The 72,089-nt window shown below is 33.6% G+C and overlaps 2 protein-coding genes and 3 long non-coding RNA genes across 5 annotated transcripts in view; 3 read left to right on the top strand and 2 right to left on the bottom strand.

Annotated features, from left to right (window-relative positions):
* Positions 1–16,488: 16,488 nt before the first annotated feature.
* LOC148763538 (uncharacterized) lies at positions 16,489–18,797 on the top strand. The gene is made up of 3 exons (XR_016025535.1): positions 16,489–16,590; positions 17,240–17,323; positions 18,193–18,797. It is a non-coding gene; the product is annotated as an uncharacterized LOC148763538 (long non-coding RNA).
* A 10,850-nt stretch (positions 18,798–29,647) lies between these two features.
* On the top strand, positions 29,648–34,926 carry LOC18604356 (nuclear localized protein). Its single transcript, XM_018116808.2, has 7 exons — positions 29,648–30,066; positions 30,299–30,384; positions 30,600–30,662; positions 30,780–30,881; positions 31,103–31,168; positions 33,880–33,958; positions 34,280–34,926. Exons 1-7 carry the CDS (start codon positions 29,670–29,672, stop codon positions 34,783–34,785), a joined length of 1,299 nt encoding a protein of 432 aa, XP_017972297.2. The 5' UTR covers positions 29,648–29,669; the 3' UTR covers positions 34,786–34,926.
* A 13,838-nt stretch (positions 34,927–48,764) lies between these two features.
* Positions 48,765–50,660, bottom strand: LOC148763537 (uncharacterized). The gene is made up of 3 exons (XR_016025093.1): positions 50,557–50,660; positions 49,820–49,904; positions 48,765–48,981 (listed from the first exon to the last, which is right to left on the bottom strand). It is a non-coding gene; the product is annotated as an uncharacterized LOC148763537 (long non-coding RNA).
* A 6,285-nt stretch (positions 50,661–56,945) lies between these two features.
* Positions 56,946–58,841, bottom strand: LOC148763536 (uncharacterized). Its single transcript, XR_016025094.1, has 3 exons — positions 58,738–58,841; positions 58,001–58,085; positions 56,946–57,162 (listed from the first exon to the last, which is right to left on the bottom strand). It is a non-coding gene; the product is annotated as an uncharacterized LOC148763536 (long non-coding RNA).
* Positions 58,842–70,922: 12,081 nt separating this feature from the next.
* The window catches only part of LOC148763535 (uncharacterized), a 3,560-nt gene continuing 2,393 nt past the window's right edge, over positions 70,923–72,089 (top strand). The window contains exons 1-2 of the mRNA XM_088804805.1: positions 70,923–71,002; positions 71,870–71,933. The gene's annotated coding sequence lies outside the window, so the exon portion shown is untranslated. The remainder of the gene's footprint in view (positions 71,003–71,869; positions 71,934–72,089) is intronic.

Here is a 72,089-nt window from a genome sequence, read left to right as displayed (position 1 = left end):
GATATCTAACTTGGGTAGTACTTCCCCTCATAGTTAACGTTACCATAGAGCAATTTCTTCATTCAATCACTACAAGGCCAACCCATTACTTGTGCATTGTTAGAAATAAAGCTTTACCTTGGAAATTGTGATGTTAATACCATTTAGCAATTAGAATTGTTAATATCCTTCATTGTTGATTCTGACATATCATGATTGGACTCCCATGAGTTATCAATTTATCTATAGTAATATCCATTGAAATCTCATCAACAATACCTTTAAGACCTTTAAATTATAAATCCTTTCTACCATGTCTTAAACATAAGGTATCTACCTTATCATAGATCAAGTAGGCATATCTTTGTTCTTTATCGACTGGTAAAGCCTTTCAACTTTCCTTTGTTTCTTATCAAGCATCTTTTCCTCAAAATCATTAACATAATTTCTCATTACCCTTCACATCTAGGGTAATATCAAGGTATTAGGTACCTTTCATAAACAAAATCATTTACTAATTCCCGTTAGTCTATGTTTTAATGCCATAATCAATTATCCATAATTCTTCATTCACCATCTAGGGTTGTACTCAACCCAAGGATCATCATCGACACCTCGTGAACAACATATGTAGTTTTATTTTTATTTGTCTATGATCAAGCATTTCTAATAGTTCTACCCCTCTATTGAGCCACTAGAATTCAAACATACGACTTTGTCATTGTCTCATTAAGAGTCTCTTACTCCAAAAATTTCCTTTGATCATAGCTCAAGCTTTAGGTAACACTCTCACTTAACCTAGCACATGTAAATCATAGGTTTCGATTATAAGGAACATCAACTCATCATAATTTCAACTATAGAAAGATAATCTCCACATGTTTGTTAATGGGCAATTCTACCTATACTGGTCTTGCGGCTCAACCTCTAGAGCATGTCCCTTTACTACTAGTTAAGGACCTTATCCCCTTATTAGTGCATTAGTGGGGGTATTAGTCCTTTTCAAATCAATGGTCTTCCCGCGTTTGCCATGACCTCAAATAGTAGGCGTACATGGTTTGTCAATAGCCTCTATGGGAGCCTCATTCTCTATCGCGCTTGCCACAACCCCTTGCAACTGGAGTCTCATGCTCTACCTCATTTCTAGCACTAGCTCGCACCTTATGCAGCATATCTTACTTAGAAGAGAGCAACCATATATTGTAAGACTCAATGCTATAGACTTATAGTAATTCTAGACATAACTTTTATGTATAATATGGGTAAACAGACAATGAATTATATGCAAGTGTCCCATTCTCAGTTTATGCTTGGGTACACAAAACATAAACAAGATTTCTACACATGACTCCAAACATTTCGTTAAAACCAAAGAGAGCCTAGGACTCTATTAACCTAGAGCTTTAATACTAACTTTGTCGCATCTCATTTTGTGTTGGGATATGATCGGTGCATAGATCTAGTCATGTATAGCGCATTAGGCCCAAGCAAGTCTTATTCCATTCAGTCATTAAACATTCATAATCATGTGCAAAAATATACATTCAATCATCATACGCATATATTGTAAATCACATGCATGCAACCATAGGAAACATTAACAGTTATGGAACTTCTCAACATAAACAATGTAAGTGCAATAATCTCATATATCATCAGAGTGCCATAATCTCATGCACAGTGTCATATAAACATTTATCAACATCCTTGAGTATTCATGTAAGCTCTCGAGCCACCTTCATATATTTATCCATAACATTCATAAGGTAAAATGCCAAACATTGGCTACATCATCAAAATCATGTACAATATTTACAAACATAAACATAATATACAACTAACTCATTAGTAAAACATGACTAATCTTTCTACGCATCAAAAGGCAATTAGACACCTACCAAAGGAAGAAGAGTAGAAACTTGTATCCGCAACTCAAGTAACAAACTAATCACTGATCTATAAAACAAAAATGGAAAAATAGCATGTGAGTCACAAAGACTCCGTGAGTGTCAAGTCGAGCTCTACAATATGTTTATTATGCCATTCTTACATAAGAATGCATGTTTGCTTACTTGGGTACCTCGAAAATCGTTAAAGAACGGCAATGTACCAAATGGTACAATTAAGTTGAATTAAGCCTCGAACTAGTCTAAATAGAGATTTTAAGATGAAATTAAGAATTTTAAAATCCTAGAATGACTTAAAATGGTGATTCAGAGTTCGAGGACCGATCTGGAGTCAAATTGGAATTTTCATGACCTAGGGGAAAAATGGTCATTTTACCACCCAAGGTTAAAATTGGAATGTTGGAAGAAGTTTTTGATCAAGATTGACTATTTAGAACATAATTTGAGTTTGAGAAGTGAAAAATTTTAATTCTGGCATTTTTTCGAGCACAAAGGCAAAATAGTCATTTTGCCACCCCAATGGCAAAATTGTAATTTTACACCACCCAACACTTGTCCAGCACATGGATTTTACCCATTATTATAATGGATAATTGAAAGATTTTATGTGGTGGAGAAAGAAAGCTTAATAGTTAAGAATTTAAAAATGGACCAATGGTAAGGTGACAAGTGTCAAGCTTTATTTCTTTATTATTTTCCTTTTAAATTAGCACAAAATCAGCCCATTTCTCTTCATTATGGCCGGCCAAAGCAAGAACAAAGGAAGAAAAGAAAGAACAAAAACCTAGAGTGAAAATTCAAGAGAAAATTGGTGGATTTCAAGTAATCAAGCAATCAAAGGTAAAATTTCTTGATTTTGACTTGTGATCTACCTTTCCCATACATCCTTTTTCATTTTTCATGGTTGAATCACATGACTTCATGATGGGTCTCTTGCTGGCCGAACACTTAGAGAGAGATTTTGATGCTTGATTTGGTTAGATTTCAATGTATTGTAGTGTTTTTAGTTAGTTAGTGATGTGTAGCATGAAAAGCCAACAAGAAAAATTCATTTTCTCCCATCACCCATCATTGGCCGAATTACCCATGTAGAATATTGATGATGATTTTGATTTTATTTCAAGTGATTTGGTTAGGAATTAGTGATTTATGGTGTGAGAATCAAGCTTGAAAAATTATAGTGTTGATGCACCCACCATTGCCAAATTTTCCAAGAGAAAATGTGAGCATGATTTTGCCATATTTCAAGTTATTTAATTTGTGTTTGATGATTTGGAGTATTGGGAGAAAAATGGAATTATTTGGAGTTGAATTGGACGTGTTGGCCAATTAATTAGGTGATAGATCGAATTAGGCCAATACCGTTTTATTTAGGTACATAACTGATTTATATTGAACACCGTATTTAGATAGTTACCTAAGTATTTCACATCCCATTTCATGCATTAGTATAGAGCCTGAATTGGTTTTATAACAACTTAGCACAAATGTAGTAAATGGCTTATTGTGCATTATGTCTAAGTGGTGAGCATTCTGGCAAAAATAAAGAGATAGTACCCGAGGATCAAGAATCAGAGTACTCAAAATTCGACTCCCGAAATAGTGAGTAACCTTACTATCATCTTAATTATCTAAAGTGGTTTTTATCCGATTTTGTGATTTTATGGAAAATGAGTTAAATGGTAAATCTTTGTGTTTTGTAATTAAAATGTGATTTAATGAAATGATTTTATAACATTGTCTTGAAATGAAATGATGGTTTGAAAATAGAGTAATTAGAGACTATTTTCATGTGTTGTAAATTCATGGTTTGAATCAAATGGCTTATGACAATATTTGCATGAATGGCTGAATTGGTATTTGTGTTGAAATATATGAACTGTGTATTTAGCCTTGAGAGGCTGGATTGTGATATAATTGCCATGTCATGGGGTTGAGATTTTATTGAATTGGTGGATTTAGCTTGCTGCAGTGGGCGGGTTCCCTAGACCAGCCTATTAGAGGGGCACGGTAATCCCGTTATATTCTTACCTCTGTCAGAAAGGCGTGTAGGGTAACTCCCGAGGTACAACTTTAGAGTTCACTTCACGCCAAACCACCACGTGAGGGTGGACTCAGCCAATGCCAAGGAATGGCTATGCTTTTAAAATAAAAACATGATTTATGCATACATGACTTTTTAACAGCCTTGGCGGACTCGGTTGGGATAGCCTTAGGCCAAGGTATCCCTGATAACTGAGTATGAAAATGATTTTGGCACGAGCCAAAGTTTTAAGAAATTTATAAGCCATGTTGAATACTCTATTTATATGAATTGATTTTATTTGGTTGAAATGAGTTGAAAGGTGATGAATTACAGTATGATAATCTATTTTAATCTGTCTCTATTTACTCGGCTTTAGATATTTTAGATGGTATTTGTTTACTCACTGAGATTATATAATCTCACCACCCTCCTTTTCACCTATTTCAGGCTTAGGATAGTCGATAAATAGCTCATTTTGTTGAGGGCTACAATTGGACTTGCATCCTAAAAAACTGTAGGTTTACCTCTTTTGATACTTTTGGTCGTTCGTGGGCCCACATGTCACTGTAAATTAATTCTTATGCTTTGGCTATCTGTATTACATTATGTATGAATTTATTTAGCTTTTACACTACAAAAATTATTTATCAGAAACTCTATAAATTTTGTTTTATAAGAAAATAGAATATTTTATTGAATATGTTTATTATATTCAAATAGTTATAGTTTCACTTTAAATGAATGTTTTAGACATCTAAACTTATTTTTGATTATGAAATATGTGTTTTCCACTCGCATACTACATTTTTAGCCTAAATTCGAGATTATCGAGAAAAAATGACCAAAATGCCCCTGTGAGAAAAAATTATTTATTTATTGTTTTGATTTGAAAATAGTTTATAGTCTCTCAAAACATGATACTTAACAACTGTTGCTCACAAGGGAGGTGCGAAAACTGATATTAAAGCCTTGTGAGGTTCCAGTTGGTATTCCGGGCAATGAATGTCTATCAGGACGTTGCAGCGGTTGTCACGGACTCGAGGGGAGTACCGGGTCGTGACAGTGAGTAGATACGGGGAAGGGGACACACCAAAAGGGAGAGGTTTTCGTAACAATGCACTTATAATCACATGCTATTTATAAAGCTTTCAACATTTTTATATAGTTCATGAAAACATGGCATTTAAATACATTTTAAATAACATTGCAAGGAAAACAAGTTTCTAAAACTCCTGGAAAATCATTTACCTTTGAAAAATTCCTTGTACACACATAAAAACTCATGTTTGTCAAGCATCTATTGATAGATTAGGGGAATCTATCAATAGATGGAACACATAATGTTTCTTGTAGCATTCTACCTTCTATCCATCAATAGATGACCTTTAAGTATTGATAGATCAATACTATAACTTAATTTTTTAGGTAAAATCCTACACATAGTCATGCCATAAGTCCTTTTATCTCACGGGGCTATTGCTTAAGCTAAGGTTTCTATCTAACCAAGCCAATATCACCACAATCTAGTGTGAACAACATCATTAATAATTATTCAATCTTAGTCTAAGCATTCAAATTTACAACACATAAAGAAATACTCATTCAATCATGACTTAGACTCATTAACCTCATTCATCATAACATTCCTATCAATGAGTGGGTTCATCCCATTCTGACAAATAGTGGTTCAAGCCCCCATAATTTAAAGGTTTCTTAAAGAGTTGTGTGAGTGGCATTCTGCCTTACCCACAATCATTCGAATATGGTCCCACCTCACTCAAGCGGATAGTGGACAAAGTCTTCTATTTCGTTTGGTTCAACTTGCATGAACAATCATCATAGTTGTTTGAGTGGCATCTCAGCCTCACCCATAATCTTTGAGTGGTCCCAACTCATTTAGGGGGATAGTGATCAATCCGCACTATCATTATAAGATTTCTCAAGTTTAGGATCGTTCTCATTCTTAGCTTACTTCGTAAACATGTAACATTTTCATAAATCATCATCATGCTCAGCCCATAGTGTATATGACTATCTCAACACATACATCTAATGGCATACATTTCATAATCTCGTAAATCATTCACATGATTAGCCCTTAGTGCACATGATATGTTTAACATATACAACTCATGACATACATGTCATAATCTCATAATTCATCCACATGCTTAACCTATAGTGTACATGATATTCTCAACACATACATCTCATGGCATACATGTCATAATCTCATAAATGGAACTCATGAATCCACCATACCATACATGTTACAACATGTCAAGCATGTACATCATACCATTCATACCTTTGCAATTTTAAAAAATTGATTCTTTTACCTCAAGGTGTCAGTTTTTCAGCATGGTTTGTTATCAAAATTTGAATTTAAGCTTGATTTTTGGTGCTCCATTTTTTTTTTAGTTGTGTCATGTCTTTCTTGGTCACCAAGTTTTTCAATTGTACTTTTGGTGATTCAAAAAATTGACATTTTCTCCATGAAGAATTGATTCTTTCTTCTTAGCTTTCTCCTTTTGCATTCTGTCTCTTCGGAATCAATTCTTTGTCTCTAACGTGTCGATTCTTCACAAATCCTAAAGCTTTTGTCTTTCAGAAACTGACTTTTTCCTTTCTCAAAATTGATTATTTACTGTTGATTTTTGCTTAAGACTGATTTCTTTTTCTCTAGAATCAATTCTTCTTGTAATCAAAGAAATGGATTTTGCTTTCATTTCATTTAAAAATCAAGTCACTTATTTTCAAAACCGGATTCTTAGGCTGACACTTTGAATTTTAAAAATAAGAGACCTTTAAGAAAATTAAGAGATATCTCTTTGAGTTCAAGAGCATGATCATTCATAACGAAAACATGTTCAAGTAATCAAAGCATCTCAATATATTTTCTCTTAAGTTCAACTTTAACACTTCGTTGGGGATTTTTTTTTTATATTCAAAAGTATTTTTCATTCATTTTCAAAGCTCATTGAGTTCAATCAGTTTTGTCATGTCAAACAAGAATAAAGCTAACATATAGTATGTATGTATGTATATTGTATTAGTATCTATATTGTGTAGTGTATAACTATATAGTAATACTAGGTATAGTTGTAGAACCCATATTTTTCATATAAAGGTAAAATGGTTATTTGACTAAAAAGGGTAGAATGGTCTTTTCATTGTGAGCCTTTAACAAATTTTTTCCAACCAAATCTTAAAGTTCACTGTTGGGAAAGGATTATTTTTACAAATTTTAAGGCTTAGTTGGAAGATAAGAGAGAAGGAACCCTAAAAGAGCATTTTTTTGAATCTAGGATAAAAGGATCGATCCGTATAGAGCTATCAAGGGTTATATGGGCTTTTTGGCTCATCAGACTTCATTCCTCCCTCTTTCTTCATGCCACTTCTCTCTTCTCCTCACTTCTTACTCTTTTCTCTTCTCATTCCATTTTTTTCTCCTTTCAACCAAATTTGAAGCATTGAAACCTCAATCCAAGGTGAGATTATGTTTTCATAAACCTTCAATTTGGTTGGTTTTAATTCTAACTTTCTCTTTGTCTAATTTCGATGTTCTCTCTCTTAAAGCTAAGGTTTTGTTGATTCTTCATTCAAGAAGCTCACGAAGGTAAAAATTCACTTGATTTGAGTGGTAAAAATTATGGGTTTAAGGGTTGAAAGAGAATTAGTGTTGCAATTGGTGGAAATTGTAAGAATTAGTTAGAGTTTTGTTATATTAGTTTCAAACTATAAAAACTAAGAGAAATTGAAGAATTGATGAAGAATTTTAGTTATAATAGGTCTTATTGAAGCTCAATGGTAAGCAAGGTTTTGTGGATTGAAGGCTAAAGTGAAATTGCCTTTTCCCTTTGTGAGTAGATATGGTGTTTTGAATATATTTTCCTAAGTATAAGCATGTTTTGTCCTGATTGTGCTTTGGATATCTATTTTGTTAAATGAATTTTTCAAGAAATAATGATTTGAGTTAATGTCTTTAATATGTTTCAAAAGTACTATGGTATAAATAAATGTATATTATGTTATTAGTTTCATGCATAGGGAGCAAGCGTCTTATTTGTTTTAACTCTTCAAAACAAATTTGCATTAGAATGACATGTGAGCCACGTGATGGCCAACTCGGTTATACCACTCATGCTCAAGTGTGAATTAGAAAAGGTATGTTTGAAATCTAAAACTATCTATTACCAACTTTAGAATAAGGTTTGTGTGTTCTGGAAAGGAAATTTTATTAGCAACATTATACAAGTTACATGTCCATCTGTTTGATATCAAAAAGTGAATGGGTCCACCCTTAATTTTTTATTTTTAATGTTTTAGTGGAGCCACTTAAGTACCTATAGCTAGTGACAGTAGGTGTTGGCCATTATGCATAATGTTTGAAAACTCTAGCTAGTAAAAGTTATGGGCTAGCCATGTGTGGTGGAGTATAGCACATTTTCGTATTATGCTGAGCCGCGTGCTCTTACCTTCTATTTATGCCTACCTTCAGTAGCTACGACACTAGATGAGTGTGGTCCTAGGTAATGAGACTTGGCACTACCCCTTGGGTTAAAATACCATTGGTCTATTCTAAACTTCTTTAGGCTAGGCTCCACAATTTTAGAATATCTGATAATTTTAGTTTTGGAACCTTGAAAAGTCCTCATGCAATTTTGATTTTAAAGATTAAGTCTTTGATGTTTAATGTTATGAAATGTTTTAGAAAATGTGTTTAACTATGTTTCTAGTATGAATTATTTTTAAGAATTTGGTATTTTGCATAAGGGATGAGTAATCTCCTTCTTTAGTGTTAACACATGAAGTTTGGTTAAGTTAAAATGCTATCTAGAATGAAAGAATTGATGCCCCTTAAGATTAAGGATTAACTCCTAAAAGTATTCAGAAAGTCTAAAAGCATTCTGGACAAAAAAGATCAAACCCTAAGTAAAAGGGAACCATCCCAGGAAGACAAAATGTCTTCAAAAAGCTTTTTGCCTTTGAAAGGATCAATCCCTTACCCTCTAGGATCGAACCTTGTAACTATTTTTCTAATAAGTCATTACTTTCGGATGATTTTCAAATGCATTTGATTACCATTTTCAAAGTGAACTTCCTAAAGGGTTTGTACTTATTTAAATATATTATAGTGAAGTATTTTAACACCTTCTAAACATGATTTATGTGAATGTATGGGTTTACTTTGAAATTGCATATTTAGAAGCTACTGATTTTTGTAACCACTTGTGTTTTAGCTTGTTCCCCTTCCTTGTATTTGTTCATTGAGTTTGTAAAACTCACTCTTTTAAATCTGTTTTATTTTTAGATCTATAGCACGTTGAGTCCCCACTTTCTTAGAAAAAGTCTCCAACTCTATTATGGTAAATCTACTTGATGGCATCTAATAGGCTCTTCCATACTTTTGAGTTCACTCTACTGTCCAACTGTCTGATGTATAAACATTTTGTTTAGTTTGTGCTAGGATTTGACATCATGCTTAAACATGAAATTAATCAAGAAATTAATTATATAACGCAGCAGAATAATAAACTAGCATTTAATTAGAGAAATAGTCGAATCCTACAATATCAATTTTTTTATTTTTTATGTAACTTTCAAATGAATTATGAATACTCATAAGTTTAAGAGTTACATACCTTGCTCTAAATATTGTAATCAAGAGCGAATTAAATTAAAATATTTGCTTCTTCAACTTTAAGATTTGTCAAATCTTCAGCCACCCAAGTGTTTGGCCTCTAACAGTAATCCACATAGTGACTAAATAAAACCTTCTCAAAGGTAAGATTTTACTTGTGCTACCAAGTTTTATTTCTAAAACAAAAAGATCAAAAATTCTTGCCGAATCTTATTTTTGTAAGACTAAGAAAACTATTTTTCTTTTCTTATTTTATGAAACAACTGAGAAGTGGCTAGAGGCTTAAAGTTTTAGTTTGTTAACATAACATATTTATATAGCCAAACTAAGTTGTAACCCTAAATACAACAGTTGCATTTTAATTTAATTAAGTCTTTGTGAACTTAATTAATTTCCCATTTTCCTTTAGTCTTTTTCAATTAAATCCAACTTAATTGATTATCCTTATTTAATCTCAATCATGTCACTTAATGTGTGTGACCCATTAGGCTTCTAACATGTTGGCAATACATATAAATCCTAATCAAATATCAGTTCGATAATTGATTTATATTTATAGATAATGACCACCCAAATGTTAGAGAGTCAATAAAGAATTTGACAAAGCCCTTCAGTAATAAGTGTAAAACCCGCCTCTATAAATACATGTCATGACATACATGCATTGAGTAGCATGTTATTACGCTAGAAAAGCACCTAAGAATAGATGAAACCTGATATTGTACCTAACGGTACACTTAAATTGATTTAACCTCGAACTAGTTCAAATAGGAATTGTATGATGAAATTTAATATTTTATAGTCTAGGAATGACTAAAAATGATTGTTCGGAGTTCGAGGGTTCATTTGAGGTAAAATTAGAAATTTTGATATTCAAGGGCAAAATCGTCATTTTTCCACCTAAGATAATAATTTGATCATGGAGTGAAATTTTTGACCAAGATTAACTATTTGGAGTATAATTTAATGATAGGAAGTGAAAAAGTTTAATTCTGGTGATTTTTGGTGTGTAGGGGCAAAATCGTAATTTTGCCACTCATGGACAAAATTTGAGATTTTGAGAGAATTTAGATCAAATTTGACAAATTGGAGAATGGTATGAGTATAAGGGATGAAAAATATGTCTATGGGCAATTTTTCAATTTTTGGGGCAAAAATGTAATTTTTGACTTTTACAGGGGCAAAAGTGTAAATTTCAAAAATTACTCCACCGAGACTTTGGATAAGTCTGAGAATTTTATCTAAGCTATGGATATGTGGGACAAGTGTATGGTGAAAATTTGGAAACAAATGGATGAAATTTTAAAAATGGGCCAATGGGAAAGTGACACGTGGCATTTTTAATGAAATAATATTATTTTAATGAAAAGTCAGCCCATTTAAACCCAAATTTTGAGTGCTGGCCGGCCATAAGGAAGAACAAGAGAGGAAATAGAGAGGAAAGGAAGAAAAAAAGAAAAACCAAAGAGAAACAAGAAAATTCAAAGGGAAATTCACGTTTTTCGCCCGTTTACGCGTCTAACAGTAAGATTTTTCGATTTTAGCTTGATTTCTACCTTTCCTATGCCTTTATTTCCATTTAGCATGCTTGAGGAGAGAGATCAAAAAGTGATATCAAGGTCTGGACGAAATTCTAGGGGAGAGAAATTGAAATTTTTAGGTTTTGATTTTTAGTTAAATTGATAGTTTTAGTTAGTTAAATGTGTTTAGAAATTAAATTGGGCAAGAAATCATTAAATTTTCACAATACCCACTCTTGGCTGGATGCTCAATGCTGTACAATGATGATGAATTGATTTTATTCTAAAGAAAATGAAGAGAAAATGATGAAAAACGATTAAACGTGATAGAAAAACAAAGTAGAAAATTAACCGAGTTAATATCCCATTTTTGGCCGAATTTTCCAAGGAAGGGAGTGAGCTGATTTTTTTGTTTTTAGAAGGTTATTGGCTGATATTTAATGGTTAGAAATGTTGGAGAGAGAATGGGATGATTTAGAGCTAAAATGGAGCGCGTTAGCAATTTATCGGGCAAAGTACCAAAAATAGGTTAATACCGCGTTTAAGCCGGTTTAGGCTATTGCATTTCATATCATGCATTAGTATAGGATTTAAGTTAATTATATAGTGATTTAGCATCAATGTGATGAATTGTGCAAATTTTTGTAATGTGTCTAGGAGGAGAGCCTTCCGGAAAAGGCAAAGAAGTCGTACCCGACGAGTAGTGATCGGGGCGCTTAGAAAGCTTTTAGTTTGTACAAACAGTGAGTAAACTTATTATTATTGTAAATTATCTAGAGTTTATTTTAAATGCCCTTTATGTATTTTATGAAATAAGAACGAGATTAAAACGGGATTTTTGATGTTTTAGGAATAAATGTGACAAATAAAAATATATTGTATTGATTATGAAATTAAGTAATTGGAGGCTACAAATTGATTTGAAAAATATATATTTTCCTAGGAATGGCTTATGAGAAATGAGTATATGTGGCTATATTTTGTGAATACATTGGAAAATTTATGTAAGTTGTTTTACTATGCAGGCTGGATAAATAAATAAAAGCTACGTTATACTGTCGAAATTTTATTAAAATTGGTGGGTTAGTCACTGTAGTGACGGGTTTTCGTGGACTGCCTATTAGAGGGGCACGGTAAACCCAGTTATATAGTTACTCCGGTTGTAGAGGCGATGAGGGTAACTCCTAGGGTAGTATTAGAGCTCACTTCACGTCGAACCCCCACGTGAATGTGTAACTCGGCCAACGCCAAGGAACGACTGGTTTTTAAAAATAAAAATGTGTTTCACGTGTGAATATTTTAACACCCTTGGCGGACTCGGTTAGATGCCTCGGCCAAGGTATCCCCGAGGATTAGTTTTGGCTTGAGCCTTGTTTTAATAAAAGACATAAGCCTTAACAATTGTTTTGGTAAATTACAAATATTTTATGGTTTAAGAAATAAATTGAAAACATTATGAAATGGGTTGAAATTTATTGTTTAAACTTGCCTCCATTTTACTCGCCTTTAGATATTTATGATAATGTCTGTTTACTCATTGGGATTGCAAAATCTCACCCAACTCCTTTCCACCCATTTCAGGTTCCGTATAGACTGTAGATAGCTGATCTCATCGAGGACTACCATTGGATCTGCATTTTCCAAATCGTAGGTTCACAGTCCTCTTTACTTTTGTTTATTCGGGGGCCCTTTTGTTATTGTAAATTAAATTAAATATTTTGGCTTACTGTATTTCAGTATGTATAAATTTATTTAGCTTTTACGCTATAAAAATTATTCACGTACAACTCTATAAATATTGTTTTATAAGAAAATAGAATATTTTCCTTAATATTTCTTTTATTTTTTTATTATATTCAAATAATCGTAATTTCGTTTTAAATAAAGATTTTAGACTTTTAAACTCATTTTGAATATGAATTATGTGTTTTGTACTTGTATATTACATTTTAGCCAGTTTTGAAATTTTTGAGAAAAAAATGACCAAAATACCCCTGTGTGGCGAAAATTTTATTTTGATTGTTTTTTATCTAAAATAGTATATATTCTCTAAAAACTCAATATTTGACAATGATTGCTCACAGAAAAGGAAAGAAACTGATATGTAAGCCTTCCGGGGTTCCGGTTGGCATTCCGGATAATGAGTGTCAATCGGGACGTCGCGACGATTGTCATGGGCTTGAGGGAGGTTCCGGGTGGTGACAATAAGCCTCTCAATGCAATACGGTCTTTTCATCAAATATCCCGAATATGTCATAAAGCATGGCTCAGTGTCTACTTATAACATTCTATACCAGTTCTCATAATTCATGACTAACCTTATGAATTTAGGAAACTAACTTTCCTCAAATTCATCATGCTTTGGCCAAAGACTTTATATAAGTTAATCAAAAATTGAGAAAAAGTGAGATACATTCTCTCATATCACTTGCGGTGTTGAATCCTCTCTTAACCACTCATTCACCTTCGCATGCTTCATGGCATACCTAAAAACACCCTGTTTAGGCATCTGGTCACCTCCAGACCTGTAGGGGTGAAATCAAAGTATGTCATTCCCCATATAAGATGACCAGGTGTTTGAAGTCTAAGGACTAGTTGTACGACTATCACATAAGAACATATTCCGTAGACTCTTGAGTGAAATATCAAATGGAGTTTTCATAGTAGGTCATGTTCAGTGAACTTATTCTTTAACAAACACCAACATGTTATCCTCAAGTATTACATATACTTCAATTTATGAGATCGATTGCTTACTTCTCAAGGAACGAGGCTTAACATGTTTCAGTCTTTGAGCATTGTCAATGCCTTGTCTGGACAATGCAATGACCAAGAACAAATTTAAGAACATGTAATACCCCGTACTTTGATATGGTGACTAATAAAACTTATTGGATGCCAATTGAGGTTAATTATAACGTTTAGAAATGATGAAATATGAAAGGAATAGTTTGGGATAAAATATTTCGCACACGAGAAAATAATAATAAAATAATGATATTTTTATCAGAGAAGAAGTTGCAAGATAAAAAGTGATTCGGAAGTCAATTGAGGCATAATAAGGTATTTTGGGTACCAAGGTGACAAGAGGAGACAAGAGAAAATTTTTGAAATAAAATAATATTAAAATATTAATATTTTATTCAGTGTCAAAATTTTCCATGAAAAAGGAGTATATGGTCAATCTAACTGGGGGAGAAAAAGAATGAGAGGATTTTTAGAGAAAAATGACGTTAATGGGGTCGCGTGTCTTTATTAAGTAAAGATAGCACGGGCAAATAAATATTTTAAATATTATGGGGACACCACGTTGGAGTACAAACTTCATACTTTGTTTGTGCATGTGTAGGATAAGGTAATAGAATGAAATTGGAGTTAAATGAGTGTTGGGAGGACTAAATTAAAATGGAAGGAAACAAAAAATGGCAAAACGGTAATTTTATGTGAAGTTTGGTCAAAGCTTTCAAAGGAAGTTTTGACTCTGATTTTTTTAGGCCAAGACCAACCTTACCCATTCCCCCAGCAGATTTTTCTTCTTCTTCATCCATGCTCCACGCCATTCTTGAAGCTTCCATGCCATTTTCTCTTTATCCACCATGAAATCAAGTTTTCTTCACATTCATTTCCATGTTTTCTTTTCCCTTCTTCTCCAAACTTCTTGAGCATTAAATTTACAGCCTTTAACCCCAATTTCCAGCACACCAAAACCCTAGGAGGAGAAGAAAGAAAAAGAGAGAAAGGAAGAAAAAGCTTCGTTTTGGTGATTCAAGCAAGGAACGGTAAGAATTCTTGTTTTTGGCTTGAGTAGTCTTTGAAAATGAGTTAGTAACTTAGAGAAATGTCTTGTGGCAACAAAGATTGGCTTGATTGGAGAAAAATTGGTAACATGTAAGTCAATAAACCCATGGGTACATGAAGGACTCAAAGTGGAAAAGGAAAACGGTAAGCTTAACACTATGTTTTAAAACCTACGGTTAGTTGAATATTGTGAGGAATTATGGTTGTTGAAATGATTTATTTGCCTAAGCTAGTTGAAAATTATTAAGATTGTATGGCATGTTGTTTGAAAGAAACGAAAAAGGAATATTATGGATGGAGGATTGAGAAACAAAGTATTGAAAGTTAGATAGATAACAATGCATGTAAACTAGGAAATAATCGAGTGAAAGTGAGAATGATTGTTGCTACCATATATGTGGATTATGTGTGGAAATATAAGATGGATTTGGGTGGAAATTATTTAGAAAGGTTGAAGTAGACACGTGATGAAATACCCCATACTTTGATATGGTGATAAATAAAGTTGATCAAATGCAAATTGAGGTCAATTAAAATGTTTAGAAGTGATAAAAGACGAAAGGAGTAGTTTAGGATAAAATGTTTCGCAAGTGAGAAAATAATAATAATTTTATCGGAGGAGAATTTGTGAGATAAAAGGCGATTTGGAAGTCAAGTGAGGCATAATAAGGTATTTTTGGTACCAAGGAGATAAGATAAAATTTTTAGAATAAAATAATATTTTATTAATAAAATAATATTAAAATATTAATATTTAGCCGGATGTCAAAGTCAATCAAGAAGGAAGATCATATGGTTGATCCAAGTGGGGGAGAAGATGACAAGCCCGACTCTACAGAAATATTTGTGATGACATACATGTGGTGGATAGCATGTTTACATGCTAAGAAAGTCTTGAAAAATTTACAAAAGTCGGTATTGTACCTAGAGGTACAATAAAGTTGATTTAAGCCTCGAACTAGATCAAATAGAGAATTTACAATGAAATTAAGAATTTTAAAGTCCCAGAATGGGTTAATATGGTGATTCGGAGTTCGAGGATCAATTTGGAGTCAAATTGGAATTTTCGCTATCCAGGGGTAAAATGGTCATTTGCCACCTGGGGACAAAATGGAAATTTTTAGAAAAGATTTTTGGCCCCATTTGACTTATTGGAGTAAGATTTGAGGTTTAGAAGTGAAAAATTTTAATTTCGGTATAATTTGGAGTAAAAGGGTAAAATGGTAATTTTACCATTCAGAATCGAAAATTTAATTTTTTGAAAGGATTTTGATCAAATTTAATTATTTGGAGTGTGAAATGAGTATGAGGAGTGAAAATTATGCATTATGGAAAATTTTCAATTTTGGGGTAAAAATGTAATTTTTGAAAAGTTCGGGGGTAAAAGTGTAATTTTGAAAAATTTGCTCCACCAAAACTTTGGAAAAATCTGGAAATTTCACTTAAGACTTGGATAAGTCAAAGGAAATGCATGGTGAAAAAAATAGGACAAGTGGATGGCTAGAAAAAAAAATGAATTAATAAAATATTTAAAATATGAATAAAATAATATTATTTCATTAAACAATAAAAAGGCATAAAAAAAATCAGCCCACCCATTCTTCTTCTTCAACATTCGGCCAAGCAAGAAACAAGAGAGAGAAAGGAGAAAACAAAACCCTAGAGAGAGAAAATCAAAGAAAAAGTGTGAATTTTCAAGGAAATTAAGTGAAAAAGGTGAGATTTTTTCTATTAAGCTTGAGTTTTCTTATTCCCAAGCATTTCTCTTTATTTTCCATGATTAAATTACATGTTTTCATGATGAATTCAATTCTGAAAAAATGGGTTAGGAGAGAGAAAGTTGTTGGATTTATTTGATTTTAATTTATGTTAGTGTTTTTAGTTAGTTTAGCATATTTAGAAACAAAACAACAAGAAAAGAATTTATTTTCTCCCCCAACCATTAATGGCTGAATTTACCATGTAGTGAGTGAGGATGAGTTTGATTTTATTCTAGGAGAATTGGTTAAGGAATAATGAATTATGAGCCTAGAAAAATAATGGGAATTTTCGGAGCAAAAATACGAATTTTTACCCACTAGGGGTATTTTCGTAATTTGCTGTTGGGACTGATAATTTACATCACACTGAGGGACATTAAGTTAATTTGGGTGTAATTGAGGTATAGAAACTGAAAAGAATTAAATTGGAGTTTAAACGAACCCGTTAGGAATTTAATCGGGTGATAAGACGAATTAGGCCAATATCGGGTTTAGATAGTTACCAGTGCATTTTTGCATTCCATATCATGCATTGGTAGTCCAAATTAGTTTAATTTTGATTTAGTACCAAGTTAGAGAAATTCTCGATTTTGTATTGTGTCAAGGTGGTGAGTCCTCCAATAAAGGCAAGGAAATTGCATCCGAGGACCAGTAGACAGAGTGCTTCGAAAGTCTGCATTCTAGACATTGTGAGTAAACTTATTATCGTCTTAATTATCTAGAGTAGTTTTAGACAACTGTGTGATTTTATGAAAAATGGGTTTAAATGGTAAATTGTTATGTTTTAAGGGAAATTGTGATTTTATAAAATGATTTTATAAATTTTCTAGAAAATCGAATATTGGTTTTGAAAATAGAGTAATTGGAGACTGCTAGTTTGTGTTGCAAATTTATGGTTTTAAATTGAATGGCTTATGACAATAAATGAGCATGAATGGCTAAACTGATTTTAGTGTTATAATTATTTATATTGTGTATTCAGCCTTGAGAGGCTAGATTACGATAAATTGCCATGCCATGCTAGAATGAATTTTATTGAATTGGTGGAGTATATATTAATTATTTACTGCAGAGGGGGTTCCGTGGACCAGCCTATTAGAGGGGCACGGTAAACTCCATTATATTATTACCTCGAACGGAGAGGCGCGTAGGGTATCTCCTGGGGTATAGCTTAGGGTTCACTTCACGCCAAACCACCACATGAAGGGGAACTCAGCCAACGCCAAGGAACGGCTGTATTTTTCTCAAACAAAAATATATTTTAAGTGTATACAAAATTTTAACAGCCTTGGCGGACTCGGTTAGATGCCCTGCGCAAGGTATCACCGAGTATGAGTTTTGGCACGAGCCAAAGTTTTAAGAAATTCATAAGCCAAGTTGATTACTCGATTTTTATGGATTGATTTTATTTGGTTGAAATGAGTTGAATGGTAATGAAATTACAGTATGATGATTTATTTTAATTGTCTCCATTTACTCGACTTTAGATAGTTTAGATGGTATCTGTTTACTCACTGGGATTTTATAATCTCACCACCCTCATTTCCTCACATTTCAGGCTCAGGGAATTTCGTAGTTAGCTGACTCGAACAAGGACCTTCATTTGGACTCGAATCGGTAAAAGCTGTAGGTTTCCAGCTTCCGATGCATTTTGGATAGATATGGGCCCACGTGTCACTGTAAAAGAAATTTTATGCTTTGGTTATTTGTTTTATAGTATATATGAATATAATTATCTTTTACACTATAAGAATTATGTACCGATAGTTTTATGAAAATTATTTTACAAGAAAATAGTTTATTTTATTGAATATTTTTATCATATTCAAATGGTCAAATTTTCACTTCAAATGAACGTTTTAGATACTTAATTTTTTTTAATCATTAAATATATATTTTCGGCTTACCTACTACATTTTTAGCAAGTTTCGAGGTTTTCGATAAAAATGACGAAAATGCCCCTGTGAGCAAAAAAAAAAAAACAATATGTTATGTTATGATTTGGAAATGATTTGTAATCCTTCGTATTTTGATTATTTGATAACTATTGCTCACCGGGGAAGTGCGAAAGCTGATACGAGAGCCTTGCGAGGTTTCGATCGACATTCGGGGTGAAGAATGTTTGTCGAGGCTTCGCGGCGGTTGTCACGGGCTCGATGGGGAGTTCCGGGTCGTGACACGTGACATCATAATCAAGTTGCCGGTGATATAATTTAAGGAATTACATAAGCAATGGATATAAGTAATTTTAGTAAAAATGTATTAAGATGTGAGTTAATTGAAGATGGTTTCATGATAGGATGAAAAATATAAATTTGAGTAAGGATTAATTGATTGAAGTGTTGTTCGTATACGTATAAAATTAAATATATTGAGTTCGTATTATTGTTAGGAAGTGCAAAGATAAGGTTAGAGTACTGTGGTGGCATGCCAGAGTAAATAACAAGTGACCGGCTAGTAAAAATAGTTAAAGACACCTCCGAACAAACAGCAACTTAATATCTTGTTGTTGTTAGGTGAGTGAACTTGCATTAAAATGTTTTGGGATATACACGTTTATGTTTGATTGAATCCTCTAAAACGTTTTATTGGTTTTTCTTCAATAACTTGCATGGGAAGAAGCCTTTATGAAATGTTTTTATGTTATGAAATGGATAGTGTGATGATGTCATGACCCGATACTCCCCTCGAGCCCGTGACAACCGCCGCGGTGTTCCGGTAGACACTCATTGCCCGGAATGTCAACCCGAAACCCCGCAAGGCTTTACTATCAGTTTCTCTGTTCCCTTGTGAGCAACCATTGTCAAATATCGTGTTCTAAAAGATTTTAAGCTGTTTCCAACTTTAAACAAATAAAATATTAATTTTTTGTCTCACATGGGTATTTTGGTCATTTTTCTCAAAAATTTTGAAACTGGCTAAAACGTAATATACAAGTACAAAACACATAATTCATATTCAAAATGAGTTTAAAAGTCTAAAATCTTCATTTAAAACGAAATTATGGTTATTTGAATATAATAAAAAAATAAAAAAAATATTAAGTAAAATATTCTATTTTCTTATAAAACAATATTTATAGAGTTATACGTGAATAATTTTTATAGCATAAAAGCTAAATAAATTTATACATACTGAAATACAGTAAGTCAAAATATTTAATTTAATTTACAATAACAAGAGGGCCCCCAAATAAACAAAAGTAAAGATGACTGTGAACCTACGATTTGGAAAATGCATATCCCACTGTAGTCCTCGATGAGATCAGCTATCTACAGTCTATACTGAACCTGAAATGGGTGAAAATGAGGGTGGTGAGATTATAAAATCCCAATGAGTAAACAGACATCATCATAAACATCTAGAGTTAAGTACATGGAGACAATAAAGTAAATCATCATAAACTGGGTTATACAATTAGAACACATCTCGTTCAAAATACGTAAAAAGGCTTATGAATCTCATAAAAATCTAGGCTTGTGCCATAAATCCATTCTCGAGGACACCTTGGCCGAGGCATCCTACCGAGACCGCCAAGGCTATTAAAATTCGCATTTCACATAAATCATGTTTTTGTTTTGAAAACATAGCCGTTCCTTAGCGTTGGCTGAGTTCCCCTTCACGTGGTGGTTTGGCGTGAAGTGAATCCTAAGCTTTACCCTAGGAGATACCCTACGCGCCTCTCCGTTCAAGGTAAGAATATAATGGGGTTTACCGTGCCCCTCTAAAAGGCTGGTCCACAGAAATCCCCTACTGCAGTGATTAATTAATATATAATCCACCATATAATAAAACTCAATAACATGATATGGCAATTTTGTAATTCGCAGTTTTTCAAGGCAACCAAACAATTCGCATTTAAATACAATTGCCAACTAGCCAATCATGCTCGATTTATCATAAGCCAGTCAATTTAAACAATCAAATTGCCACAATTAACAGTCTTCGTGTACTCTATTTTTCAAAATCATTATTAATTCCAAAACAATTTATAAATTAATTTCATTGAAACTCATTTATTCATAAAACATGAAAATTTACCTTTTTAAATTCCTTTTTCCATAGAATTCATGAAAGCATCTAAAAACCACCCTAGATAATTAAAATGACAGTAAGTTTACTCACAATGTCTAGAATGCAAACTTTCGAAGCACTCTGTCTACTGGTCCTCTGATGCAATTTCCTTGCCTTTATCGGAGGACTCACCACCTTGACACAGTACAAAATCGAGAATTTCACCAAGTTGGAACTAAATCAAAATTAAACTAATTTCGACTACCAATGCATGATATGGAATGCAAAATGCACTGGTAACTATCTAAACTCAGTATTGGCCTAATTCGTCTTATCACCCGATTAAATTCCTAACGCGTCCGTTTAAACTCCAATTTAATTCTTTTCAGTTTCTATACCTCAATTGCACCCAAATTAACTTAATGTCCCTCAATGTGGTGCAAATTATCATTCCCAATAGCAAGTTACGAAAATACCCCTAGTGGGTAAAAATTCATATTTTTGCTCCGAAAATTCTCATTATTTTTCTAGGCTCATAATTCATCATTCCTTAACCAATTCTCCTAGAATAAAAATCAAACTCATCCTCACTCACTACATGGTAAATTCAGCCATTAATGGTTGTGGGAGAAAATAAATTCTTTTCTTGTTGTTTTGTTTCTAAATATGCTAAACTAACTAAAAACACTAACATAAATTAAAATCAAATAAATCCAACAACTTTCTCTCTCCTAACCCATTTTGATCAGCCAACAATTCATCATAAAAACATGCAAATTAAGCATGGAAAATGAAGAGAAATTCTTAAGGAAAATAGATTTCAAGCTTAAGTTGAAAAATCCTACCTTTTTCACTTGTTTTCCTTGATTTTCCACTCTTTTTCACTTGAAATTCCTCACCTAGGGTTTGTTTTTCCTCTCTTTCTCTCTCTTCCTTGCTTGGCCAAATATTTGGAGAGTAAATGGCTGATTTATGCTGATTTTTTTAGTTAAATAATAAAATATCCTAAGCTTGACACATGGCATTTTCTTATTGGTCCATTTTTAAAATTTTAAAAATTTAAACATTTTATCTCCACCACATGATTAGTCAAGGGTCAACGATGAAGATAAAGGAAGACCATGTGCTGGAAAAAATATCTTGGTGGTGGAAATTACAATTTTGCCCCTGAGGTGGAAAAATTACCATTTTACCTTTTTACTCCAAATTATACCGAAATTAAAATTTTTCACTTCTGAACCTCAAATCATACTCCAATAAGTCAAATTATACTCGAATAAGTCAAATGGGGTCAAAAAATCTTTTCTAAAATTCCAATTTTGTCCTCAAGTGGTAAATGACCATTTTACCCCTGAATAGTGAAATTCCAATTTGACTCCAAATTGATCTTCAAACTCCGAATTACCATTTTAAGTCATCCATGGACTGTGAAACTCTTAATCTCACCTTAAAATTCCTATTGGATCTAGTTTGATGATTAAATCAACTTTGTTGTACCTCTAGGTACAATACCGACTTTTGTAAATTTTTCAAGACTCTCCTAGCATGAAATCATGCTATCATCACATGTATGTGATGACTAGTATTTTATAAGGTCGGGCTTTACAGATGAATTCATATGTTTCTGTATAATGTGGATATATATATATATATATATATATATATATATATATATACATACTATGTCATAAATGGTACCGTTGTGTGACAAATGCAACCGTGCATGTGCGGGGTGAGGTGCACTTGCCGGTGATGACAGTGGTGAGGGAGATGGATGGTGACATTGCCCGTGTGCACGATGTGGGGGGATGTACATGATGACATTATTTTGTGCACGATATGGGGGGATGCACAAGAGCTGGATGAGATGTGGTGATATACTAGTTGATATATGCTTAAGTATATGTATATGCAATAGAAAGATTATGATTATAATATGTGATTATACGGCATGATGAATCTTGAAAATTTCCCATTTACTTGTGAATTGATTTTATTGCAGCAAGAAACATTCTGTTTATACTGCCTTGCTTGGATGATTGCTGGAAATTTCCTTTCTTTCCAATTTAATGCTGAATATGGTTCCTTCATCATTAAATGATTTAATAACCAAGGGTTAAATGGAGGAATTTTAATAAGAACTTGAACTAAGTTGTATTGTTTTTGAACTTAAGTGCATCATGATTTCTAAGCTTCCTTAACGTTGCTTGTTCCCTTCCTATGTTCACTCATTGAGTTTGTACTCACATTTTTAAAATTCATATTTTAGGTTTTTTAGAGTCAAAGGAGATTGGATCCTAGGACGAGGTGCTACTATCAATCCATTGCTCGATAGGTTTACCATGACATTAAATGTTAGCAACCATGCCTAGAGTCACTCCGCTGACGGTCAAGTTCTAATTACTTGTATATGACTATTTGTTGTGAAATGCTGTTATTCACTTGTCAAATTATATGTATGTATATAATGGTTGATGATGCCATTATGAATACATGACTGGGTTTTATGAGTTGTTTTCAAAAGAATTGTAATTGAGCATTATGAATTTTGGATTCTAAAGGAATATGGATTAACGTATAAGATCATGTAAGTAGGCTTACTTGGGCTTGGTGGGCTGAGCCCATTGGTCCCTTGTGCCGGTCATGGCCCGAAAATTGGGCTGTGACAAAACATGGCTTTGATATATAGTGATCTCATAATTGTAACAACTTTATAATTCCCTTACTAGGCCTTTATGTTCTATGGGCTTCATCCAATTAGTACTTAATAACTTCTTATTATTGCACTAACATGAAGGAAAACCTCTATCACATACAGTTATGCAATTAAGTATGCATTAAATGACAATCTATATTCCATGATCAATCCAATTCGCTCAATGGCATAAATCAACAATTTGTTATGAGATGGTTTGAGATACTACTTGTATTAGGCACAATATGGCATCTAGTCATGTAAGGTACTACCAGTACATTTATATTTTGAATGATTTGAGTACACTTTGTGCATTCAAACTACATGTCGAGGCATGAAGCGTATTAATGTCTATATTACATGTTTCACCTATTTGTCTTTAGGCGAGTCCTCTTGCAATTAATGTTAAGTGTTTTTGTCTATCGGTATCTTAACGTTGTTTGGATCAAGTGGGCTTCACCTATGAGGTTCTTATGCAGTCAAAGCTCGAGATCGGGTCATAACAATAATGTACTAATAAAATACTATGTATAGTTAATATATTCTTATATACTATATAAGAATACTAAGAAGTAATATATTATTATTATATATGTTATTGACTAATTAGTATCTTAATAAGTATAGTATACTATAATATATATATATATATATAGAGATAGAGAGAGAAAAAGTATATTGTTATTATTATAATATAGTAATATTAAGTCATTAATATATTAATATATAGTATATTAATAAGTTACTATATTAAATTACTAATATGAGTTATATTACTATGGTATGTATATAATAACTTATCAAAAATAAGTTACTATACAGTTTATAGTGTAAAGTTCGACCTTATAAAATACTTGTCATGACATACATGTGATGGATAGCATGTTTGCATGCTAGGAGAGTCTTGAAAAATTTACAAAAGTCGGTATTGTACTTAGAGGTACAACAAAGTTGATTTAAGCCTCGAACTAGATCAAATAGAGATTTTATGGTGAAATTAAAAATTTTAAAGTCCCAGAATGACTTAGAATGGTGATTCGGAGTTCAAGGACCAATTTGGAGTCAAATTGGAAATTTCACTATCTAGGGGCAAAATGGTAATTTTGCCTCTCGAAGACAAGATGGGAATTTTTTTGAAAGATTTTGATCATATTTGACTTATTGGAGTATGATTTGAGGTTGAGAAGTGAAAATTTGTAATCCTAGTATTTTTCGGAGCATAGGGGTAAAATGGTAGTTTTGCCACTCCAAGGGCAAAATAGTAATTTTTCACCACCAGGACACTTGTCCAGCACATGGATTTTACCCAATATTATCATGGATAATTGAAGGAATTTATATGGTGGAGAGAGAAAGCTTAATAGTTAAGAAATAAAAATGGACCAATGAAATGGTGACATATAGCATATTTATAATCATTAAATATTTGGCTTATAAATTAACACAAATCAGCCCATTTTCTCTTCATATGGCCGGCCAAACCAAGAGCAAAGGAAGAACAAAGGGAGAAGAAAAACAAGAACCCTAGGTGGGAAAAGTCAAAGGAAAATTGGTGGATTTCAAGGAATCAAGCAATCAAAGGTAAAATTTCTTGATTTTGACTTGTGATCTACCTTTCCCATGCATTTCTCCTTATTTTTCGTGGTTAGATTTCATGTTTTCATGGTGAATTCATGGCTGATCAAAATGGGTATGGAGACAGAAAGATGTTGGATTGATTTGATTTTAAGTTATGTTAGTGTTTTTAGTTAGTTTAGCATATTTAGAAACAAAACAACAAAAAAAGAATTCATTTTCTCCCATCACCATCATTGGCTGAATTTTCTAGGGAGGATATTGTGGCTGAAATTGATGATATTTCATGATATTTTGGTGATATTTGATGTTTGGTGAGGCTAGAAATTAAATGGGAAATTTTGGTGTGAAAATCTGAATTTTTACCTAATGTATAGACATGTGTGATTATTGACCCAGGACTGATAAATTGAATCTCATTTGCAGTCATTGAGGTAATTTAGGTATAATTGGAGTGTAAAAAGTGAAAGAAATTGATTTGGAGTTAAATTGGAGGTTTTAGCCAATTACACCGAGAATAGTGCGAATTAGGTCGAATACTGTATTTAAACGACTATTCAGACATTTTGCATCACATTTCGTGCATTCATATAGATTTATAGAGCTTGAAATAGTTTATGATAAATTGACACAATTTATTGAAATTCGTGTCACGTATGATGTATAAGTGGTGAGCCTTCTAACAAGGGTAAAGAGATTGTGCCCGAAGACCAGGAATAGGAGTATATCGAACTCCTAGTACTGTGAGTAGCCTTATCGTCATTTTAATTATCTAAAGTATGTTTTAATTCGGTTTTGGTGAAATTTTATGAAAATGAGTTAAATGACTAATTTTAGGTTTTATAAACAAAAAAAAAGTTTAAATGAAAAGATTTTATAAATTGTCTTGAAACGAAATAACGATTTTGAAAATAGAGTAATTGGAGACCACTAATATGTTGTAAATTTAAAATTGAATTGATGGTTTATGTTGTTGTGTTGGCATGACTGGCTGGGCTGTGTTTTATGAATTGTATGAATTATTTTATTTTACCCTTGAAGGCTGGGTAGTAATATATTAGCCTTGTCATGCTGTCAAAATTTTATTTTATGGTGGGTTTGACCTGCTGCAGTGGGCTGGGTTCTGTGGACCAGCCTATTAGAGGGGCACGAAATTTTGTTATATTTTTACCTCGATTGGAGAGGCGAGTAGGGTAACTCCCGAGGTATAACTTTTAGAGTTCACTTCAAGCCAAACTACCACGTGAGGGGGAACTCGACCAACGCCAAGGAACGGCTAGGTTTTCAAAATAAAAACATAACTTTCTAATAGCTTTGGCGGACTCAATTGGGATAGCCCTCGGCTAAGGTATCCCAGATAATTGAGTATGATAATAATTTTTGGCATGAGCCAAGCTTTTAAGAAATTCATAAGCCATACTGATTTCTTGATTTAAATAAATTGATTTTATTTGGTTGAAATAAGTTGAAAGATGATAAATTACAGTTTGATGAAATGTTTTAATAGTCTCATTTTACTCGCCTTTAGATATTTTAAATGATATTTGTTTACTCACTGAGATTTTATAATCTCACCACCCTCATTTTCACCCATTTCAGGCTCAGAATAGATTGTAGATAACTGATATCGGTGAGGACTACAGTTGGACTTGCCACATCCAAAAACTGTAGGTTCATTTCTTTTTATACTTTTAGTCATTCGTGGGTCCACGTGTTATTGTAAATTAAATTTTATACTTTGGTTATCTGTATTACTGTATGTAGGAATTTATTTTGCTTTTACGCTGTAAAAAAATTATTTATGCAGTGTTCTTAAAATATTATTTTATGAGAAAATTGAATATTTTATTCAATATTTTTATTTTATTCTAACAGTCATAATTTCATTTTTAAACGAATGTTTTAGACATCCAAAATTATTTTTGATTATGAAATATGTGTTTTCCACTTACATACTACATTTTTAACTGATTTTGAGATTTTTGAGAAAAATGACCAAAATACCCCTGTGAGACGAAAATTATTATTTTATTTGTTTTAAGTTAGAAACAGCTTAAAATCTTTTAGAACACGATATTCAGCAACGGTTACCCACAGGGGAAATGAGAAGCTGATATTAAAGCCTTGCAGGGTTCCGAATTGACATTTTGGGTAATGAGTGTCGATCGGGACGTCGCGACGGTTGTCACGGGCTCGAGGGGAGTACCGAGTCGTGACAATTAGAGTATAGACTATATATTGTATAGAATATATACATGAATTATATACAAATAAATAAATAAAATTTGAAATAAAAAATTAAAATACAAATGAGATTGTGTTATTAATAAATTGTATTTTAATTTTGTACATTGATGCTTGATGATTAAATCTAAGTCATTTATTCTTATATAAGTATAGAAAACATGTGTGCGTGAATTCCTGAAATAAAACCCATCTTGATGATTAAATATGATCCTTCATTTATATATATATATATGTATAGAAAAACTATATGAGAGCATACATGTAAGAAAAGCCTTTAAATATATTAATTTCAGAGTCAATTAATTCAGTTAATCGACTTCAAAATTTTTTAACTGAACCGAATTGACATAACCGAACCTTCTAACCAATTTAATCAAATTAAGTGTACTGAATTAATTAAATTTGGTCAACTAATTTAGTTATTAGTTAATTCAATTTTGATCGAATTCTGCTCAGCCTTATGTACTACATTGCTCTAAAAAACAAAGATCTGTGGACAATGCTTCTTGCCCTACCTACTTATATTGCATCCCTATCTTGCCAGACGTGGAATAACTAAATCCTTTCTTTGCATCCTTTTCTTCACTGATCAACCACCTCATCGTCAATCTCTCCTTTTCAGATTTTAATGTCTTTTTGCGCATTCAAAATTCAAATCTAAAAATAAGACAAAAAATAAATTAGATTCGAATTATAAGTTTTATTATGTCATGAATGTAAAATACTATTTTTGGAAATTTTTAAATAAAAAATTTATGATTATTTTCTTTTGCAAAAATTCATTTCAATTTTTCTCTTTTTTATAAAGATTCCATTCAAGAGTTTGGTGATTTGTTATTAAATTGAACAAAATTGATTTTTATTTAATTGGACAAAATAAGGGAGCAACTTCTCTAGATTTTTTTAATTGTATTTTGGAGACTTTGTCTTTTAAATGTTTCTTCTTTAAGTTGTTGTAAAAGCTCTAAATCTAGACTTTGTTTTTTAGAATTTTCTTTACGATACAAATGACGTAGCTAGAGAGAGTGTAAGAAAGGAGGAAAGTGACCACATCTAATATTCAGATTTTGGTAACGTTGAAAGTGGTACATTAGGCTAAGAAGAAGAAGAAGAACAAGAAGCTATTGTTGCTCTACTGAAAGTTGGTGTATAGAAATATAAGAATATTTAAAATGATTTTGAGGAGAGGATAGGTAATTTAGAGTTGTTGTGTTTGGGATTTTTGAAAATGATTATAGCGTGACAGCAAGAAAATAGAAAATTTTTTAGAGAAAGAAGTTGGCAATCAAAGATTTGCAAGATATGAAAAGCAAAGAGAATATTAATTATGATTATCTATTTCAGGTGTAAAACATGTGCCTTCCAACTCTTGTAAGTACTTCTTGTCAAAATTGTTTCTAGATATTTTTGGATTTCTCTACACCAACTTTTAGGAGGACAACAATGGTTTCAATCGAATTAAAAAAATTGGATTGAAGTTGGTAATCAAAGATTTGCAAGATATGAAATGCAAAGAAAATATTAATTATGATTATCGATTTCAGGTGTAAAACCTGTGCCTTCCAACTCTTGTAAGTACTTCTTGTCAAAATTGTTTCTAGATATTTTTGGATTTCTCTTCACCAACTTTTAGGAGAACAACAATGGTTTCAATCGAATTGAAAAAGTTGGATTAGGGTTTTTATTTTTTGTTAGGAAGGATGGTTTTAATTAATAAGATGGCATTCAATTAAGAAACAATGGTAAGTTTGAAGCAATTAGGTTTTTTTTTTTATTTATTTTTTGTTTCAAACCCCTAATCAATAATTTTTAGATATTTGGATGAGTTAAAAAAAAAAACTCAATTCTTAGTCAATAATTTTTTTATATCACATCATTTGCCATATAGTATTAATGTCATTAAGATGATACGTCAATATGTAACGTGGTAAATGACATTATATAAAAAATTATTGACTGTATAGTTGACTAACAAAAGGATGTGGTTAGTGAACTATAAGAAAGATGGGTTTATTTGACCGCAAATAAGAGTTAAGGGGTTTATTTGGATACAATAAAAATATATGGATTAAATTAATTTTTTTAATATAATTCAGAGGCTTATTTTGATATTTAGTTAAAAAAAAATCTCTCCAATTAGAACAAAATGAAGTCAATAATGGTAAATCATATTTTTTGCTTTGTCAAAAAAATGATAAAGTAGCATTACAGTAATTTTTAATGATAATATGATTTCTTCTATCAATTATTATGTAATTACAATATATTTTTATATTATATTGATTTTTAATTTTATCAAACACGGCAAAGTAATTTTACCACTCATTATGCAGGAAATTTGAGCAACTTTCCTCGTATCAAATGCGGACCACGAGATAGTATTAGGCTTAAATGATTTTGGTTAACAAACAAATGATCAAATAAAAATGTGTGAATATATAATTGAGCATTACAAACGGGCTATACGATGTTGTAAAATAAATCAGTGTCCATTTATTTCGAAAATGCCCCCCAAAACTCCATTTCCCGCGTTTCAAAAGACAACAATGGAACCAGACCCCTGGGAAGCTCTTGACCTCGACGCCTCTGACCTCCCTTCCCTCCTCCGCCCTTGCAAACGCAAACCCCGATACTCTCCCCCTCCATCTCCTATAAAGAATCTTCAACCCACCCCAAACTCTCCACCGCCCTCTTCTCCGTGCCTCATCCCTGGCCCTGCCGGAGCCGTTCAAGCCGCAATGCTTCGAAAAATTCAGAACAAAAGCAATCCCGTCGGCATTGGCGAAGAGCCCCTTCCAACCCAGGAGTATATTAGGAGGGCCGTAGAAGATCCTGGCGCCGACGATGACGACTTCTCGCGTGCTCCCTGGCTTTTTGCCCTCGAATTTATTCGCCGCGAAGGTTCTTGTTTCTTTCCTTTTTTAGTCTCTTATTTGTTTTTAGACTTCGTTTATGTTAAATTTAGGGATGCAATTTTGTGGTTTGTTCATTTACTGTCAAATTGTGATGATGCCTTATAGCAATTTTTGAGAAAGTAAAAAGCTAGTATCAAAAGTAATAAGCAAAGCGGTTTAGATCTCTGGGTTTCTTGGTGTTTAGACTTTAGAGATTGTTTGGTTGTTTTTGACGAAAGGTTTGGCTGATGATGGCGGGACAATTGGTACTCCTTTGAGCTGGATCAAGACTGAACCTAAAATGGGCAATAGAAAAGTAGCTCAGGTATGGCTTTTTCAATAATTGACAGCGTGGGGACTCTGGAGTTTGCCATGTACATTGCTTTTTATGTTTTTCAATAACTCAAAAAGCTTTTCATATAATCAGTAGTCCAACTAATGGAAATATAAGCTTCCAAGGCTAAATAAACTTATCTATTTCATACAAGAGTGCAATTGATATTTAGTTTTTTCTCAATTTCTAATTTTATATTCAATTAGATTGTTGCCGTTATCAAATCTTGTACCCCAAATGGTCTTGGTGATCTTATGGTGACTCTCAAGGTAAAAATAACTAGAGGATTTTGCTTGTAATGCATTCTTAATTTTCTTTTTTCCTTCTTTTGGTTCAATGCTCTCTATATATTAAGAACATTTGATGAGCCTATGATTTGATTTCAGGATCCTACAGGTACAATTGATGCTAGTATTCATCGCAAAGTCCTAGTTGAGGGAGGGTTTGGAAAAGACATATCTGTTGGCACAGTTTTGATATTGCAGAAGGTTTTTCTATTGTTTTTGGGCAATTATTAAAATAATTTAAGTCATGAATGGTAAATGTGTACAGAGTGTGGTGTTATACTTTACATCTTAGAACTAGTGTGATATTCTCATTCATATGGCTCCTAGTAGGGGAATTTTGTCTGTGGAACTTCCTGTGTCAAATTATAGTTTTCAATGTTGTCACTTGTGTCAAGAGTTTGATTGAAGCATTGTCTTTTCAGGTTTCAATTTTCTCACCTTCGCGCTCTGTACATTATCTCAATATAACACTCAGCAATGTTGTCAAGGTACATGTTTAAAATTAGCGAACTTCCTAGTGAATCTTTACACTTAATACTCCTGTTAGAGCACTTGCTTTTGTTCTAGTCACATCTCTGTTTCCCGTATTATCAAGCTCGTTTGGCCTAACTGGAACCATATTTCCAGCTACCAATGCAAAATATAAAAATATATTTAACTTTGAACAACAACTTCTTGATGATTAAACTTTGTTAAGAAGTGGTTGTTTCTAGAAATAGTCATGGCAGATGGTTTCAATTCTCTACCCGTTATTGCCAATCCTAAAAAATCATGGACAGTATACAATCAGAGAAATTATGTTTGATATGTTGCTTTCTGGAGTACATTTATGGCGTAAAATTCAGGCTGGTGATCTCTTAACCGAGCTTAGATTGCATTGAAGACAGCATTTAGTGAAAATCAGAATTAGACCTTATTCCCTATTGTGCTAGTCCCAGTCCTAAATAGCTGTTTTCTATTTGATTTATACAGCTTGAAATGATTGTGATAATTTCAATTGGACTCATATTTTCTTTGTCTATGCTTTGCCATGCATACTACTTTGTTGTCTTGCTGGTCATAGACATAGTTGGTTTTCCAACCAATGCTCAAAATGTCTTGCACATGCTCTTAACTGCTATGAGAAATTTTCTTTTTTCTTTTTGTTATTGCACTTATAATCCTCTTCTATTACGTCTTTGTGCTTGGAGGACTTTCAACATCATTTGAAGTTTACACTTATCAGTTCATTGCCAACACACTACAGTAATGATCCATTATTTCAAAGTAAAGCATGTTAACTCTACCTCATAGTTCTCATCAACACTTTACCATCTCAAATTCTAAATTTTCTGTTTTGGTCCTGCTTTTTATGATATACCAATTCCTAAAAACAGTCATTCTTATGGAGGATGTTTCTTTTCTTCACAAAATTGCTACAATCGAACTTAGTGACTCGAGTACCACTTAAATGTCTTTGATTTCCTTAATACAGGTCAGTCAAATGTCTGAGCACTTTTTAACTTGTCCTTTGCAAAATGGTACATGCCCAAAATGTTGCTAAATTCTTCTTAGCTTATAAGTAATCCAACCAAAAGCTTTTAGTCATCAAATTATAACTACTTGCTTTCCCACATATATGGCATCATAGTTGACATGATGTCATAAGATCAGAGTATGCGTTGAGCATTAAAACCAGCTAGTATAGATACAGATATGAAAGATCATCAGCATGCTATTTGACAAGGACAACCTAAAGTACCTATTTTCAAAACTTGTTAAGCACCTTGAATTCTTATTGGTTCTATTTTCAGATCCTTGAAATTAATGAAAAAATTTGAAACACAATATACCTACATTGTATAATGCCTGTGTGCGACATTTAATCTTGATTCCTCATAAAATAGATTAAATGTTTAATTTTGGGGTCAAAACTTTTGGATTTTTATCAATTTAGGGTCAAACGTTTCAACTGTAACAATTAAGGGCCAAAGGTTTTTGGTTCCTTAAAATTAAGGGCCAAGGTGAGAGGTGTTTGGCGCATGTAGGACATGCGCATGACGTGGATGCTGACTTGGAAGGGTAAGATATGGAAGAATAATTTTGTCAAAAAGCCTTTTTTGTCAAGTCAAAATGATTCAAATTATGGCATGGCGTGTAACAACTTTTTCATCATGGCGTGTAACAATTAAATTTTTAACATGGCGTGTAACAACTAAATCTTCAACATAGCGTGTAACAATTACATTTTTCAACATAACGTGTAACAACTAAATTTTTAACATGACGTGTAACAATTAATTTTTTAATATCGTGTGTAACAACTAAATTTTTAATATGACATATAATAACTACATTTTCAATGCGACTTTTTGTCACGTGAGATACATGCTCTATCCACTTGTCAATGTAACGCTTAATTGTAAGAAATCGAAAACATTTGGTCCTTGATTGTTACAATTAAAACGTTTGGCATTTAATTGAAAAAGTATCCAAATGTTTAACCCTAATTTGAGCATTTAGACCTTAAAATATACTTAGATTTTTGTAGTTGCATCTATTTTTTCTGACTAGAATTTATAGTCTCAAAATTGTACAGAGCATGGTTAGGGCATCTGAAATTTTAACTAGTTTATATGTTCAATTGATGCAAAGCATTTTTTTTCAACTTGAACAATCACAATATCAGATACATCTAATTCGCTAGATTCTTGAAGTATGCCCTTTTCAAACTTCATGCACTGCCATGAATGTAACTTGTGCAAGTAAGCTGTTCAAAGGACCTGTGTGCTTGAATTTCCGGCCAGTTACCCTCGGCACATTTGTTTCAAGTCATCATGTTGTTATACTTTAGTGATTACTAATTAAACAATCATGTTCCTGGTAGCTGTTAAATTTGTTGGCCACAGCCATGTTGATAACTGCTTATGATATGATGTCTGGTCTTATATGCATGAGTGGAAGTTTTTCCCATTACCACTGTTACATGTTGATTGTTTCCTAAGGCATGGCTTTCACACAAATCTTTAAGTTTAGAAATTTACTTGCTACTTAAAACTTTAACTGTGAAAATCAAATGCATATGAATGTTTAGATCTTTAATAAATAAAGATCTCAAACATCTAAAATCTGAGGAAAAGCCTTTCTAAATCTACTTTTCACATTAAAAGAAACCCTAGATACTTACACTACTTGCCGATGTTATTTACAAATTTTGCAGGCAATCTCAAAGGATAGTGGGCCTCCATCACAACAGAATTATCCTGCATCAACAGTCATTCCAACCGATCATGGTGTTGGTAGGTTACAGATTTCTTTGATGAATGGCTTCTCTTTGTTATCTAACCAGGAAAAGTTTTGGTTTTGTTCTACTTGCAGTACAATTGATAATTTTTTTTGGTTTCTTTCCCTATTCAACGGGTAGGTTACACAATGCAAAATTACCCCCCTCCATCTTCTATTGCTTAGATTTGGAACCTAACACATGATATAAGCCACTCCCAATACCATTTATCCTGGGATGAACCCCAAGGCCACTGGTTTTATCATCACTGTGTCAGATCATTTTAATAGTAATGCTGAATGTTATTCTCACCGTTTATCTACTTTTATTCCTGCAGAAAACAGTAAACAGCCATATATCCAACAGAAAGTGTCCACTCTGTCACAAGAGAGAACTGAAGGAATTATGAACAGCCTCAGACAGACTGGTTACATGAGAGGGAGAGTGCATAATGATAAAGGAATTGAAGGCAATGAAGCACTGGGAAGCAGCTGCTGTATTAATGAGAGAAATAGAAATCAAAATGCCTTCATAGGGAAGGGTCATTCAGTGAGGCAGGATATTCTTAGTGGATTGAAAAAAGCTGCAGTACTAGCTGGCACCAATGAGTATGAGGAAAATGTTGTGCTGGAGAAGCAGTCCAGCCCACGGAATCTGGCAGCAAGTGGCAATCACGTGGAAAGCAACCAAAGCAGCGGTGGTGCAAACTTGGTTGGCGTTGCTAGCAACCAGAAGACTGTGACTGACAATGGAGACAAGAAACAAGGACGGCTACCAATATCAAGTGGCTCACTTCCACAATGGACTGATGAGCAGTTAGATGAGTTGTTTGCATTTGACTGAGATGGCATATTTGCATTTATATAGTCACACCCATTTTAAAGAATGGGTCGTATTAATTTTGCAGTGTATAGATGGCATGGTTCAGCCATTTTGCATTCTATTCTCGTCAATGCAAGTGAGGGTTTTTTCCCATTGGCACTATAGTTACATCTCCATCGTGCTTCCCTATTTATTTATTTATTTTAACAGGACAGTGTGCCTTTTAAAAGTTTTAACCTTGCAGAATTCTGATAAAGAAAGAACTTCTAGAGTAGCATCCAGGTTCTCTGTTTTAGTTATTGCTGGAACCTATTTTTAAGTTAATATCTGAAGCCTGCAATGTGTCATGTTATGGATCTTACATCAGAGGTCGAATGAATTTTGGATTTAAAAAGAGTTTTTTTTTTTACCATGTTTTTTAAGTTGAAATGTGGACTTGTGATAAATAATATCAAAACTTATCTAAATTTTCACTGAAGTAGATCTCTCGTGAAAGATGTTAGAGTCGAAGTTTGGATTATGGTGAATCCCTCTTCTCTATGGGTTGCATAATTGAATGAAAATTTGATAAGATAAAATGTTATAAATCACTTGTTAACAAGAGATGGGATGAATTTTAACCGTAAATGTAATCTCATTAAAAAATGACTAAGGGGTTTCCCAACAATTAAACAAATTAAAGAAATCCAAAATTTTATAAATTTAAATGTTCAATCTAGCATTATTGGAGAAGACTAGAGAAGATTGGAATCTAGCCAGTTAAGTTTCCAATGCAAAAAATTATTTTTTGGGCAAAATACACTAATACCTTTAAGTTTTACCTATAATTCTACATGAGTCCATTAGTTTTCGAAATATACAATTGTTGTCGGATTTACCATGCGAGTGCATGTATTGTTAACGAGTAATATAATAGAAAAGAAAGTTCATTCTCACGGAGAATTGCCCAAATGCTTTTAAGTACTAAAATTAACTCAACTTAATCCTACCCAAACAACTGAAGTTAGAGTAATGAAAATTAAAAAAACTAAAACTAAAATTGAAAGCAAAAGTAACAATTTAACTAGAATTAATCAATTAAAAGTCTAAAACTACAACATCCCTTCAATGTTTCATCTGAATCTTTTCTATTCTCTTTTTACTTACTAGATAAATTCAAGTTGTTAACCTATAATTCTAATATATTTATAAGTCTCTTCCGATATTTTTATAAAAATATCTTCCTTAACTAACTTACTATATTCCTATTCAAATTGAAATTAAGAAAGACTCATTAAGCTTAGACTCTAATTATGGCTACATATGACATGTAAGTGTATTCCTACCCTACACGTGAATCAAATCAATTATCTCATGTAATTGATATTGAAGATATGCTATTTCATCCACATCTTACCCTAAACTCCCTCTTCAATTTTCGTTTAGGTTTCCAAATCAATTGAATTGGTGACCACGCAATCAGACGCATTAAGAATAGGATTGAAATAGACAACTCCAACATTATTAATTATAAGCAAGAAAGAATATTCAAAATTCAAAATTTAGTTCCATATAACTACTTAAAGCATCATCAAAAAAAAAAAAATTAACCATCAAGCTAAGTGGCCATAACGCCAAGTCCTCTGATTTGATGAAGCATCCTTGCCTTGTCAGGGTGCCATGGCACTCCTTTCTTCCATGGGCACAGCCCTTTATGCTCTAACTTGAAGTTCTAGCTTCTACTGCACTTCTTTGACTTGTGACACGATTTTCTCCTTCTTCAAAGATGAACTGGGCAAAGTGGTAAACTTGAAAGTAATAAATCTACTTCTTAGCTTTCCAATGGTTCAAGAATCACATCAGTTGGACTTTTGTAGTGAAAGATATGCTCAAAATATCAGAACATGAGCAGTGAAAGTCTGCACCTTGAATGCATTCTTCTTCACATAATATCACCCTTTTCATAACACACTTACAAAAGCAACAAACTAACTTAAAGCAAACTATCCTAAAATAACTTAAAGCAATTGAACCTAATATAATTAACTTAAATAAAATAAATGACTAAAATAACTAGTACTTAAATTAAATCTCAAGAACTTTAGACTAAATTCACCCAAAATTGTGACCAAATAACTTTATAACATAGAATTATCAATAGTCTGTCCCAAAAGAATATCTTTCGCTAAACTGAAAAGTCTTGTTGTCAATTTTCGTTATTTTGATGAATTTTAAGACAATTTTTCCCTTTCTTCTCTTATTGTTCTTGCTGAAACAATCTCCCTCAAATCAGAAGCTAAAATCTAGATTTCTTGCTCATTTTTGGCACTCTTAAAAAGAAGAAATGATGAAACCAATTGAGAAAAAAGCTTATTTCAACAACCACAAATTGATAAACTAAAAATCTAGATTTCTTGCTGAAATGGTCTAGATTTCTTGCTGATTTTTGGCACTCCACAAAAGAAGAAATGATGAAAGTAATGGAGGAAAAAGATCATTTCAAGAACCATATATGGAATTTACCTTCAGGCTTTTGCAGTCTTGCTGGAAAACTTCCATTTTAAGAACCATGAATTGATGTTGTGGAATGGAAGAGTTAGTGGGTGTGATAGCTCAAAAAAATAGAAGCTGTAGATAGTCATCACCTGTATTCGTCTATGGTTCTTGAAATGGAAGTTCTCTAGTAGGTGCAAAACATGAGAAGAGAGGAAGTTCTCTAGTAGGTGCAAAACATGGGAAGAGAGGAAGCAAAAATGAAGGTTGAAGGGCTTCTCGAATGGTGTTTGATAAAATGCCCTAAAGAGATGGGATGGGAAGAAAAAATAGGAAAGATCCAAGGCTTTTAAATATAATTTTGTTTGATAAAAGTTGTTGTGTGTTGTTGAAATATTGAATGCAAAAGTTGTTGTAAGTTGTTGAAATTTGAATGTAAAGGTTGTTGTAAGTTGTTGAAATATTGAATGCAAAATTGTTGGAATATTGAATATATTGAATGGGCATAATTATAGCAAAGCATTTCAATATCTTGAGTTTTTTGTCTTATGATGCCATCTTGAATGAATCATAACTTGATTATGATACCTTAGTACTTTCATAATAAACTTAAACATAACAAGTGATATAAAAGAGGTTTTTTTTTTTGAAAAGCATGGTGTATGTTTCATTAATATAGCAAAGCTATGGAAACACATGCTGCTGAATTAAGTCTCTAACTGGACATGTAAGAGACTTATGTTCAGTCTTAGTGACCTTCGTCTTTACTTACATAAAACACCCTGTCACTTCACACCCTATCAGCTACATACAAAAGCCACTAACCCTCCACAATAATCTAGTTTCACAACATCGATTCTCCTAACTTTGTCCCTCAAGTCTATCCTTATCTGCTTTTCAAATAAAAAGAAAAGTCTGTCTTTAGAAGCATCCAAAGACAGATCAATCCCTAAGCACCTCTGTTATCAAAGTTAGCTCAATGAAAATATCAAAGAGAGGGGTGAATTGGATTTACAAAAAATGTTTTGAACTTGAGAAATTGGAAAGCACTATTGTAGTTGACTACAAAAGTTTCTAGTTGACTATGCTCGTAAGGAACTAGTTTTAAAGCAATTTGAAAACCTCATAGTCGACTATACTAGTCTTATAGTCGACCTTTGATCAGTAAAGTTGTTTTCAAAAGATGCAAAAAGAGTTTCAAAGAGAGTTATGACGCATATGTAAATCTTTTACAAAACTACTCAATCAAATGCAAGCAAATGATTATTTTTGAAATGCTCTAAATGTTTTTCAAGTACCAATCAAATAAGTAATACAAGAAAATATTTCCAAGAGTAAAAGTGTATTGATGATAAAGGACTCAATAAAGGATAAAAAATAAGATGTTAAGAATATGTATAAAATCAAGCACTTTATGAAATGGGTTTTCTTGAAATGAAGTATAACACAACAAGGCAATGATAAAATGAAGACATTAGGTAAAAATCAAAATTTTTTCAAAATGGATTTTCTACTTGTGTTAAAATCAAGGTAAGTGATTTTTCTAAAAAGAATTTGAACAATAAATCATAAAGCATAAAAGTAAATCAAGACACAAAGATTTATAGTGGTTCAGCTTTTCAAGTGCCTACATCCACTCCCTTGGTTCACCAAGAAATTTCCAATCCATTACAATGGATTCTTACTTTTTAACGAGAAGCGATAACCTTTGCACAATCCACAAAGGGATTTTTTCTTTTAACGAAAAGCAATGACCTTTACAATGGCTATTTCACGGGATCAAGCGATAACCCATGGTTTTAACGGGTTCACCATAAATCTAAGGTTTCTAACAAGCTCACCACAAACCCATACATAATTCACTAATGGGATTTTTGCTTTTTGATAGGAAGCGATAACCTTTACAAAATAGCCTTTTAAAGCTAAGCTAGAACTTTTACAAGGATAGCAATAAAGCCTCTAAAAGGTGGATTTTACTACTTTGGTACAATGGAGGAAGATTGCCTAACATTGCGTATAAAGATAGGATATAAGGATAAGAGTGAAAGCACAAAGGAATTTTAGTGCAAGAAAGCTTGGTTTCTCTCATTTTCTTTCAAGACTTTAATCCTTAAGAGTTTGGCCTTTTTCTTTCTTCTTCCTTGACTTGAAATACTTTTCAATTTTCTTTTTTATAGTTGAAAAAGTCTTGGAGCCGTCGGAGTTGATTAGAGCAAAAAACTAGTCATTTTCCTTTCGAATTTTGTGTCTAACAGTCACTTGTAGTCGAGTATGGAAATTTTCTAGTTGATCCTCTTCCAAAATGCTTGTATTTTTTAGATCTAACTTGGTGTAGTTGACTACCACTTGCTCAGGGATTTCATGCACTCACTTCTTTAGGGTCAACTACAAACTTTATGAGGTCAACTATGGCTGTACCTTTTCAAGTTTTCATGCTGCCTAACATAGAAACTGTAACAATCCAACCTATTCTGACTTGATTTTGACCTCAATTTGATCTAAATTAGGCAATGTTGTAAATGTGAAAGTTGTGTCCCTACCTTTTATCTTTCAAATGGTTTAAAAATCACATCAATTAGACTTTTGTGGTGAGTTATGCTCAAAATACTGTAGCATGTATAGGAGACGCACTTAGCCATACTTGCATGATTTATCGCCATAAGATCTACTTACCTTGCTCTAAGATCAATTAGAGCTTTGTTTCTTCAAGATTCCTTGACATTTTGGTACTTAACTTTAGCTACTTCCTTGCTTCTTCCTTGTGATCGAATGTTGAATTGAGATTGAACTTCGTGGCTTGAAAACAACCTTGGTGTTGTGAAGATCAACCATCTTTGAATGCTTTGCGATAAACTTCAGCACTTGTGAACCTATCTTATAACTTCAACATCTCAAAGATGAATATTAGAAGGATCATAAATAGAACTCTTTCAAGCAAGTTCAACACTCATACAATTAAGTCATTCAAGCTTGTAGATATTCATGAAGTCCATGTGTGAACGTTCAATCAAAAGAATTCACACAACTAAGAACAATCAAGCTTGAAATCATATAAGAACAAGTGTATAAGAGCATATCAAGAATCACTCAAGTAATGAAAATGAAAATTTAAATCATTTTGTCATAGTCAGAACCATAATCATTTTAAAGCTAATAACCTCCAAATCTTTATGCCCTTACCCCTTGCCACCACCTACTTCACTATTTCTGCCAACAGCTGATCTTCATCATCATCACAAGTAAAACCCACTTTCTTTCCGATTAACTAGGTAGTCTCTACTTCTTTTATTATTACTTCATTCTTGTTTACAAAATCCCATTTGAAATGGATTCATAAACAATCTCATCAACTTTCTTGTTGTTTTTTCTTTTATCAACTTTCCTCCCTTTCTTCTTAAACTTTTCCTATGTCACTCCTCTATCCCGCCTCCATTGGTCTTCAACCTCCTCATATGATTTCCATCTTGTCCGCTTTACTGCACTCTTCAACCCTAGCCTTGTTTTTATTTTTTCTATCATCCTTCTCACTTTGTGCCTTTTCTTCCTTTGTTTTAGGCTATGCTTCCCATAAAAACTCAATTTTTTTGTTAACTCAATTCCCTCTACTCGAATATGCCCATTGTTTTTCACTTTACATTGATTCTTATTTAGTCCTAGGCTGGACACATTCTCATCTTGATTTATTTCCTTGCTTGGCCCATTTTTGCTATCATCCATTTGTTTTAACTCTTTTTTGGGCTTTCTTGGTCCATTGTTAAGAAATTGTTGCTCATCCATAGGCTCGTAATTTTCTCCTTCATCTTTTAGGCTTCTCATGTCCTCATCCACTCTTAACCCGTCATTCCCTTATATTCTTTCTTCTAGGCTTTCCCTCATCTTTCTCTTTTTTAATGGACTTACCTCATTTCTTTCTTTTAACTAGCTTGCCACTTTTCCTTTCTTTTTTCTTTTATCCAAAACAATTAGCTCTTTCCCATTAACCCTGTCGTGGTTGTCTTTTTCATCCCTTTGTCTAGGCCTGTGCAGCGGTTGGTTGCAGTCGAGCAACCGACTACAACTGTTGGTTATTGCAACCGACAGTGGTGTCGATCGACCTCGTCGGTCAATTGGCTCAGTCGTCAGGGGGACTCTTTACCCCCCGAACCGACCGATCAATAGACAACACAACCCTTTCTTTTTTCTTTTATTTAGGGGGGGGGGGGGGGGGGAAGTAAAGACTATCCTACCCTTTATTAACCCTCCCTCCCCACACCTAAATAGTAGCCAACCCCTTCCCCCCTAATAAAAACCCCTAAATTTTCACTCCCCCTCTCCTACTAAAACTTAACTCACTTTATTAACTCACCCATTCATAGTCCATCCTTTTGTTGCTGCCGTGTCACTCCAGATTGCTGCTAGCCCTCTATTCTAGCAAGGGAAACCATAGATTTTTTTTTCTTGCTACTGGTTTTGTGAAAATAATAAGAAAGGGAAAGCTTGAGAGATTATGAATTTCATTTTTTTGGTTAAAATTCATGCTAGAGAGAAAATATGTCAGAGATTATGAGTATTATATGTTGTTTTTTGCTTGAAAAGAATAATATTAGTGCAAGTAAAAATTATTGCAAGGGATTAGAAAATTGATAGGTTTGGTTTTTAATTTTTGGGAATTAAATTTTTTTCTCAACCATAGATTATTTCAACCTTAGTAGACATTAAACATTTCAAAGAGCTTAACGTTTAGAATTATTGTTTGGATAATTAATTAAAGTGATTTGATGTTAGAATTAAACATTAAGAATTATGTTTGGGAATTAATGTTTAGAATTATTGTTTGGATTTTTAATTAAAATGATTGGTAATATGCTAGAACTAAACATTAAAAATTATGTTTGGAAATTAATGTTTAGAATTATTGTTTGGACAATTAATTAAAATGATTGGTAATATGTTAGAATTAAATATTAAAAATTATGTTTGGGAATTAATGTTTAGAGTTATTGTTTGGATTTTCAATTAAAATGATTGACAATATGCTAGAATTAAAAATTAAGAATTATGTTTGGGAATTAATGTTAAGAATTATTGTTTAGATTTTTAATTAAAATGATTGGCAATATGCTAGAATTAAACATTTGAATTAATATTTGAGTTTTTTTTTTTGTAGATGTCAACTAATGAGGAGACAAATTTCGCAACTAGTGAGACACCAACACCAACACCAACATCAACACCATCAACATCTACAGCTTATGTTATTGCTAGTTCTACAGAAGCCAACAAAACATGTGAAGTTGTAAGCAAAGTGCAGAAGCAATGGGAGCCACCTCAATCTACATCGGTTGTGTGGGATTACTTCACCAAATTTGTTGATAAGAAAGGTAATAAGAAGGCTAAATGTTCTCATTTGTGGTAAAAAATTGTGTGCTGATACAAAAAAGAATGGAACATCTTCATTGAACAATCATATTAAAGTTTGTCTAAAGTTGAAATTGGTGAGTGATAGTGAAGAGAACAAGCAGAAGGAATTAGTTTTTGCTTTGGGAGGAGATGGGTTGGGTAGTTGGAAGTTTGATCAAGAGGCAATTAGAAGGAGTTTAGTTGATATGATCATTTTAGATGAATTGCATTTTAAGTTTGTGAAAAATCAAGGATATAGGAAACAAATAAACAAAGCATGTTTTGTTGGAGTAGGATCTTAGTGGATTGATGTGATTGTGTAAAGCATGGATTTCAAAAAAATTATTTTATAACGGAAGCAAGCAATCCAATTACACAAGCGGAAACGTATTTTATATTTATTGCAAATAACATAATCACATCCTAAAAAAAAAAAATCTATTAAGTAAGAAAAAACATACCTTTTATTTTGAGATTCTTATTTTTGGACACCACCTCACCAATGAATGATTCCTCGACCAAACAAGTTTACGACTTATTCTTCAAGAATGCTTTCAACTTGAACCTTGAGTGGACAAGGTGTGGAATGCTAGACTACAAGATGGCAACCGATTTTGTCTTTCTTTTCTTCCTAAAAATTAAAGGCTATTTTCTTTGAAAAAAAAATTCAACCAAGAATGGGAGAGAGGAAGAAAGATACGGCAAAGTTTGGAGGAAAAGGAGAGAAGTGACAGCTGAAACTTTTTCCAAAAAAAGTACTTCCATTTCTTTACTTCCATTCTCTTCTCTTTTTATTAAAACTATTGCCTCAAAGGTTTAATCAAAATCAAACACCTTTGAATTGATCTTGACCATCCATTTAGAGTTATGGAAGCATCAAACATGCTCCATAATTATCAAAATTAAAATTAAAGAATAAATCTTTTAATTCTTTAATTATCATTTAAAGTTCTTGATAAAATAAAACTCCTTATTGTATAATAACTCTTATTTTATTATTATCCATGTTTATTTAAAAAATTAATAAAAATAAAAGAGTGATAGTCGAACATGAAGTCGCTTTTTATCAACATGGACGTCTAGATTCATTTTACAAGAATCCTACTAGCATTATCTTAATTTAAGATAGCTCTTGTCTTTAATTAAAATAAAAATATTTTATCTTGTCTAAATTGAGATAAATATGTTTTCTTGTCTAGATTAAGACAAAAAATATTTTTCTTGTCTTTAATTAAGACAAACATATTTTCTTGTCTAAATTAAGACCAAACATGTTTTTTTATCCAAATTAAGACAAACATGTTAAAGCTATCATTTTTGTACACAATTTAATTTATCAAATTACAACATGCATTCCAACTTAAACAAGTTGAATTCTACGAAGCTAAGTGGGGAATCTATTTAGGCATAGATATTCCAAGCTCCAATAAACTTAGAATTATTCTTAATCTCATTAAAAATAATTCAAGCTTATTAACCATGAAATCTGTCACGACCCGGTACTCCCCTCGAGCTTGTGACAACAGCTGCTGTACCTCGATAGACACTCATTTTTTGGAATGCCAACCGGGACCCCTCAAGGCTTAATATCAGTATCTCAATTCCCCCATGAGTAACCGTTGCCGAAAATCATGTTCTAAAAGATATTAAGCTGTTTCCAACTAAAAACAAATAAAATAATAATTTTCGTCTCACAGGGGTATTTTAGTTATTTTTTCTCAAAAATTTCGAAACTGGTTAAAATGTAATATACGAGTACAAAACATATAATTCATAATCAAAAGTAAGTTTTAAAGTATAAAATCTTCATTTAAAACAAAATTGCAATTATTTAGATATAATAAGAAAATAAAAGAAATATTAAGTAAAATATTCTATTTTCTTATGAAACAATATTTTTAGAGTTATATGTAAATAATTTTTGTAGCGTAAAAGTTAAATAAATTCATACATATTGTAATACAGTAGGCCAAAGTATTTAATTTAATTTACAATAATAAGTGGGCCCCCGAATAAACAAAAGTGAAGAGGACTATAAACCTATAGTTTGAAGAATGCAAATCTAACGGTAGTCCTCGATGAGATCAGCTATCTACAGTCTATACTGAACCTGAAATTGGATGGAAAGGAGGGTGGTGAGATTATAAAATCCTAATGAGTAAACAGACATCATCATAAACATCTAGAGTTGAGTACATGGAGATAATAAAGTAAATCATCGTAAACTGGGTCACAGCATTAGAATACATTTCATTTAAAATATGTGAAAAGGCTTATGAATCTCATAAAAACTAGGCTTGTGCCATAAATCCATTCTCAGGGACACCTTGGCCGAGGCATCCTACCGAGACCGCCAAGGCTGTTAAAATTCACATTTCGCATAAATCATGTTTTTATTTTGAAAACATAGCCGTTCCTTGGCCTTGGCTGAGTTCCCCCTCACGTGGTGGTTTGGCGTGAAGTGAACCCTAAGCTTTACCCTAGGAGATACCCTACGCGCCTCTCCGTTCGAGGTAAGAATATAATGGGGTTTACTGTGCCCCTTTGAAAGGTTGGTCCACAGAAACCCCCTACTACAGTGATTAATTAATATATAATCCACCATATAATAAAATTTTGACGGCATGACAAGACTAATGAAATACTACCCAGCCTGCAATAGTAAAATAAAACAATTCATACAAATCATAAAACACAGCCCAGCCAGTCATGCCAACACAATAACAATATAACATAAGCCATCAATTTAAACAATCAAATTGCCACAATTAACAGTCTCCGTGTACTCTATTTTTCAAAATCATTATTAATTTCAAAACAATTTATAAATTAATTTCATTGGAACACCTTTATTCATAAAACATGAAAATTTACCTTTTTAAATCCATTTTTCCATAGAATTCATGAAATCATCTAAAAACCATCATAGATAATTAAAATGACAGTAAGTTTACTCACAATGTCTAGAATGTAGACTTTCGATGAAATACCCCATACTTTGATATAGTGATAAATAAAGTTGATCGAATGCAAATTGAGGTCAATTAAAATGTTTAAAAGTGATAAAAGACGAAAGGAGTAGTTTAGGATAAAATATTTCGTAAGTGAGAAAATAACAATAAAATAATAATAATTTTATCAGAGGAGAATTTGTGAGATAAAAGGTAATTCAGAAGTCAAGTGAGGCATAATAAGGTATTTCAGGTACCAAGGAGACAAGATAAAATTTTTAAAATATTAATATTTAACCGGATGTCGAAATCAGTCATGAAGAAGGATCATATGGTTGATCCAAGTGGGGGAGAAGATGACAAGCCCGACTCTATAAAAATAATTGTCATGACATACATGTGATGGATAGCATGTTTGCATGCTAAGAGAGTCCCGAAAAAAATTACAAAAGTCGGTATTATACCTAGACGTACAACAAAGTTGATTTAAGCCTCGAACTAGATCAAATAGAGAATTCATGATGAAATTAAGAATTTTAAAGTCCCAGAATGGTTTAATATTGTAATTCGGAGTTTGAGGTCCGATTTGGAGTCAATCTAGAAAATTGACCGGTTAGGGGTAAAATGGTCATTTGCCACTTGGGGACAAAATGGGAATTTTTAGAAAATATTTTTGACCCCATTTGACTTATTGGAGTAAGATTTGAGGTTTAGAAGTGAAAATTTTTAATTTCGGTATAATTTGGAGTAAAAGGGTAAAATGATAATTTTGCCATCCGAAATCAAAAATTTAATTTTTGAAAGGATTTTGATGAAATTTAATTATTTGGAGTGTGAAATGAGTATGAGGAGTGAAAATTATGCATTATGGCAAATTTTCAATTTTTGGGGTAAAAATGTAAATTTTGAAAAGTTCGGGGGTAAAAGTGTAATTTTGAAAAATTTGCTCCACCAAAATTTTGGAAAAATCTGAAAATTTCACTTAAGACTTGGATAAGTCAAAGGGAATGCATGGTGGAAAAAGTAAGACAAGTGGATGGCTAGAAAAAAAAATGAATTAATAAAATATTCAAAATATGAATAAAATAATATTATTTCATTAAACTAATAAAAAAGGCATAAAAAAATCAGCCCATAACCCATTCTTCTTCTTCAACATTCGGCCAAGCAAGAAACAAGAGAGAGAAAGGAGAAAATAAAACCCTAGCCAAGAAATTTAAAGGGAAAATAGGTGAAAATTCAAAAATCAAGTGAAAAAAGGTAACATTTCTTAAATTTGTCTTGTGCTTTACCTTTCCCATGCATTTTCCATCATTTTCCATGGTTGAATCATGTGATTTGAGGATGATTTCAATTCTGGTCATATGGGTTTAGAGAGAGAAAGTTGTTAGATAAATTTGATTTTGAGCTATGTTAGTGTTTAGTGTTAGTTTAGCATGTTTATGAGCAAAACAACAAGAAAAATATTTATCTTCTCCATGAATTTCTCTAGGCCGAATCTGGCCAATGGTATGTGAGGATGAGGTTGACTTTATTTTAAGAGAATTGGGTGGAAAAATGATGAATTATGAGGTTGGAAATTAAATGGGAATTTTCGGTGCAATAAATTGAAATTTTTACCCAGTAGGGGTAAAAGCGTAATTTATAGTCCGGACTGATAAATTGGACGAAATTCACAGTCATTGAGGTATTGTGGATATAATTGGATAATTGAAATTGAAATGGATGGAATTGGAGTCGAATTGGGGATTTTAGGACTTTACACCGTGTATAGGCGAGTTAGGTCGGACACCGCAATTAAGCGATTGTCTAAACATTTCAAATCCTATCTAGTGCATACGTATGGATAAGAGCCTGAAATAATTTATGATAAATTGACACAATTTATTGAATTTTGTATCATGGATTATGGATAGGTGGTGAGTCAATTGTTTTGGGTAAGAGATTGCACCCGAGGGCGGAAGATAGGAGTATTTCTACTCCTAATACTGTGAGTAAACTTATTATCGTCTTAATTATCTAGAGTAGTTTTATACAACTGTGTGATTTTATGGAAAATGGGTTTAAATGGTAAATTGCTATGTTTTAGGAGAAATTGTGATTTTATAAAATGATTTTATAAATTTTCTGAAAAATCGAATACTGGTTTTGAAAATAGAGTAATTGGAGACTGTCTGCTTGTGTTGTAAATTTATGGTTTTAAATTGAATGGCTTATGACAATATATGAGCATGAATGGCTAAATTGATTTTGGTGTCAGAATTATTTGTATTGTGTATTCAGCCTTGAGAGGCTAGATTGCGATAAATTGCCATGTCATGCTAGAATGAATTTTATTAAATTGGTGGAGTACATATTAATTATTTACTGCAGAGGGGGTTCCGTGGACCAGCCTATTAGAGGGGCACGGTAAACTCCATTATATTATTACCTCGAACGGAGAGGCGCGTAGGGTATCTCCTGGGGTAAAGCTTAGGGTTCACTTCACGCCAAACCACCACGTGAAGGGGAACTCAGTCAACGCCAAGGAACTACTGTATTTTTCTCAAACTAAAATATATTTTAAGTGTATACAAAATTTTAAAAGCCTTGGTGGACTCGGTTAGATGCCCTGCGCAATGTATCACCGAGAATGAGTTTTGACACGAGCCAAAGTTTTAAGAAATTCATAAGCCAAGTTGATTACTCGATTTATATGGATTGATTTTATTTGGTTGAAATGAACTGAAAGGTAATGAAATTACGGTATGATGACTTATTTTAATTGTCTCCATTTACTCGGCTTTAGATACTGTCACGACCCGGAACCTCCCTCAGGCCCATGACAATCGCCGCGACGTCCCGATTGACACTCATTATCCAGAATGCCAACCGGAACCCCGCAAGGCTTACATATCGGTTTCTTTCCTTTCCTGTGAGCAATCATTGTTAAATATCGAGTTTTTAGAGAATATATACTATTTTAGATCAAAAACAATCAAAATAAAATTTTCGCCACACAGGGGTATTTTGGTCATTTTTTTCTCAAAAATTTCAAAACTAGCTAAAACGTACTATACAAGTACAAAATACATAATTCATATTCAAAATGAGTTTAAAAGTCTAAAATCTTCATTTAAAACGAAATTACGGTTATTTGAATATAATAAGAAAATAAAAGAAATATTAAGGGAAATATTCTATTTTCTTATAAAACAATTTTTATAGAGTTATACGTGAATAATTTTTATAGCGTAAAAGCTAAATAAATTTATACATACTGAAATACAGTAAGCCAAAATATTTAATTTAATTTACAATAACAAGAGGGCCCCCGAATAAACAAAAGTAAAGAGGACTGTGAACCTACGATTTGGAAAATGCAGATCCAATAGTAGTCCTCGATGAGATCAGCTATCTACAGTCTATACTGAACCTGAAATGGGTGGAAAGGAGTTGGGTGAGATTTTGCAATCCCAATGAGTAAACAGACATTATCATAAATATCTAAAGGCGAGTAAAATGGAGGCAAGTTTAAACAATAAATTTCAACCCATTTCATAATGTTTTCAATTTATTTCTTAAACCATAAAATATTTGTAATTTACCAAAACAATTGTTAAGGCTTATGTCTTTTATTAAAACAAGGCTCAAGCCAAAACTAATCATCGGGGATACCTTGGCCGAGGCATCTAACCGAGTCCGCCAAGGGTGTTAAAATATTCACACGTGAAACACATTTTTATTTTTAAAACCAGCCGTCCCTTGGCGTTGGCCGAGTTACACATTCACGTGGGGGTTCGACGTGAAGTGAGCTCTAATACTACCCCGGGAGTTACCCTCCTCACCTCTACAACCGGAGTAACTATATAACTGGGTTTACCGTGCCCCTCTAATAGGCAGTCCACGGAAACCCGTCACTGCAGTGACTAACCCACCAATTTTAATAAAATTTCGACAGTATAGCGTGGCTTTTATTTATTTATCCAGCCTGCATAGTAAAATCAACTTACATAAATTTCCCAATGCATTCACAAAATATAGCCACATATACTCATTTCTCATAAGCCATTCCTAGGAAAATATATATTTTTCAAGTCAATTTGTAGCCTCCAATTACTCAATTTCATAATCAATACAATATATTTTTATTTGTCACATTTATTCCTAAAACATCAAAAATCCCGTTTTAATCTCGTTCTCATTTCATAAAATACATAAAGGGCATTTAAAATAAACTCTAGATAATTTACAATAATAATAAGTTTACTCACTGTTTGTACAAAATAAAAGCTTTCAAGCGCCCCGATCACTACTCGTCGGGTACGACTTCTTTGCCTTTTCCGGAAGGCTCTCCTCCTAGACACATTACAAAAATTTACACAATTCATCACATTGATGCTAAATCACTATATAATTAACTTAAATCCTATACTAATGCATGGTATGAAATGCAATAGTCTAAAACGACTTAAATGCGGTATTAACCTATTTTTGGCACTTTGCCCGATAAATTGCTAACGCGCTCCATTTTAGCTCTAAATCATCCCATTCTCTCTCCAACATTTCTAACCATTAAATATCAGCCAATAACCTTCTAAAAACAACAAAATCAGCTCACTCCCTTCCTTGGAAAATTCGGCCAAAAATGGGACATTAACTCGGTAAATTTTCTACTTTGTTTTTCTATCACGTTTAATCGTTTTTCATCATTTCTCTTCATTTTCCTTAGAATAAAATCAATTCATCATCATTGTACAGCATTGAGCATCCAGCCAAGAGTGGGTATTGTGAAAATTTACTGATTTCTTGCCCAATTTAATTTCTAAACACATTTAACTAACTAAAACTATCAATTTAACTAAAAATCAAAACCTAAAAATTTCAATTTCTCTCTCCTAGAATTTCGTCCAGCCCTTGATATCACTTTTTGATCTCTCTCCTCAAGCATGCTAAATGGAAATAAAGGCATAGGAAAGGTAGAAATCAAGCTAAAATCGAAAAATCTTACCGTTAGACGCGTAAACGGTCGAAAACCGCGAATTTCTCTTTGAATTTTCTTGTTTCTCTTTGGTTTTTCTTTTCTTCTTCCTTTCCTCTCTATTTCCTCTGTTTTTCTTCCTTATGGCCGGCCAGCACTCAAAATTTGGGTTTAAATGGCTGACTTTTCATTAAAATAATATTATTTCATTAAAAAATGCCATGTGTCACTTTCCCATTGGCCCATTTTTAAAATTTCATCCATTTGTTTCCAAATTTTCACCATACACTTGTCTCATATATTCATAGCTTAGATAAAATTCTCAGACTCATCCAAAGTCTTGGTGGAGTAATTTTTGCAATTTACACTTTTGCCCCTGTAAAAGTCAAAAATTACATTTTTGCCCCAAAAATTGAAAAATTGTCCATAGACATATTTTTCGTCCCTTATACTCATACCATTCTCCAATTTGTCAAATTTGATCAAAATTCTCTCAAAATCTCAAATTTTGTCCATGGGTGGCAAAATTACGATTTTGCCCCTACACTCCAAAAATCACCAGAATTAAACTTTTTCACTTCCTATCATTAAATTATACTCCAAATAGTTAATCTTGGTCAAAAATTTCACTCCATGATCAAATTATTATCTTAGGTGGCAAAATGACGATTTTGCCCTTGAATATCAAAATTTCTAATTTTACCCCAAATGAACCCTCGAACTCCGAACAATCATTTTTAGTCATTTCTGAACTATAAAATATTAAATTTCATCCTACAATTCCTATTTGAACTAGTTCGAGGTTAAATCAACTCAAGTGTACCGTTAGGTACGATATCGGGTTTCGTCTTTTCTTATGTGCTTTCCTAGCATAATAACATGCTACTCAGTGCATGTATGTCATGACATGTATTTATAGGGTCGGGTTTTACAATACTACCCCCCTTAAAATAAAATTTTGACCTCAAAATTTCACTTACCAGATTCGACAAATAGATGCGGGTATTGGTTCCTCATCTGATGCTCTACTTCCCATGTCATTTCCTCCATTCGAGCATTTTTCCACAATACTTTGACCATTGAAATACTCTTGTTTCTCAGTACTCGATCCTTTCGATCCAAGATACTCACAGGTTGTACCTCGAACTTCAAATCGTCATGCAACTCGATTGGAGGTGCTTCGAGGACGTGAGAGGGATCTGGTACATATTTCTTAAGCATGGAGACATGAAAAACGTTGTGGATCCGATCTAACTCTGGAGGTAATTCTAACCGATAAGCCACTGGTCCAATCCTTTCAATGATTCGGAATGGTCCAATATATCTCAGGTTGAGCTTTCCTCTCTTCGCAAATCGAATCACACCTTTCATTATCCAATAAAACACCATAATTTATCATGATAGTATAATCAATAAGATTTAATACTTCAAAGTATTCAAATTATTACCTTTCCAAGGAGAAACCTTAAGAAAAACTTTATCATCGATCTCAAACTCCAAGTCTTTTCTCCGTTTATCTGCATAGCTCTTCTGCCTATCCTGGGCTACCTTTAGCCTCTCTCGTATAATCTTGATCTTGTCATTAGTTAGCTCGATCAATTCCACACCCACTAACTTCCTTTCACCTACTTCATCCCAACAGAGCGGAGTTCGGCACTTCCTTCCATACAAAGCCTCGTATGGTGCCATCCCAATACTAGACTGAAAACTGTTATTATACGCGAACTCCACCAATGGCAAATGTTTGTCCCAACTCCCAATAAAGTCAATGACACAAGCCCGTAACATATCCTCCAAGGTCTGGATAGTCCTCTCTGACTGACCATCCGTCTGTGGGTGAAAAGCAGTGCTAAATTTCAATTTGGTTCCGAGAGCTTCTTGAAATTTCGGCCAGAATCGAGAAGTGAATCGAGGATCTTGATCTGACACTATAGAAACGGGAACTCCATGTAGCCTCACAATCTCATCTATATAGAGCTGAGCCAGCTTCTCAATAGAGTATGTACTATGGACAGCTAAAAAATGAGCGGACTTAGTCAACCGATCTACGATCACCCAGATCGCATCCTTTCCCCTTTGTGTCCGCGATAATCCCAAAACAAAATCCATAGTTACATGCTCCCATTTCCACTCGGGAACAGGTAAAGACTGAAGTGTACCTGCTGGCCTCTGATGCTCCGCCTTAACTTGCTGACATACGAGACACTTTGCTACGAATTCTGCTACGTCTCGCTTCATACCCGGCCACCAATAATTCTCCCTGATAGTCCTATACATCTTGGTGCTTCCGGGATGTAATGCATAAGCAGATGAATGAGCTTCTTCCATGATCGCCTGTCTCAACTGGTTTCCCTCAGGAACACAAACTCGATCTTTAAACATCAAGACGTTATCCTCTCCAAATCTGAACTCACTGACTCCCCCATCGGTCAGTTTTTGAATTTCTTTTCTTAACTCATCATCAGACCTCTGAATGTCCTTGATCTGATTAAGTAACGAAGGTCGCACAATGAAGTTTGCCAATAAGGATCCATCCTCACCATTTCTCAACTGGACCCCAAGAGATTTCATCTCTATTAATGCTGAAAAATAACAACTCTGAAGTGCTGCTAAAGACGATGAAGACTTACGACTTAAGGCATCAGCTACAACGTTCGCCTTTCCCGGATGATAGTCTATCACCAAGTCATAATCTTTTATCAACTCCAACCATCGCCTTTGCCTCAAATTAAGCTCCTTTTGGGTGAGCAAATATTTTAAACTCTTATGATCCGTAAATATTCGACAATGCTCACCATACAAGTAATGCCTCCAGATTTTTAAAGCAAACACCACTGCTGCTAACTCTAAATCATGGGTAGGGTAATTTGCTTCATGCCTCTTTAGCTGTCTAGAAGCATAAGCCACAACTTTTTCATCCTGCATCAATACGCACCCCAACCCCAACTTTGAAGCATCACTATATACTACAAATCCCTTACCATTAACAGGAAGTGTTAAAACGGGAGCGGAGGTTAATCGGTTCTTTAGCTCCTGAAATCGATTCTCACAAACATCATCCCACACAAACTTAACTCCCTTACGAGTTAGACGGGTCAAAGGAGCTGCTATTAAGGAAAACCCCTGAACAAACCTCCGATAATAACCGGCTAATCCGAGAAAACTACGAATCTCCGTCACTGTCTTAGGTTGCTCCCATTGTAAAATTGCCTCTACTTTCTTAGGATCAACATATATTCCAGTTCTAGATACTACGTGTCCCAAGAATACCACTTCCTGTAACCAAAACTCACACTTCGAAAACTTTGCATACAACTGTCTTTCCCTCAAAGTTTGTAATACTATACGCAAGTGGGCAGCGTGCTCATTATTATCTCTCGAGTAAACCAGTATGTCATCAATGAACACAATAACAAACTTGTCCAGGTAAGGGTGGAACACCCTATTCATGAGATCCATAAAAGCTGCCGGTGCATTAGTTAACCCGAAAGGCATGACCAAGAACTCATAATGACCGTACCGAGTCCTGAATGCTGTCTTGGGTACATCCTGTTCTTTAATCCTCAACTGATGATACCCAAACCTTAGATCAACCTTGGAAAACACTGTAGCTCCCTGTAATTGATCGAAAAGATCATCAATCCTCGGTAACGGATACTTGTTCTTAATGGTCATTCTGTTAAGCTGTCGGTAATCGATACATAATCGAAGTGTACCGTCTTTCTTTTTCACAAATAAAATCGGTGCTCCCCATGGAGATATACTAGGGCGTATAAAACCCTTGTCCACCAACTCTTGCAATTGTACTTTCAACTCCTTCAACTCTGCCGGAGCCATTCTATATGGAGGGATAGAAATAGGTGCGGTACCCGGAAGTAAATCAATAGGGAACTCAAGCTCTCGATCAGGAGGTAGTCCCGGTAAATCATCAGGAAATACATCAGGAAACTCACTTACTATCGGGACATTCTCTAACTTAGGTTCCCCATTTGAAGTATCAATCACGTATGCCAAATAAGCCGGATACCCTTTTTGCACTAATTTCGAAGCTTTGATGGTCGAGATTACACAAGACGGTAATACTCGACGTTTCCCTACAAACACAATCTCTGCTCCCTCCGAATTTCGAAGAACAACTTCCTTTCGGAAACAATCCACGTTCGCTCGATGTGCAGTTAACCAGTCCATACCCAATATTAGATCAAAATCTAGGATCTCTAGAGGAATTAAGTCACCCCTAAATTCTTCCTCGCCTACCCTTACCCCACAGTCTCTATAACAACTGTTTCTAACTAGCTTTTCTCCTAAAGGGGTATGAATTACAATTTCTTCCTCTAATGGTGACAAGTTTCTATCAGCAATTGATGCAAATGTGGTGCTCATATAAGACCTATCTGAGCCAGAATCTATCAAAACATAAGCATCTTTATCAAATAAAGACATAGTACCTGTCACTGCTCCAGGTCGGACTTGTGCCTCATCTTCCGTCACAGCGAAAACTCTTGTCGAGGTACGAGTCTGTGGTCTCGAAGGTGGATGTGCCGGGGTATTACTCTCCACACCGGACCGTATGGCCACTCCCTGTTTCGGTGGCAACCCAGAAGAATCTCTCCTCTGTATATCAGTGCGAGCTGGTGAAGATGATGCAATTATCGTGGCTCGTCCTAACCGTGGGCAATTACTCCTAATATGACCCGTTTGTCCACATTGGAAACATCTTGTTGGCTCTCTACATAGCCCACTATGATAATTCCCACAATTTCTGCATCTGTCAGAACCTCCGAAACTCCTCCCAGAACCAGTCATAGCAGATCTGCTAAACCTCGAAAGTCTCTGCTGTGATGGTGGAAATGGAGGTCGAGGAGATGTCACGGAAACAGAAGTAGTGCTCCCTGAAGTCGTTGAGTCCTTGCCTCTTTTTACTGGATGACTAGAAGACATACCAGGATTCCTCCTTTTTGCAAACTCAGTCCGAATCCTCCTATTCTCAGTCGCGAGCTTCTCAGCCCGTAAAGCCATCTGTACTACCTCCTTATGTGGCTCCCTACCAGTCACTGTCATTCGCTCTCTAATCTCATTACGGAGCCCTTCCTCGAAATAGCTGGCCTGATCCTGCTCAGATTTCACCAGATCCGGCACATATAACATCAACTCGTTAAAACGAGTCTCGTACTCCTCTACAGTTAGATTTCCCTGTTTCAAACTCAGAAATTCTCTCTTCTTTTCTTTCTGATGGAAATAAGTGAAATACTGACCATCGAATTCCCTGAGAAAATCAGACCATGTCTGAGGAGTAGCGGAACGGGACTTCACCGAATTCCACCAAGTACGAGCCCTTTTCTCTAATAATCTCGTAGCCACCATCAGCTTCATGTCGTCGTCTAATCTCATATCAGAGAGTGTCTCTGAAACCTGATTAATCCAGTCCTTTGCCACAGTGGCATCCAACTCACCCGTGAAAGATACACAACCCAATTGCCTAGCCTCCTTCAGCTTCTTGGAAATGGATACATCCTGTACTGGTGGTGGAACTAAAGGAGTAGTTGGAGGCACTACAGGTGGAACTTGACCAGTTTGAGCTTGACCAGCCATTGCTGCAAAGAAAGCTGCCAATGCTTGTGCTGCCTCAGTAGGCATGGCGGGAATACCCGTAGGTGGCTGAGGAGATGGAGGATGTGGAGGACTATCGGCCTGCTCAGCAGTAGGTGCTGCCCGAAGGGTAGATGCAGCTGATTCCTCCTCTACTGTATTTGGCTGATGACGTTGGGAACGACCTTTTCCCCTCCCAACCGATCTAGTGAGAGGTGGACGTCCGCGTCGAGGAGGCATTGTAATCTATAAAAATACGAGCAAGTTTAGGTAACCTTAGGCTCTATATGCAGATGCATGCATCCTATTCAACCTAACCTAACTTAACTTAATCCGGGGCCACACTGATATTGTAAATTTTTAAAACAACTTTAAAACTAAAAATTTTGATCTTTAAAACCAAAAGCTCTGATACCAATCGAATTGTCACGACCCGGAACCTCCCTCAGGCCCATGACAATCGCCGCGACGTCCCGATTGACACTCATTATCCAGAATGCCAACCGGAACCCCGCAAGGCTTACATATCGGTTTCTTTCCTTTCCTGTGAGCAATCATTGTTAAATATCGAGTTTTTAGAGAATATATACTATTTTAGATCAAAAACAATCAAAATAAAATTTTCGCCACACAGGGGTATTTTGGTCATTTTTTTCTCAAAAATTTCAAAACTAGCTAAAACGTACTATACAAGTACAAAATACATAATTCATATTCAAAATGAGTTTAAAAGTCTAAAATCTTCATTTAAAACGAAATTACGGTTATTTGAATATAATAAGAAAATAAAAGAAATATTAAGGGAAATATTCTATTTTCTTATAAAACAATTTTTATAGAGTTATACGTGAATAATTTTTATAGCGTAAAAGCTAAATAAATTTATACATACTGAAATACAGTAAGCCAAAATATTTAATTTAATTTACAATAACAAGAGGGCCCCCGAATAAACAAAAGTAAAGAGGACTGTGAACCTACGATTTGGAAAATGCAGATCCAATAGTAGTCCTCGATGAGATCAGCTATCTACAGTCTATACTGAACCTGAAATGGGTGGAAAGGAGTTGGGTGAGATTTTGCAATCCCAATGAGTAAACAGACATTATCATAAATATCTAAAGGCGAGTAAAATGGAGGCAAGTTTAAACAATAAATTTCAACCCATTTCATAATGTTTTCAATTTATTTCTTAAACCATAAAATATTTGTAATTTACCAAAACAATTGTTAAGGCTTATGTCTTTTATTAAAACAAGGCTCAAGCCAAAACTAATCATCGGGGATACCTTGGCCGAGGCATCTAACCGAGTCCGCCAAGGGTGTTAAAATATTCACACGTGAAACACATTTTTATTTTTAAAACCAGCCGTCCCTTGGCGTTGGCCGAGTTACACATTCACGTGGGGGTTCGACGTGAAGTGAGCTCTAATACTACCCCGGGAGTTACCCTCCTCACCTCTACAACCGGAGTAACTATATAACTGGGTTTACCGTGCCCCTCTAATAGGCAGTCCACGGAAACCCGTCACTGCAGTGACTAACCCACCAATTTTAATAAAATTTCGACAGTATAGCGTGGCTTTTATTTATTTATCCAGCCTGCATAGTAAAATCAACTTACATAAATTTCCCAATGCATTCACAAAATATAGCCACATATACTCATTTCTCATAAGCCATTCCTAGGAAAATATATATTTTTCAAGTCAATTTGTAGCCTCCAATTACTCAATTTCATAATCAATACAATATATTTTTATTTGTCACATTTATTCCTAAAACATCAAAAATCCCGTTTTAATCTCGTTCTCATTTCATAAAATACATAAAGGGCATTTAAAATAAACTCTAGATAATTTACAATAATAATAAGTTTACTCACTGTTTGTACAAAATAAAAGCTTTCAAGCGCCCCGATCACTACTCGTCGGGTACGACTTCTTTGCCTTTTCCGGAAGGCTCTCCTCCTAGACACATTACAAAAATTTACACAATTCATCACATTGATGCTAAATCACTATATAATTAACTTAAATCCTATACTAATGCATGGTATGAAATGCAATAGTCTAAAACGACTTAAATGCGGTATTAACCTATTTTTGGCACTTTGCCCGATAAATTGCTAACGCGCTCCATTTTAGCTCTAAATCATCCCATTCTCTCTCCAACATTTCTAACCATTAAATATCAGCCAATAACCTTCTAAAAACAACAAAATCAGCTCACTCCCTTCCTTGGAAAATTCGGCCAAAAATGGGACATTAACTCGGTAAATTTTCTACTTTGTTTTTCTATCACGTTTAATCGTTTTTCATCATTTCTCTTCATTTTCCTTAGAATAAAATCAATTCATCATCATTGTACAGCATTGAGCATCCAGCCAAGAGTGGGTATTGTGAAAATTTACTGATTTCTTGCCCAATTTAATTTCTAAACACATTTAACTAACTAAAACTATCAATTTAACTAAAAATCAAAACCTAAAAATTTCAATTTCTCTCTCCTAGAATTTCGTCCAGCCCTTGATATCACTTTTTGATCTCTCTCCTCAAGCATGCTAAATGGAAATAAAGGCATAGGAAAGGTAGAAATCAAGCTAAAATCGAAAAATCTTACCGTTAGACGCGTAAACGGTCGAAAACCGCGAATTTCTCTTTGAATTTTCTTGTTTCTCTTTGGTTTTTCTTTTCTTCTTCCTTTCCTCTCTATTTCCTCTGTTTTTCTTCCTTATGGCCGGCCAGCACTCAAAATTTGGGTTTAAATGGCTGACTTTTCATTAAAATAATATTATTTCATTAAAAAATGCCATGTGTCACTTTCCCATTGGCCCATTTTTAAAATTTCATCCATTTGTTTCCAAATTTTCACCATACACTTGTCTCATATATTCATAGCTTAGATAAAATTCTCAGACTCATCCAAAGTCTTGGTGGAGTAATTTTTGCAATTTACACTTTTGCCCCTGTAAAAGTCAAAAATTACATTTTTGCCCCAAAAATTGAAAAATTGTCCATAGACATATTTTTCGTCCCTTATACTCATACCATTCTCCAATTTGTCAAATTTGATCAAAATTCTCTCAAAATCTCAAATTTTGTCCATGGGTGGCAAAATTACGATTTTGCCCCTACACTCCAAAAATCACCAGAATTAAACTTTTTCACTTCCTATCATTAAATTATACTCCAAATAGTTAATCTTGGTCAAAAATTTCACTCCATGATCAAATTATTATCTTAGGTGGCAAAATGACGATTTTGCCCTTGAATATCAAAATTTCTAATTTTACCCCAAATGAACCCTCGAACTCCGAACAATCATTTTTAGTCATTTCTGAACTATAAAATATTAAATTTCATCCTACAATTCCTATTTGAACTAGTTCGAGGTTAAATCAACTCAAGTGTACCGTTAGGTACGATATCGGGTTTCGTCTTTTCTTATGTGCTTTCCTAGCATAATAACATGCTACTCAGTGCATGTATGTCATGACATGTATTTATAGGGTCGGGTTTTACAGATACTTTATATGATATCTGTTTACTCACAAGGATTATAAAATCTCACCCCTTCTTCCTATACATTTTTCAAGCTCAGGACAGTTTGTAGATAGTCGAGTAGGACGAGAACTAAGCTCGGAACTGCATTATAGAAAGTAAGAGTTCACAGTCTTACATCCTCTTGGTTAATTGGAGCCCATGTGTCATTGCAGATAAAAACTTATATTTTGGTTATCTGTATTTCTATTCATACACTTTTTACTTTACTTTCATGTGCGAAAAATTATTTACGAATATTTCTATAAAAATTTATTTTATGAGAAAATAGAATATTTTATTGATTATTTTTTAATAATACTAGTTGTTAACAATTTGCTTTCAAATGAACGTTTTAGATACTTATTTTGTTTTTAAATCATTAAATATATATTTTCTACTTACCTACTACATTTTTAGCAAGTTTTGGGATTTTTGACGAAAAATTACGAAAATGCCTTTATGAGCCAGAAAATAATATTTTATTGTTCTTATTTGAAAATGACTTATGATTTTTTTAAATGCGAGATTTAATAATTGTTGCTCACCGGGGAGATGCAGAAGTTGATGCTAAGCCTTGCGGGGTTTTGATCGGTATTCGAGGTGAAGAATGTCTGTCGAGGCCTCACGGCGGTTGTCAAGGGCTCGATGGGGAGTTCCGGGTCGTGACATTCGAAGTACTCTGTTTACTGGTCATCGGATGCAATTTTCTTGCCTTTATCAGAGGACTCACCACCTTGACATAGTACAAAATTGAGAAATTCACTACATTGATACTAAATTGAAATTAAACTAATTTAGGCTACTAATGCATGATATGAAATGCAAAAATGTCCGAATAGCCGTTTAAATACGGTATTCGACCTAATTCGCACTATTCTCGATATAATCAGCTAAAATCTTCAATTTAACTCCAAATCGATTCTTTTCACTTTCTACACTCCAATTATACCTAAATTACCTCAGTGACTGTGAATGGAGATCAATTTATCGGTCCCGGGTCAATAATTATACATGTCTATATGTTGAGCAAAAATTCGAATTTTCGCACCAAAATTTCCCATTTAATTTCTAGCCTCACCAAACATCAAATATCACCAAAATATCATGAAATATCATCAAATTCAGCCACAATATTCTCCCTAGGAAATTTGGCCAATGATGGTAGTGGGGGAAAATGATTTATTTTCTTGTTGTTTTGTTTCTAAATATGCTAAACTAACTTAAAACACTAACATAACTTAAAATCAAATCAATCTAACTTCATTCTCTCTCCATACCCATTTGGGCAGCCATAATTCACCATGAAAACATGAAATCTAACCATGAAAAATAAGGAGAAAAGCATGGGAAAGGTAGATCACAAGTCAAAATCAAGAAATTTTACCTTTAATTGCTTGATTGCTTGATTCCTTGAAATCCCACACTTTTTCTTTAATTTTTCCACCTAGGTTTCTTGTTTTGCTTTTCCTCTCTTTGTTCTTGCTATGGCCAGCCACATGAAGAGAAAATAAGCTGATTTTTTCTAATTTTAAAGCTAAAAAAAATAAATGGATATTAACTTGACACATGCCACCATCCCATTGGTCCATTTTTAATTTCTTAACTATTAAGCTTTCTCTCTCCACCACTTAAATTCCTTCAATTATCCATGATAATATTGGATAAAATCCATGTGCTGGACAAGTGTCGGGTGTGTAAACTTACAATTTTGCCCTTGAGGTGGCAAAATTACCATTTTACCCCTATGCTCCGAAAATACCGGGATTAAAAATTTTTTTCACTTATCAACCTCAAATTATACTCCAATGAGTCCAATGTGATCAATCTTGATCAAAAAATTCTTCCAATATTCCAATTTTATCCTCAGGTGGCAAAATTACCATTTTACCCCTAGATAGTGAAAAGTCCGATTTGACTCTGAATTAATCCTCGAACTCCGAATCACCATTTTAAGTCATTCATTGACTGCAAAAATTACAATTTCACCCTAAAATCTCTATTTGATCTAGTTCGAGGCTTAAATCAACTTTGTTGTTCCTCTAGGTAAAATACCAACTTTTGTAAAATTTTTGAGACTCTCCTAGCATGCAAACATGTTATCCATCACATGTATGTCATGACAAGTATTTTATAAGGTCAGGCTTTACAAAATCACTTCACCATAGATTCATGGTTGTATTCTTGGATTAAGTATAATCACAATAAACAATTCAATACTTGATATTAATTATTAGTTGTCCAATTGCAAACCTTATATTGTGAACCCTCATAACCATCTAATGACAAAAGGTGGAATTATCGTTTTACCCTTTATGTCAATTTTGTCACAACTCGAAACTCTCCATCGAGCCCGTGACAACCGCCGCGAGGCCTTGATAAACATTCTTCAGCCCGAATGTCGATCGAAACCTCGCAAGGCTCTCGTATCAGCTTTCGCACTTCCTTGATGAGCAATAGTTTTCAAATATCAAAATTTGAAGGATTACAAATCATTTCCAAATCAGAACATAACATATTGTTTTCTGGCTCACAAGGGCATTTTCGTCATTTTTGTTAAAAATCTCGAAACTTGCTAAAAATGTAGTAGGTAAGCAGAAAATATATATTTAATGATTTAAAAACAAATTAAGTATCTAAAACGTTCATTTGTAGTGAAAATTTGACCATTTGAATGTAATAAAAATATTCAATAAAATAAACTATTTTCTTGTAAAATAATTTTCATAAAACTATCGGTACATAATTCTTATAGCGTAAAAGTTAATTATATTCATATATACTATAAAGCAAATAACCAAAGCATAAAATTTCTTTTACAATGACACGTGAGCCCACATCTAACCAAAATGCATCGGAAGTTGGAAACCTACAACTTTTACCGATTCGAGTCCAAATGAAGGTCCTTGTCAAAGTCAGCTAACTATGGAATTCCCCGAGCCTGAAATGTGAGGAAATGAGGGTGGTGAGATTATAAAATCCTAGTGAGTAAACAGATACCATCTAAACTATCTAAAGTCGAGTAAGTGGAGACAATTGAAATAAGTCATCATACTGTAATTTCATTACCTTTCAGCTCATTTCAACCAAATAAAATCAATCCATATAAATCGAGTAATCAACTTGGCTTATGAATTTTTTAAAACTTTGGCTCGTGCCAAAACTCATACTCGGTGATACCTTGCACAGGGCATCCAACCGAGTCCGCCAAGGCTGTTAAAATTTTTGTATACACTTAAAATATATTTTTAGTTTGAGAAAAATACAGTCGTTCCTTGGCGTTGGCTGAGTTTCCCTTCACGTGGTGGTTTGGCATGAAGTGAACCCTAAGCTTTACTCCAAGAGATACCCTACACGCCTCTCCGTTCGAGGTAAGAATATAATGGAGTTTACCGTGTCCCTCTAATAGGCTGGTCCACGGAACCCCTCTGCAGTGAATAATTAATATATACTCCACCAATCAATAAAATTCATTCTAGCATGACATGGTAATTTATCGCAACCTAGCCTCTCAAGGCTAAATTCTCAATACAAATAATTCTAACACCAAAATCGGTTTAGCCATTCATGCTCATATATTGTCATAAGCCATTCAATTTAAAACCATACATTTACAACACAAGCAGGCAGTCTCCAATTACTCTATTTTCAAAACCAGTATTCGATTTGTTTAAAAAATTTATAAAATCATTTTATAAAATCATAATTTCTCCTAAAACATAGCAATTTACCATTGAAACCCATTTTCCATAAAATCACACAATTGTATAAAACTACTCTAGATAATTAAGACGATAATAAGTTCACTCACAGTTCTAGGAGTCGATGTACTCCTAATCCCAGTCTCCAAGCACAATCTTTGTACTTTTACTAGTGTACTTTGCTCACAACCTATCCACAATGTACAATACATAATTCACCACATCAATGCTTGACCATTATAAAATCAATTCAGGCTCGGTATAAATACATGATATGATATACAACTTATCCGACTACCGTTTAAATGCGGTGCTGACCTAATTCGGCCTATTATCTCCAATTTAACTCCAAATCAATTCTTCTCATTTTCTACACTCCAATTATACTTAAATTACCTTAGTGACTGTGAATGAGATTCAATTTATCAGTCTTGATAGTAAATTACGAAAATACCCATAGTGGGTAAAAATTCATATTTTTGCTCCGAAAATTCTCATTATTTTTCTAGACTCATAATTCATCATTATTCATCATAATTGCTCAAATAAACATCAAGATCAGAGCCAATATTCCCCTAGAAAATTCAGCCAATAATGGTAATGGAGGAAAATAAATTCTTTTCTTGTTGTTTTGTTCCTAAATATGCTAAACTAACTAAAAACACTAACATAGTCTAAAATCGAATTATTCCAACAACAATTCCTCTTCCATACCCATTTTTCAGAATTGAATTCATCATGATAACTCAATATTCAACCATGGAAATCAAGAACAAAAGCATGGGTAAGCTAGGTATCAAGGAGAATTAAAGAAATTCTAACTTACCTAGCTTGTTTCCTTGATTTCTTCACTTTTTCTTTAAATTTCCACCTAGGTTTTCTTGTTTTTCCCTTTGTTCTTCCTTTGTTCTTGTTTCTGGTTGCCTAGGCCGAATATGGTGAGAGAATTGGGGATTTCATGGGCTGATTTCTATAGAAAATAATAAAATAATCAAGCATGCCACGTGTCACATACTTATTGGCCCAATTTTTTAACTTTTTGACTTTTTCTTCTTAATTTTCCACCACAAATATTCTGGTATTTATCCAATCCTACCACAATTAAAATCCCTTGGTCTTGACAAGTGCTGGGGCAAAATATTTACCGATTTGCCCTTCGGGCAAAAAAATTACGATTTTACCCCTATACTCTGAATTATACCGGAATTAAAATTTTTCACTTCTAAACCTCAAATCATACTCCAATAAGTCAAATTATACTCCAATGAGTCAAATGGGGCTAAAAAAAATCTTTTCTAAAATTTCTATTTTGTCCTCAGGTGGCAAATGACCATTTTGCCCCCTGGATAGCGAAAGTTCCGGTTTGACTCCAAATTGATCATCGAACTCCGAATCACCATATTAAACCATTCTAGGACTTTAAAATTCTTAATTTCATCGTAAATTTTCTATTTGATCTAGTTCGAGGCTTAAATCAACTTTGTTGTACCTCTAGATACAATACCGACTTTTGTAAATTTTTCGGGACTTTCCTAGCATGCAAACATGCTATCCATCACATGTATGTCATGACAAATATTTTTATAGAGTCGGGCTTGTCATCTTCTCCCCCAATTGGATCAACCATATGATCCTTCTTCATGACTGATTTCAACATCCGGCTAAATATTAATATTTTAATATTATTTCATTAATAAATTATTATTTTATTCTAAAAATTTTATCTTGTCTCCTTGGTACCCAAAATACCTTATTATGCCTCACTTGACTTCCGAATCGCCTTTTATCTCACAAATTTTCCTCCGATAAAATTATTATTATTTTATTGTTATTTTCTCACTTGCGAAATATTTTATCCTAAACTACTCCTTTTGTCTTTTATCACTTTTAAACATTTTAATTGACCTCAATTTGCAATCGATCAACTTTATTTATCACCATATCAAAGTATAAGGTATTTCAAATTTTGTCCCATTGTCTCAAATTTCATCCAATTAGTGATTCAATACTCTAGATCTAATCTTTTGAGTATCTAGATGTAATAAGTAGCTAATTCATTAATCCACTAGGCCCAGATTAATCACCAATCTTCCTAAAATCACTAAAAGTGATGTTAATGCTATGAACTCCATTATTTGGATATATGTTCTCAGATGTTCATTTTGATTATAATCCCAAAATACGGAGTCTAGATCAATGCTTTATGATGATCATGCTCATGGTAAATCAAAGATTATAAAGAGATTAAACACGAGTCCATTATCCATCAGGATTTTGGTTATACTATAAGCAAATGCAAAAGTATGAGATTAAGATTTAAGTAACGGTTAAACTTAAATTTGATTCCCACATGATTCTAGTTCATGTTATAGTGTTATTACTCTAAGTCAACAATTTCGATGATTTGAGACTTATCATTTCCTTGAAGTGAATCACATTCATTTCGTTGGAAGTAATCTGGACACTACAACCTTAACAGAATAAAGTGACCACCTTCCTTATATGGTTGTGAACAATATTTAGATTCAATTAAAATACATGTCTCTTATGTATGACTCTTCATACAAATGTATTTTAATATTTTAATAGAATCATGGTACCTAATAATAATGAATGCTTACTTAAAACAAACTCTTCGTCTTATTATCAAAATGTACTTTCATTACAAATTTAATGAAATTAAGCATGAAAATATACTTGCTTTCCAGGGCACCATATTCTCAAAATTCCTAACATGTTCTAGATTTCGAATACCATCACGATAGACTATTGCTAGGGATTATTATAAGGTTTATACTGATGAAAAAACTTGAATGAGAATATTGTTGAGATCATGCCCTGGTAGAATGTGTCTCACCATTGACATATGGACTTCAATACAAAGAATTAATTATATGTGTCTAATTGCATATTTTATTGATAATGATTAGAAGTTGCAAGAAAGAATTTTGAACTTTTGTCCCATTACTAGTCACAAAGGTAAGGCCATTGGTAAGGCAATTAGTTAATGTTTGCTTGATTGGGGGATCCAAAAGATTTTTTCTATCACTTTGATAATGCTAGTTCAAATGATGTTGCAATAGGACATTTGAAGAAAAAAATTTAAAGTTGCTGGAACTAGTATTTTAAGACGTAAATTTTTTTCATGTGAGATGCATTGCTTATATTGTTAATGTCGTGGTGTCTGATGGATTGAAGGATACAATATCTCAATTGCTCGTGTTAGGGGAACAGTGAGATATGTTAGACAATCCTCTGCTAAATTAGCCAAGTTTAAGGATGTGCTGCTAGTGTTAGAGTCGAGAGCAAGTGTTTATTGTGTTTGGATGTGAGTACTAAATGGAATTCTACTTTTTTGGTGTTGGACATAGCTTTGAAATTTCAGAGGGTTTTTACATCATTTGAGTTATGTGATAATAGCTACATACCTGAGCTAATAAGGTTGGGAGATGGGGTGTCTAATGACAGAGATTGGGCAAGTGTTAGTAAGTTTTCTCGTTTCTTGAAAGAATTTTATGATTTGAACTTAAATGTTTTAGGCACAGTTTATATAACCGTTAATTCTTTTCTAGATTCCATTTTTGATGTGTATACCACTTTGATTGAATGGAAAAATAGGGATGATGTTGATTTACGGCTATGGCAATTAAGATTAAAGAGAAATTTGACAAGTATTCGGGGAATGTGGACAAAATGAATTTGGTGTTGTTCATTGTTTTTATACTTGATTCGAGGAAAAAGTTTTTTTATGTTGAACTCACTTTGCTAGAAATGCATCCTCCTACACAAGCTTCAATGATGTTTTCTTTGGTTACACAAACAATGGATGAGTTATTTCGTTGCTGTAGAAATGTGTTACAACCTCCTTCTCATGTTGGTCAAAGTGGTTAAAAGTGTCCAACGTCCATAGGACAAGGCACTTGTGGTGGTTGTAGTGATAGTGTTGCTTCGACTTTGATTGGCAAAGACACAGAACATACTTAAAAAAAGATTGGATAGGTTCAAGAAGCATCGGTTAAACATTGGGTCAAAAGTGCTAAAAAAAGAATTGGAGAAATATTTATCTGAGCCTGTGGATGATGAGTGTAAAGCCCGACCTTATAAAATACTTGTCATGACATACATGTGATGGATAGCATGTTTGCATGCTAGGAGAGTCTCGAAAAATTTACAAAAGTCGGTATTATACCTAGAGGTACAACAAAGTTGATTTAAGCCTCGAACTAGATCAAATAGAGATTTTAAGGTGAAATTGAAAATTTTAAATTCCCATAACGACTTAAAATGTTGATTCGGAGTTCGAGGATCAATTTAGAGTCAAATCGAAAATTTCACTATCCAGGGGCAAAATGGTAATTTTTTTGAAAGATTTTGATCATATTTGACTTATTGGAGCATGATTTGAGGTTGAGAAGTGAAAAATTTGCAATCCCGGTATTTTTCAGAGCATAGGGGTAAAATAGTAATTTTACCACCCAAGGGGCAAAACAGTAATTTTCCACCACTAGGACACTTGTCTAGCACATGGATTTTACCCAATATTATCATGGATAATTGAAGGAATTTATATGGTGGAGAGAGAAAGCTTAATAGTTAAGAAATAAAAATGGACCAATGAAATGGTGACACATGGCATATTTATAACCATTAAATATTTGGCTTATAAATTAACACAAATCAGCCCATTTTCTCTTCATTTGGCCGGCCAAACCGAGAGCAAAGGAAGAACAAAGGGAGAAAAGAAAAACAAGAACCCTAGGTGGGAAAATTCAAAGGAAAATTGGTGGATTTCAAGGAATCAAGCAATCAAAGGTAAAATTTCTTGATTTTGACTTGTGATCTACCTTTCCCATGCATTTCTCCTTATTTTTCATGGTTAGATTTCATGTTTTCATGGTGAATTCATGGCTGGTCAAAATGGGTATGGAGAGAGAAAGATGTTAGATTGATTTAATTTTAAGTTATGTTAGTGTTTTTAGTTAGTTTAGCATATTTAGAAACAAAACAACAAGAAAAGAATTCATTTTCCACATCAACCATCAATGGCCGAATTTCCTAGGGAGGATATTGTGGCTGAAATTGATGATATTTCATGATATTTTGGTGATATTTGATGTTTGGTGAGACTAGAAATTAAATGGGAAATTTTGGTGTGAAAATTTGAATTTTTACCTAACGTATAGACAAGTGTGATTATTGACCCGAGACTGATAAATTGAATCTCATTTGCAGTCACTGAGGTAATTGAGGTATAATTGGAGTGTAGAAAGTGAAAGAAATTGATTTGGAGTTAAATTGGAGGTTTTAGCCAATTACACCGAAAATAGTGCGAATTAGGTCGAATACCGTATTTAAACGGCTATTCGGACGTTTTGCATCACATTTCGTGCATTCATATTATAGAGCCTGAAATAGTTTATGATAAATTGACACAATTTATTGAAATTCGTGTCACGTATGATGTATAGGTGGTGAGCCCTCTAACAAGGGTAAAGAGATTGTGCTCGAAGATCGAAAATAGGAGTATATCGAACTCCTAGTACTGTGAGTAGCCTTATCATCATTTTAATTATCTAAAGTATGCTTTAATTCGATTTTGGTGAAATTTTATGAAAATGAGTTTAAATGGTAAATCTTTGTGTTTTGCAAACAAAATGTGTTTACATGAAAAGATTTTATAAATTGTCTTGAAATTGAATAATGATTTTGAAAAATAGAGTAATTGGAGACCACTTGTTATGTTGTAAAATTTATGATTTGAATCGAATGGCTTATGACAATATTTGCATGAATGGCTGAATTGATATTTGTGTTGAAATATATGAAATGTGTATTTAGCCTTGAAAAGCTGTGAATTACAATAATTACCATATTATGTTATTAAATTTTATTGATTAGTGGGATAATTATTAGCTTACTGCAGTAGGTGGGTTTCCGTGGACTAGCCTATTAGAGGGGCACGGTAAACCCCGTTATATTTTACCTCGGTTGGAGAGGCGAGTAGGGTAACTCTCGAGGTATAATTTTTAGAGTTCACTTCACGCCAAACCACCACGTGAGGGGGAACTCGACCAACGCGAAGGAATGGCTATGTTTTCAAAATAAAATATGACTTTCTAATAGCCTTGGCGGACTTAGTTGGGATAGCCCTCGGTCAAGGTATCTGTCAAACCCTGCTTTGTAAAATAATTATAATGTCATTCACATGCTCGATAGAATGTTTGTATATTTAGGAAGTTCAAGAAATCGTTAAAAGATGATATTGCCCTTAATGGTATCATTGAGTCGATTAAGCCTCGAACTAGTTCAAATAGGAATTTTAAGGTGAAATTAAGAGTTTCACAATTCAGGGATGACTCAAAATGGTAATTCAGAGTTCGAGGATCAATTCGGAGTCAAACCAGAATTTTCACTATCTAGGGGCAAAATCGTAATTTTACCACCCGAGGACGAAATTGAATTTTTCGAGAGAATTTAGATCAAATTTGATTAAATGGAGCATGATATGAGTATAAGGAGTGAAAATTATGCATTTTGGTAATTTTTCAATTTTTGGGGCAAAATTGTAATTTTTCACTTTACGGGGGTAAAAGTGTAATTTTTAAAAATTTGCTCCACCAAAACTTTGGAAAAGTCTAGAAATTTCATGGAAGACATGGATAAGTGAAGAGGATTGAGTGGTGGAAAAAGAAAGTCAAAAAGATGGCTAGAAAAAAATAAAATAATAAAATATTCAAAAAATAAATAAAATAATAATATTTTATTAAGCCTATTAAAAGGCTTGCAAATTCCAGAATTCTTCATTTGGAGGGTCAGCCAAAACCAGCAGGAGAGAGAGAGAAATAAGAACAAACCCTAGAGTGAGAAAATTCAAAGAAAAAGTGTGATTTTTCAAGGAATCAAGTGTTTAAAGGTATGATTTTTCAAGCTTAGCTTAAGATTTATCATTTTCATGCATTTCTCATCATTTTCCATGGTTGAATCATGTGATTTGAGGATGAATTCAATTCTGGAAAAATGGGTTAGGAGAGAGAAACTTGTTAGATTAATTTGATTTTAAGTTATGTTAGTGTTTTAAGTTAGTTTAGCATATTTAGGAACAAAACAACAAAAAAAGAATTTATTTTCCTCCATTACCATTATTGGCTGAATTTTCTAGGGGAATATTGGCTGATGATCTTGATGTTTACTTGAGCAATTATGATGAATAATGATGAATTATGAGTCTAGAAAAATAATGGAAATTTTCGGAGCAAAAATACAAATTTTTACCCATTAGGGGTATTTTCGTAATTTGTTATCGGGACTGATAATTTGCACCACACTGAGGGACATTAAGTCAATTTGGGTGCAATTGAGGTATAGAAACTGAAAAAAATTAATTTGAGATTAAATTGGACGCGTTAGTAATTTAATCGGGTAATAGGCCGAATTAGGTTAGCACCGCATTTAAGCGGTAGTCGGATAAGTTGCATGTCATATCATGCATATATACCGAGCCTGAATTGATTTTATAATGGTCAAGCATTGATGTGGCGAATTATGTATTGTACATTGTGGATAGGTAGTGAGCAAATTACACTGGTAAAAGTATCAAAATTGTGCTTGAAGACTGGGATTAGGAGTACATCGACTCCTAGAACTGTGAGTGGACAATTTATCGTCTTAAATATCTAGAGTAATTATACTTGTTTGATGCTTTTATTGAATGGTGAATTTAAATTATAAAATATTATGTTTTCCAATTAAAATGTTTTTTTAATAAAAATGAGATTTATACTGGTTTTAAAATCAAATATTGTTTTGGGAAAATTGAGTATATGGAGACTGTGTTGAAATTTATGATTTTATATGTTATTGAAATTGGGGCTTATGACACTATGGTAGCATGATGGCTAAATATTTGGGGTTGGCATGAAATATATGAACAATTTTGGATTGGTCTCGGTAGACTGGATTATATTTTATTCGCCATATTATGCTATTGGAATTTTTATGGGTCTGGTGGTATATTAAACGGTCACTGCAGTGGTGGGGGTTTCCGTGGACTGCCTATGAGAGGGGCACGGTAACTCAATTATATACTTACCTCCGGGGGGAGATGTTGGGTGAAGTATCTCCTGAGGTATGATTTGAGTGCACCTCACGTTCGGGCCACCACGTGAGAGTGAGACTCAGCCAACGCTAAGGAACGGCTGTGTGTCAGATGTGAAAACATGTTTATGGGTATGGGTCATTGAACAGCCTTGGCGGTCTCAGTGGGATACCTTGACGAAGGTACCCGCGAGAATGATATTGGCAGGGGCCAAGTTTAAAAAAATTCATAAGTCGGGGAAATTTTGATGAAAAGAAATTATTTGGTATAGATTGAAACGAATTTTGTGTTATGAACATTATTGAGATATAACGTTTTTATATTGTCTCCATCTACTCGGCTTTAGATGCTTTTGATGGTAATTGTTTACTCACTGGGATTATTTAATCTCACCTCTCTTCCTATCCATTTTTCAGGCTCAGGACAGTTTGTTGATAGTTGATTAAGACGAGAATTAATCTCGAAGTTGCATCATAGGAAGTAAGGGTTCGTAGCTCTACACTTTCTTGGTTAGTTAGGGGCCCACGTGTCACTGTAAACGAAATTTCATACTTTAATTATCTTTATTACTATATGAATAAATTTATTTTACTCTTACGCTACAAAAGTTATTTTAAGAAAACTTTGAAAATATTG

Source organism: Theobroma cacao, chromosome 3 (assembly GCF_053813885.1).
Source record: "Theobroma cacao isolate CCN51 chromosome 3, ASM5381388v1, whole genome shotgun sequence".
NCBI lineage: Eukaryota > Viridiplantae > Streptophyta > Magnoliopsida > Malvales > Malvaceae > Theobroma > Theobroma cacao.
The sequence above is the reverse complement of the archived record's forward strand: the minus strand, read 5'-3'. Positions and strand labels throughout refer to the sequence as shown.

What these genes read in the sequence shown, in the direction of transcription:
- LOC18604356 (XM_018116808.2), top strand. Translation starts at nt 29,670, where the DNA reads ATGCCCCCCAAAACTCCATTTCCCGCGTTTCAAAAGACAACAATGGAA. An exon ending in ATCTTATGGTGACTCTCAAG is followed by an intron (nt 30,663 to 30,779) that starts GTAAAAATAACT and finishes ATTTGATTTCAG; the next exon opens with GATCCTACAGGTACAATTGA. An exon ending in CACTCAGCAATGTTGTCAAG is followed by an intron (nt 31,169 to 33,879) that starts GTACATGTTTAA and finishes CAAATTTTGCAG; the next exon opens with GCAATCTCAAAGGATAGTGG.